This window comes from Leiobunum rupestre, chromosome 2, assembly GCF_980474605.1.
Source record: "Leiobunum rupestre chromosome 2, qqLeiRupe1.1.hap1, whole genome shotgun sequence".
Lineage (NCBI taxonomy): Eukaryota > Metazoa > Arthropoda > Arachnida > Opiliones > Sclerosomatidae > Leiobunum > Leiobunum rupestre.
The window spans coordinates 56,270,596-56,334,081 of record NC_143385.1 but is presented as its reverse complement, the minus strand read 5'-3'; the positions used below and the strand labels follow the sequence as shown (position 1 = coordinate 56,334,081).

The 63,486-nt window shown below is 36.9% G+C and overlaps 6 protein-coding genes across 11 annotated transcripts in view; 5 read left to right on the top strand and 1 right to left on the bottom strand.

The window, feature by feature from the left end:
• Positions 1–3,796: 3,796 nt before the first annotated feature.
• On the bottom strand, positions 3,797–4,962 carry LOC149958482 (uncharacterized). Its single transcript, XM_090167196.1, has 6 exons — positions 4,733–4,962; positions 4,599–4,667; positions 4,448–4,540; positions 4,043–4,378; positions 3,903–3,980; positions 3,797–3,842 (listed from the first exon to the last, which is right to left on the bottom strand). Exons 1-6 carry the CDS (start codon positions 4,759–4,761, stop codon positions 3,797–3,799), a joined length of 651 nt encoding a protein of 216 aa, XP_090023322.1. The 5' UTR covers positions 4,762–4,962.
• A 2,307-nt stretch (positions 4,963–7,269) lies between these two features.
• LOC149958481 (uncharacterized) lies at positions 7,270–10,443 on the top strand. The gene has a single exon (XM_090167194.1). It carries the CDS (start codon positions 7,270–7,272, stop codon positions 10,441–10,443), a length of 3,174 nt encoding a protein of 1,057 aa, XP_090023320.1.
• Positions 10,444–15,922: 5,479 nt separating this feature from the next.
• On the top strand, positions 15,923–17,215 carry LOC149958480 (uncharacterized protein F54H12.2-like). Its single transcript, XM_090167193.1, has one exon. It carries the CDS (start codon positions 15,923–15,925, stop codon positions 17,213–17,215), a length of 1,293 nt encoding a protein of 430 aa, XP_090023319.1.
• Positions 17,216–18,674: 1,459 nt separating this feature from the next.
• Positions 18,675–19,268, top strand: LOC149958479 (baculoviral IAP repeat-containing protein 7-B-like). Its single transcript, XM_090167192.1, has one exon. It carries the CDS (start codon positions 18,675–18,677, stop codon positions 19,266–19,268), a length of 594 nt encoding a protein of 197 aa, XP_090023318.1.
• A 28,044-nt stretch (positions 19,269–47,312) lies between these two features.
• On the top strand, positions 47,313–49,526 carry LOC149958478 (uncharacterized). 2 transcript variants are annotated; one of them, XM_090165903.1, is made up of 4 exons: positions 47,313–47,491; positions 48,509–48,574; positions 48,659–48,789; positions 48,855–49,526. In XM_090165903.1, the coding sequence occupies exons 2-4, from the start codon at positions 48,559–48,561 to the stop codon at positions 49,269–49,271; spliced, it is 564 nt and encodes a 187-aa protein (XP_090022029.1). In that variant the 5' UTR covers positions 47,313–47,491; positions 48,509–48,558; the 3' UTR covers positions 49,272–49,526. The 2 variants fall into 2 exon arrangements, with proteins under 2 accessions (XP_090022029.1, XP_090022028.1); XM_090165902.1 differs by having other exon boundaries at positions 48,504–48,574.
• An 11,541-nt stretch (positions 49,527–61,067) lies between these two features.
• The window catches only part of LOC149958477 (RILP-like protein homolog), a 6,749-nt gene continuing 4,330 nt past the window's right edge, over positions 61,068–63,486 (top strand). For 3 of the 5 annotated variants that reach the window (XR_016478508.1, XR_016478507.1, XM_090165892.1), the window contains exons 1-3: positions 61,072–61,242; positions 61,550–61,846; positions 61,916–62,054. Coding sequence is in view for 3 of the 5 variants with exons in the window: in XM_090165892.1 (XP_090022018.1) it covers positions 61,240–61,242; positions 61,550–61,846; positions 61,916–62,054 (439 nt within the window). In the remaining 2 variants the exon portion in view is untranslated. The other 2 variants (XM_090165890.1, XM_090165891.1) reach the window with 2 other exon arrangements.

Sequence of the window (63,486 nt, the reverse complement as noted above, 5' to 3'; positions counted from 1 at the left end):
GAGCAACTAGCTAAATTATCATTCCCTTGGGAAATATAAATAAACAATACTTAAAACTCAATTTTTACTTGTTGGCTTAAATTCATTTGAAAATATTGTTGGAATAGCGTTTGATGTCAGTCTGTTTTTGGTTTTACTATTCATAAAACAAGAATCCTCAAAATGTAGGGCGCATATTTTATTATGATGTAAATGTATCGCATCTTTCAAATAAAGATAGCTCTGAGAAATGGCTGACAATGTCGGAAGAAGCTAAGTTTATTAAAAAACCACATATTAAAGATAGGCCTAACAAAAGCTATTAATTAATTTTTCCCACCGTTCTTTCTCTTTTGGAAACTTAAACAAGTTGATCCTTTGCTTTTCTTTGGAAGTGTTACAAAATTTTACAGAACAATTACTTCCAGGCATATTTCTTTATTGATACAAACCCTCAAGATGATAATTTCTAAGACAAAACGCGTATATAAATTTTTGCGTCTGAAATCCGCTGTTTGGGATTTCGAAAAATACGCTTTCTCCCGGCCTTTAGGCGTCGCTCCGCTCAGGATTTTTTTAAAATTCCGGGGGTTGCTTTTCAGGCGGAGTTTCATATCTCTATATTGTCAGTATCTCTGATATCGACGGACACGTTGAGGCCCTAACCCCGTCACGCTAAGGGGGGGGGGAAAGGAGGCGGTATTATTTTTTGCGTCCTCGCAGCAGCGTTAATCGCGTCGAAAAACGTAATTTTTAAGAACCAATGAGGTTGCAGTATTATTTGATTTTATTAAAGCGAAAGAGCATACCGGGGGTGGAATTGGAGAATCGCTAAAAATAATCTTGATATATTCATTACTTATAGCGTTTTCCATTTGATTGCTCGATATTCGCTCCGAGTCTGTCACTGAAGTCATAGATCTCGCCCCAATCGACTAGAGTAAAACCGCAAATGGAACATTCCATTAAAATATTTCCACGGTTTGTTGTTTTTCGTCTGCTAGTAATTTGAATTTTCGCGTCATGGTCTGCTAATTTGGCCAAAAAAATCTAAAAGGAACACGCAAAAATTTGCTCCGATCTCGATCTCGATCCGTTGATCTGTCGAAATCGGCAGATCGGTTTTGGGCGACCTCGGAGCACCTGAGAGCGGCAAATGGAACATGAGAAACTTGATCGGAGCAGATCCGAGCACGCTAATGGAACATAAAATGTTGATCGGGGCGATATAGAGTGCAGAGAAATAGGCCTGGCCATAGATAAGCAAGATTATAGAGCGATTTTATAGATAAGCAGAATTATAGATAAGGTCCTTTATCCATAATACCATTTTTTATAGATACCAAAATTATGGAGCGATTTTTATAGAGACACTGTACTTAACCTCGCCTTTTTTTTGCCTCCGGCGTTTTTACAGAGCCTCGTTCACCACCCGTCCTTTTATGGATACTTACAATGGGTCCCCCTCTTTTTTTCCGACAATAGCAAGCCAAGAATGCCACTCGCTCTTTTTTTTGTAGGAATAAGTCGACGCGCCAGAGCCTCGTTCACCACCCGTCCTTTTATGGATACTTACAATGACCGTTAAAGCCGCTGACTTCTACGCGCCAGGGGTCCCCCTTTTTTTCCGACAATAGCAAGCCAAGAATGTTGCTCTTTTTTGTAGGAATAAGTCGACGCGCATTCAATTGCCTAATATTAGTTGAATAACAAGACATATATTTTTTTCATTTTTTAATTTTGATAATACACCAGGCTAGGTAACTGAGTAAAACACAAGAAGAACAAGTTATACGCTTGAAGGGCAGATGACAGGTTACGCCTCTCAATTAGATTAGTATAATCGCTTATAATATTGAACGGACTCGAATAACAACCAAATTTACGCATTACGTCTGGAAATATATCAGAATCTCCTTGGCCGAAATGGATCTCTTCAAAATCTTCGCTGTCAGGGTAGCCGGCAACGCGTTGAACGTGAAGTTTGAGAACTTCGAACATCGCTTCAATACAGGGCCTCTCCTTCTCAATTTCAGTCAAATGTTTGTCGACGGCGTGGATACATAAATTTAAAGCTAGGATACCCGCTTCCCCAAGTTGGAATTCCTCTTTTTTCCCGAAACTTTTATAAGCCAAAAGAGTAACGTTTCCTTTACTAGCTAAAAGTTCAAAAGTACGACCCCCAATTTTGGCAAGCTCGAGACTAAATTTATTTTTATCAACTTCTCTAGTATGTGATTCAATGAGATACCAATTTTGATACATCTTATTAAAAGCTACAGGCGGGAGGCATATCGAGGATTGGAAAGTAACGTCGTTGAAAAAGAATATTTCCAGGTCCTCACCTTTTAAACCAATTGATAGACACGAATTTTTTCCTAAACGCCAGCGAAAATTGATTTTCCGCTGAAAGTTAGCATCTTGTTTCCTGCTACCCAAATCGTAAGACATCTTAACGCTTCGAAACCCGAATACGAAATGACGCAAACCCGGGAGCTCCCCCCGGTATTAATATCTCTCGGATGACTCATGCACCCCGGGGAAAAAAATATATCGCGCCCGGGCAAGATTTTTTATTAAGTAAATTCCGAAATATACTGCTGAAATTTCAAAAAAAGAAGAAGTACTAAAGGGGTTTCTAACTATATTAGGGGGCTTCTTTTTTACCCTTCCATCACTGATTGTTTCAAAAAAATTATAGGTGGAATAAGAACGAGTATTTGATTTTTTAAAAAATTTACCTGGAAAAAAGAAATAGGTTTTAATAAAATTTCCGGAGCACCGATTAAAAAGTAAGACATACTCAAGACATTAATCGACCCCATCGACCAGCGCCGCGGCTAGAATGGCCTGGACCGCGTCGAGGACCACGTCCGGTAACTCCGCGGTAGGCTAAAGAAATATTATTTTCATTATTAATATTAATATTTTAGATTAGTTAAATTTCTTCTTACGCAACGACGATATTGAAAGATGCCCCGCCCACCGGGGAGTTGACAGCCGCTAACGATAAAAATATATTTAAAAAAATAACCGAAATTTTAAAAGGATAATAACTTACGGGTCGGGTATGACGGGGCGGCCACGCCCGTACCCCGGCACGGGGAGGGCAGGCCCGTTCACCGGGACAGGACGACCATGCCCGTACCCCGGAATTCGCGGGGGTGGTCCTGGACTAATGAAAATCATATTTTTTAAGAAATGTAGAAAAATTAGACCAAATGCGACTCACGCTTCTCCGATGGGGCCATTAGCTAGTCTACGCGCCAGCATTCGTTGCATTATCTGGAGGCGTCCTCGACCTCCAGCGGGGCTATGATATTTACATATTTTTTAAAGAAATGTAAAAGAAATTTGACCAATTTCAACTTACACTGCCGCCGGAATGGGGGGAGGGGGGACGTTATTTTCCGCGGCTTCGGGACTAACGAAAATCATTTTTTAAGAAATGTAAAATAAAAAATAGGCCAAATTTTAGCTTACATTGACTCTTGCTGCTCTTCGTCGGATGACATTTTTGGAAATGAAGCCAGAGAATTCTAGCACTCGCGGTCAAAAAAAAGATGACAATGAGCAAGTCGAGAGAAGGGGGGTGTCCGCAGGGGTTGAATCACCCACACCTGCAAGTAGAAACTGCCGCGGGCCAAACGGCGAGGGGACAATACCCGACTTTTTTTCCATAGAAAGGAGTAAAATGGTGGAAATAGATGTCAAAAAATAAGCTTACTAGGATTTATTTAAAAAGACGCTTTTTTCGAAAAAACATTTTTTATTGAAAAACAATTTACAAGAAAATATAAAGAAAATATAAAGTTTTTTAAATCCAAGGAGGCGAAACAGGCGGTGAATTGAGGAGGTCAGAGCTGTAAAAAAAAACATTTAGTTTTTTAAAAAAATATACTTTTTCTAAAAAACGAACTTACGAAGGTATAATTGGAGGAGAAGGAACGGCGACTTCGGGGTCGATAAGAAAATTAGGGATGGGCGGCGGCGCGATTAAACTGATTTCGAAAAAAAAAATGTTAGAACCCTTAATTTATATCTGAAAATTAAAATCAAATACCCCAAGTCCACGGCGAACGCCGTCTCGGCGAAATCGCCCGCTACCACCGAGGTGACATGGGCAATCGCGGCGTTCTGGGCCGCCCAGGCAAGATCGACCACCACCTGGAAGTCCAGAGCGGTGGCTTGAAGGGAAGGCGGATCATGGTGATCAACCGAAAAAAGCCTAAGAGAGTCGCCCATGTTACGTGTCGCATTAAATGCACCGCGTAACACGGCGGCCAAGGAGATTAAAGACGCCACATAACGGTGGTCGCCCGGAATAACGGCGGGGAGAGCAAGGAGTGCCGGTGGTGAAAGAGCCAGCGGGGGCGATGAGGGAGATGATGAAAGCGGGCTTTAGAAAAACAAAATGATTTAGGATATTTTTTTTAAAAAGGGGTTAAAGATTTTTTAAAAAACCTACTCGGGAGAAATTATCACCACATCAGGTGACGAAGGAAGGAGAATGTTGTCGTTCCATTGAGAAAAGCCAGGAACGGGGCTTGCAGGTGAATAACTGGGTAAAAAAATATAAATTACAATAACGAAAATATATAAAATATCAAAAAACTCACGAAATAGAGGTAAGAGCCTCCAGCTCTTCCATAGAGGAGGAATTCGAGGATGATGAAGAGAGTGAACGACTAGATAAAATTTAAAAAGTTAGAATTAAAATAACCAAGTGAAATAAAATTTGAAAAAAACTTACCAGCGTTTTCGGGAATTCCCGGAGGCCATATTTTTTTTACTGGACTTGTTCTGACTATCGGTAAATTCGCGAGGCTAGATATACCGGTCATTTTAAGGGGCGGGGTCGAAACCCGGATGACCTCTGGGGGTAACCCTCTAAGGAGTTTCATTGGACCCACGCTTAATTTACCGCTAGAGATTGTCACGAAATCTAGACAGTTTTCCTCACCAAATAAAATCGCCTCCGAGTTATTGAATACAACCGGAGAGTTTACGACTTAAGGTTAACTTTCAATAAAAGGAGGAATTTTTTATAGCGGACGGGGAAAAATACAAAAGACAGGAATGTTATTTTTTTTATACAATGTCACGATTATTATTTCTAAAGCGAGATTTTACGAATCAGAAAAGCAGTCGATGAATCTAGGGCCGTAATACGAGCGGTTCAAATTCTGAGTAATGGCCTTGTTTTTCAAAAAACCGTGGGAAATATTTTACCTGAATAATATTACGACTTGGATAGACACGATTCATTTTTCCACCCCCCTTCATGTCTGGAATACCATCCCCCGATGGGAAGGGGGGTCTTAAAAGCGAGACCATAAATAGACCCGGGACCCGATTAAAAAGTCCCATTCGAAATTTTTTAACCGAAAAATATGGAACTAGATTTCCTTAACGCACTCCGCGATTTTAAATCTGATACACGCCCGGTAAGCCTTGATTTCTTATACCGGTTCTTTTACTTTTTGACTTCGTTAACCCTTTGCCCTCACGAATTACCGCGTGAATTACCTAAATGTTTGAAAGATTTGGAATTGGTACGCGTTTTTATTGAACTTATTGACTACCTTAAACTTATACCTCTAGCCCCGCGAAATTGTAATAATCTAAGAGAATTGGAATCGCTAATCGATAATGTCCCATCCGAGATTAAAACCCCGACCTTCTTAGCTGAATGCGAGAAACAACGCGATGTATTAAACGAATTCGAGGAATATGTCGACTTCGATTATAATTGGTCTAACCAATCAAACGATCCAGCGGTCACTCAACCACGTGAATTACCGGTTAACCCCGCCCCCGTTGATGACATTTCGTTAGACGCCGATTTCCCGTTCTCAAATAATTTATGGATGTCCCCGGTTGAAAAGATATCAGATAACGAGAGCTCTTCCGCTTCGAGTGACGAGATAAAATTCATAAAATGTTTTAACCCTTCGGAAAAATCACCCGGATTAAATACCTCCGAAAAAGAGATTACGAATTCCGAAACATTTACGGACGATTTTTCACTCCCAGCGGAATATTCACAATTTGAAAAAACTTTACTAATCAGGTCGAGTCCCGCGACGCCCCCTCTAGAAATTACTCGACTTTCCCCGGAAAAAAGCCCAGAATGGGGGCACTCCAGCCTATTCTCGCAATTTTCTCAGCTTGAAAAAGCAATACTAATTAACGGCAAAGCCGAAACCAGCGGACATTCGGTAGACCTCGAAAATATTATCCCTAGCGCACCCGATAAATGTCCTTCAAGGCGGGACCTTAAACCCTCAAAGACTTCCCTACTAGAAGATATTATTAGAGAAACAATCGGGGCTGAACTTGAAGGAACGAATATTTTTAAAAACAATGATGAAACGGGGGCCCCGGAAAACAATTTAGACTCGCTTAATGACGACTTATTTTTACCGTCTGAAGAAGAAAATTGGTTAGCGGAATTCCCTTTAAACGAGACGTCAAAACTTCCAGCTGACAGCCCCGCGACACGTGGCCTAGCTATATCGAGCGGTTCTCCGGGAGCCTCCGCGCGCGAGGAGGAGACGAGAGAGTCGCTCCTTGCCTCGCCAAATATAGGAGCGCTATCGCCATCTGGCGTCGACGCCGCTAACTATTTTAATAAGGAGGAAAATAAAATTTTAAATCCGGAAGTAGATACTTTTCTCGACTTGAAAAATATTTCGCCGGAATTTCACGAGGGTTCAAGCGTTAATAACCTAATTCCTTCTAGAAAAAGGAGATCTTTTTCACAACTTCTAACCCATAATAACTCGGTTCCTGAAGCGGATTTAGGGTTAGATTCGCCCCGACCCGGGACTTTCCCTCAAACTAACGCGGTATTTCTTAGAGAGACTGTTTCTCGCGGCGATTCGCATACCCACGCCGTTACTCGTAAAATTAGATGTCTGAATCCGGAAGTAGAAACCCCACCCCTCGATTTGAATATTACGTCAGAATTTCACGAGGGGCCAATCGTTAATAACCTAGTTCATTCTAGAAAAAGGAGATCTTCCTCGCAGCTTCTACCACTTAATTTAGCGGTTCCCGGGACTTCCACTAACGCGATATTGATTAGAGACGCTTTTTCTCGCGGCGATTCTCCATGCCCGGTGTTTTCGTCTTCACCGCGTAAGATCCCGGATCCTTTTCTAGATCAAGCGGGGCCATCACATAAAATCTTGAAGTGGGATAGCGAAAGTTCGATTTCATCATTTAACTGGTATTCGAACGAAGATACTCCGCCTCTTTTATCGCCTCTCCCCGCGGACGATTATGATGACGCTCCAACTAGAGATCGACCAACCACTCCCGATTCAAGTTGGAGGTAATCAACCGGATATCGCTCAGCCTCTTCAAGCACCCCAACCTGAAGACCTTCCTGCTCTTCAAGAAGGGGATCATCTACAGCTCCCGCCACTTCCGCTTCAAGTCATCGAGGCTCCGCCCGTTCAACAAGATGGCCAGGGTCTTCAGCTGGAACTACCCGCGAATTTTGAAATTATTCAAGATGGAACGAAAGAATACCCGCTATTCAATCTCGTTGGAAGATACGTTGAAGTGCGCTTCACCGCGGATGTAGAGCTCGGGATTACGCAGTTCGTGACCTTTATTTTCGATCAACTTCTCGATGACGACCAAGTTCAAATTTCATGTACCTCGGAAGTTTTCCCGGCGCGTGTGCTCGAAATTTCTTTCCGCCAGAAATCGCAACTCCAGCCCGGTGATGTTTTCGATTTACTCGAAGGCGAGATCTATCTGGATGAGCGGGATGATTTCTGGAACTCGCCAATTTTATTCACGTTAAACGTGGTAAGATTACCTCACGGAGGATCTCTGAGGCGACGCGGGCTTAAAAAGCATATCGATTACATACGCGATAAAAGAAGTTTTATCTCAGTCCAAAACAAAGACTCATTGTGTCTCCCGCGAGCATTAATTATTGCTATCGCGTATTTAAAGAAAACGCGAAACCCCGGAAATAAAGAATATTTCCAGGAGTATAAGGCTTTGTACAAGGCCTCTTCGCGAAAACAAAGGGAAAAAGCCGAAGAGTTACGCGTCGAGGCGGGCGTTTCGAAACGCGAATGCGGGGCTTTCACGAGTTTAGTGCATTTCCAATTTATTCTCTCTGATTATCAAATAATCGTTTTTGAGGTTTATAACGACAGACCTAGGGTTTTATTCCAAGGGGAAGGGGGGAACTCCGAAAATAAACTTTATTTAATTTATAATCAGAAACATTATGACGTAATCGCGAAATTGACGTCGTTCTTCGCCACTAATTATGCCTGCTCCATCTGCTTGGTCGGATACGATAAATTGGAACGCCACAAATGCGCGATTTTCTGCAAATCCTGTTTCAGACATCAGAAATGTTCCGGCGAGCTAGTCAAATGCGCCGATTGTTTTCGCTCCTTCCGGGGACTGGAATGCTTCCAAAGCCATCGCGAATCGGTTCCCTCCCTCTGTAGTCAGGTTAAAGTGTGCAAAGACTGTTACAAATACGTGGACTATCGCTCTAGGGAAACTATCCATTCTTGTTCGGAAGTTTTCTGTCGTATTTGTAAAAAGCACGCGCCGCATCCGCACCTTTGCTTCGTCCAACGAATTAAAGACCACCCCGAGCCTGACATGACCAAACGAAGATTAGCACTAGGGGGCGTCCCTTCGTATTTGTTTGTGTTTTATGACATCGAGTCGATTCAGAATAAACAACACGTAAATAAAAAGGGGGCGTTCGAGCATGAGCCGTTTCTTCTAATATCCCAAATTGTATGCCCCGCGTGCATCGACGAGCGAGACTCCAACTTCGATTGCGAGGTGTGCATCCGCTTTAGCTCGCGACAAAAAATATTTTACGGAGGAAATGTTGTGGGAAAGTTCGTGGATTATATCAGAACTTTAGCGGATATTAAAAAAATTTACTTATTCGCTCACGCCGCGAAATGTTATGATCTCCAATTCGTTTTCAAAGCCGTTCTTTCAATCGACGAGACCTTTGTGCCCTTCGTGATAGTAAACGGGACTAAAATTCTCTTCTTTAACTGTTTTAATTTCAATTTTCTCGATTCCTATTCGTTCATCCCCATGGGACTCGCCGCGTTTAGGAAGACGTTTGGACTAGGGCCTTCCATGGATAAGGGTAGATTCCCTCACCTTTTGTTTAATTTTGTCGAAAATAATTTCGATCCCGCTGACCCCGTAACCACTAATTATTCGACCGAGAAGGGGGATAAATTTCCGCCCCTCGAAGCGTACGGGGCTAACTATCTAGGGGTAAAGGAAAGAGCGGCCCTTCTTAAATGGCACGGGGAGCAAATAGCCGCGGGCGGTCACTTTGACTTTCTAAAAGACGCGATTTCGTATTGCACGGCGGATGTCAATATACTCCGACTGGGATGCGCAACGTTTAGACGTGAATTCATGGAAATCTGCGACACTGACCCTTTCCGCGCTGCCATCACACTCCCTGGCGCCTGCAATTACGTCTTTAGGAAACGCTTTCTCATTCCTGACACGATAGGGATACTCCCCCCCGGAGGTATGAGAAATAGGGACCGACAATCAACCGCGGCTTTTGAATGGCTCGCCTGGGAAGAAAAACGCAGGGGTATAAGAATAGTGTCAGCTATGCGGGGGCGGGAGGCTATGGTAGGTAAATTTAAAGTGGATGGTCTTGACGGAAATGACGTTTACATGTTCCAGGGCTGCTATTTTCATGGGTGCGTTCGCTGTCAAGTAGTGGGAAGAGACAGACCTCTATGGTCAGATCCCTCACAAACGTTCAACCTCAGGTACCAACAAACAGTCAGGGTCGTTGCTCAACTCCGGAAACTTAAGAAAAACGTTATAGAGATCTGGGAATGCGATTTTTACCAACTTCGCCGTCAAGCGAAGGATAAGGCGTTTTTCGAAAAAGTACGCGCCATGATAATTTCACCCTTGAATCCTCGAGACGCGTTTTTCGGAGGGAGAGTTAACGCGACAGTCCTTTACTACAAGGCCAAAGGCGATGAACGCGCGTTTAACGTCGACATGCTTTCACTTTACCCGACTGTCAACCTTCTAGATAGAATACCCGTCGGTCACCCGAAAGTTTTACTAGACGCTGATGATTTAGGAGATCTCGATTCGCTGGACGGGTTAATTCAGTGCCGCGTTCTCGCCCCTCCTAGACTTTTTCACCCTATTCTACCCATGCACTGTAATTCGCGACTTCTTTTCGTTTTATGTGGTACATGTGCACGTCTAAGATTTCAAGGACGGTGTCCTCATTCCGATCCCGAGCGGGCATTCGTGGGGACATTCGTTTCCGACGAACTGAAACTAGCCGTTTCCAGAGGTTACAAAGTGCTTGAAATGTACGAAGCTTGGCATTATCAAACAACGCAGTATAACAAGGAGACCCAGGAGGGGGGCTTGTTTTCGGACTACATCAAGACCATGTAGTAAATGAAGGCCGAGGCTTCGGGGTTTCCAGTGGGGATCACAACCCCCGACGAAAAAAACAAATACGTCTCGGATTTCGAGGACCACGAAGGCGTTAAACTCGATCCCGCGAAGATCGCGTTAAACCCCGGTAAACGTGCCGTCGCGAAGTTAATGTTAAATAGTTTTTACGGTAAGTGGGGACAACGGAATAACCTCGTAAAAACCGAGATCGTTAAGGATCGAGAACAATTCTTTAAACTATTCAACGACCCGAATATCGAAAGGAAAAGTGTCTTGGCGATAAACGATAAGACGTTGCTTGTCAAATGGGAACACCTCAAGGAAATCGATCCGGCTTTGGCCCATGTAAACGTAGTTTTAGCCTGTTATACCACCGCTTTTGCCCGAATGAGGCTCTATACTCATCTAGAGGCTCTAGGGGATAGTATACTATACCACGACACTGATAGTTTAATATATAGATCACGCGATGGCAATAAGCTAGTGCAGGAAGGAACATTCCTTGGGGATATGACGGATCAATTATCGGAATTTGGTCCAAATTGTCATATTACCGAATTTTGCTCGGGCGGCCCGAAAAATTACGCCTTCCGCGTACTCAACCGCGATACCGGTGAAATTAAGGAGGTCGTCAAGGCTAAAGGTCTCAGGCAGAACTATTCCACTAGAAATTCCATCTCTATGGACTCGTTGAAAGGGATGCTCGGAATCGACGTAGACGCGCCCACTCTCGAGAAAGAAATCGAAATCCCCCATCATATTTGTCGGTTAAATGATCATACAGTGGTAACTGTAAAGCAAGTTAAAAAATATAGGCCAGTTGTCAATAAATTACGCGTTATCGATAATTTCGAAACATTACCGTTCGGATATAAAGAATAATATTTTAAAAAAATGACTAGTTCAGAATGAAAAAAACATATCCTAATATTCGGGTATAACCCGTTTATAGAATGCCTGTAAAAGGAATTATTGGTTAATTACCCTTATACGCGAAGTTTCGGTATTAACTGTTTTTATCCATCATATTCGAAAGATAAGTCGTTATGGCTTTAAAACTATTAACCTATAATGTAACTCATATTAGACGATAAATCCCACTTAAAATGGCAGCATCAGTATTAAGTAAATAACACCGCTAAACTCATATTTTTTATTTTTACCCGAACGGTTTGTTTCTTAAATATCGATGTAGTTTAACTTAGAGACCTCATTTAATAAAAGCATGTTACCACTGTATGGTCCTTTCTCCGCTCTTCTGAGCGGGCCGAGCGGTAGCGGGAAGTCCGTTTTGATGGCGCGAATTATAAAAAATAAAGATGAAATGATTTCCCCCCCGCCGACCAAAATATTTTGGCATTATAGCGAGTGGCAAACACTTTATGACACTTTAGAAGACTCCGTAGTGTTCCGAGAAGGAGTCCCCAATCTCGATGATTACCCTGGTGAAGAAGGCGAACACATTCTCCTCATCGCCGACGATTTAATGAACGAGAACAATGGTCAAATCGGAGCTTTCTTCACGAAAGGCGTTCACCACCGTAATATAAGCTTCGTATTTATAACCCAGAACATTTTCCCAAAAACAAAGGATGCGCGCGAAATTTCGCTGAACGCGAATTACATTGTTTTGTTCAAGAACCCTCGTGACCAACTTCAACCCGCTATATTATTCCGTCAACTTAGAGGCGCCAATTACCGCTTCGCTATCGAGGCCTATCTCGACGCGACCAAACGCCCTCACGGCTATATTCTTATCGACAATAGGCAGGAGTGCCCCGATGACTTCCGTTTAAGAACGGATATTTTCCCCGACGAAACCGAAATGGTCTATATCCCTAAGAAAAAAAAGTAGGGAGTATAAAGTCAGCGGAGAGGAAGAAGTCCCTAACCAGTTCGAAAATGCCGGCCCTGGTTGCCGGACACAAAGATTTTCTCTCGGCCCTAGGTAGATCAAATTTTAAACAACGACGCGCTATTCTCCATCACGCTAAAAAACCCTTAATTGATGCTATTGCTGAATGCTGCGATAATACTTTGAAAGGGAATTTAAAGTTAAACCCTTGTCAGAAACGAAAACTAGCTAAACAAAATAAATTCATTAGACAGGTAGCCTCTAAAAAAGTAGCCTGGCGTAAGAAGAAATTAATTTTAGTTCAAAAAGGTCACGGGATTCTAAGTATTCTCATCCCCACCGTTATTTCAGCCCTCAGTGGGATTTTAGGTCGTTCTTAAGGAAATAAAAAAATGTACGCTCAAAAGTTAGCCTTAGTCCCCCTCGACTCGTTAGGAAAAAATAATAATAATAATAATAATAATAAAAATGTTCTCATCCTCTCTCGAGATACCCCTCAATTTTCGTTTCCACATCCGTTAGGGTCCTCCGTGGATGAATTAAATAATAGCATGACCGACGTACTCAATTCCAATCTTGACATTAGGGATAAAGTTAAATTATTCGAGCAGATGTTCCATCGATATCAAAACATTAAGGATATAGCGACGAAGCCAAAAAATAGAAAAGAAACCGGGCAGGACACGGCCTTCTTAAATCTCGTTCCGATTCAGTTTAGAGCGAGTGCGAAGGACTTAATTAGCCGATTGATTAGCTTAGGCGATAAAGTTTCGTGGTCGAGTGAAGGCGAGTTGTTTATAGATCAAACGCGCGTGCCCGGGTCAGATATCGCTACGCTCGTAAGTTACGCCGTTGGGGCTATAAATAGAAAACGAACGCCTCCCCCCACCGGTTGGAACGAGTTCGACGCCTTGTTCACGCCTACGGTACCATTCAAGAAAACCATCCCGCGAGTGAAAAAGAAGAAAAAAATTACATTTTCGGCGAAACCTAGAAAAGCATCAGTCGTTCGGACTCCGCTCCAATTTAAACCCCGGGACTTATCGAAAGGGGTTATCAATAGAGGCGCGAAAAAAAGGAAAACGGAACAACCAATATGGGAAGAGTTTCTAACCCCGAGGCAGTCTTGAAAAAAATTTATTACGATCCAAAACATCCCGCGAGTTTCGACGGATTGGAAAAACTTTATCAGGCCGTGAAAGACAGAGGTATTCCCCGGGAAACGGTAGAAAAATGGTTAACGAAGCAAGAATCGTACACGTTACATAAGACCGCCTATCGGAAATTTAAAAGGAGCAAGGTTTTTGTAACTAATATTGGCGACCAGTTTCAAATGGACTTGGCGGACATGAGAGACATTTCCGAACACAATTCCGGCTTTAATTACCTACTAGTATGTATCGATACATTCTCGCGACGCGCGTGGGCAGTCCCTTTAAAAAGTAAGAAAGCCGAAGACGTAATCGCCGCGACCGAGAAAATATTCGAGGATCTCACCCCTCTTAAAGTTCAAACCGATAAAGGGGGGGAGTTCACGGGGAAAAAATATCAGGATTTCCTTAAAAGTAAAAAAGTTAAATTCTTTACTAGCGAAAACGATACAATCAAAGCGTGTATGGTCGAGCGACTAAATCGTACGCTAAAGGCTAAAATGTATAAATATTTCACTGCTAATAACACCTATCGATACTTGGACGTCCTCCCTGATTTAATTCATAGCTATAATACCACTAAACATTCCACTATAAAAATGTCACCTCTAGACGTGAAACCGGAAAATATTCTGAAAGTATTTAAAACAATTTACAAGGAAATCCCCGTGAAAAGCCGACGTCAACCTAAACTTAAAGTCGGTGACTTTTGTCGTATCAGCAAATACAGGGGGGTCTTTGATAAAGCCTACCCCGGTACCTGGTCAAAGGAAGTCTTTAAAATCACCCGCCTCGTAAATTTAGACCCGCCCCTTTACACGATCGAAGATTTAACGGGGGAGGGAATAAAGGGACGTTACTATCAGGAAGAACTGCAATTAGTCGCTAAACCTCGACTATACAAGATCGATAAAATTCTCAAGTCTCGGAAACGCAAAAATCAGGTCGAATACTTTGTCAGTTTCGTAGGATATCCGTCGAACGCGAACTCGTGGGTCAAGAAAAAAGATGTATCTGACATTACCTTCAAACGCTAGCATGCGGGTTTACGCCGACAATACGATGGCGTCCTATACCTCAGCGTTACCGAAACCTGTCGAATTGGCGGGGTCTTGGGAGTGCGGGCTAGCCGAGATAAATTACACTAGCGCGTTCTTCAACGTCCTCGAGGGACAAAACACTATCGTTTTCATGGTTGTCGACGAAATCCCTCCTGTCGAATGTAACCCGTCTCCAATCGAAGTCAAGCAAAATGAACCGGAGACTAGCATCGAAAAAAACCTAGAGCCACCTCAAGCCGATCAACCTAGTTTGGGAATAACACTTAAAATTACCACGCCGGGGAAAAAAAATCCGAAAGGGAAAAAAACTGAGCAGATTTTCGATGCCGCCAAAAACGGTGAAACTCTTACGGGTGAAGCTCAGATCGCCGAATGCGCGGCTCAGCCTAGAAGACCCAGAGGGACCTCCCACGTTTATAGGGTACCCATAGGGTACTATTCTTCCATCGAACATTTAATTAAGATAATAAACGAAATTATTAAAGATATGAAGACGTCTCTTCAATATAACGAGATCACTCGCCGAGTTCGAATAAGCCCCTTTCGTCATAACGTACTAGTGCAATTTCATTTTGGTCTAGCCATGACATTGGGCTTCGATCCCGGGATTCAATCTTTGGAAAGGGGTTACCGGGGCGCTAGGCCGGCCCTTATAGGCTTTCAAATCCCCCCTCAACTTTACGTTTATACTAATATCGTCGAAGATCAAATGGTGGGTGACACTCTCGTTCCTCTCGTTAGGATTGTCCCCGTAGAAGGCTCGTTCGGAGATAACGTCGGGAAAATTTATGACGTGCCTCATTACGTGCGAGTCTCCAAACGCTATTTAGACACGATCCAAGTACATATAATGAACCCTCAGGGGAAACCGGCGCCATTTGCCTTCGGGTCTCTGACGGTTAAACTACATCTACGGAAACAAGATGCCTAAGCCGGATGTCCTCGACGCGCGGGGGTCCTGTCCCTATAGAAATTATTATCTTAATCAAGCGCAAACTGGGGGGTCTAATTTCTATCAAGGAGCGGCTTATCAGAAAGGGCACGGTCTCGGAAGTCTGTTCTCGGGGCTCTTCCGCTGGGCCTCCCCTCTTTTAGTTAGAGGGGCGAAGTATATAGGAAAACAAGCGTTGGGGGTCGGCAGTAAAATTCTCAATGACGCCGTTGCGGGGGAAAATATAAAATCTTCGGCGAGGAAACGTTTCGGTGAAGCTCTAGAAGGGATAACCGGACAAAGCGGTTCGGGGCGGAAAAAGCGTAGGAGAACTAAAACGAGAAGCAAGAAGAAGAAAACAACGAGCAGGAGGAAAACTAGAAAAAGGACCGTTAAACGCAGAATCGGGGCAGTAGCTCGTCGGAAGTCCACGAAACACGTTCGTGACATTTTTTCCCTCAACTAAAAAAGAACCAAAATGTACAAAGTTGAAGCCTTGAAATCGGAATTGGACCTGTTCTCGGTCACCCCCGTGCAAACTAGCGTCGAAAGCGCGACTCCAACTTTCTATCGACCGATCTCTACGCTACGAGATGATTCCCAGATTGAATTTTGTATCCCTAAAAGCCCCGAGTATACGGATCTCGCGATGAGTCTCCTTCACGTTAAATGTAAAGTAACGCGGGAGAATGGGACTAATTTAGACCCCGACGTTAAATTATCAACTTGTAATAACCTAATGCATAGTCTCTTCGATCAAATTGAAATCTACTTGAACGACAATTTAATCACGCCCTCGGCAAGTCGATATTCATACCGAGCCTATTTAGAATCGCTCTTGAACTATTCTGGCGAGGCTAAAACTTCTCACCTGACTTCGTGTCTCTACGCCAAAGACGCTGCCGGAAAGTTTGACGATATAATTACCAACTCGGGGAGCAAGATTCGTCAAGCAGCTATTAAGGATTCAAAGGAAATTTCCTTAGTAGGGGCAATATACGCCGACCTTTTCAACATTCCGAAATACCTTCTAAGCGGGGTGGAAATTAAAGTTCGACTTTCAAGGAGTAAAACGGCCTTTGTCCTTATGGGAGACCCCTCGTTAAACGTGGGGAATTTTAAGATCGCTATAACGGACGCTACTTTGGAAATACGGAAATGCAAGATAAGTCCTCAAATCATTCTGGCTCACGAAAACGCTCTCTTAGGCGCCACAGCGAAGTACCCTTTTACCCGAACCGAAGTGAAAAGCCACGTACTGCTCACCGGCGTTTCAAATACGAGTCTCGACAATGTGTGGCTGGGACCGCTCCCTCAACGCGTTATTATCGGCCTAGTCTCGCATACGGCTTGCGCGGGCGATTTTCATAAAAATCCTTATAACTTTCAACCATTCGGGTTAAATTTCTTATCTCTCTACGTTGATTCGGACGCGGTTCCGAGCAAACCTCTCCAGCCCAAGTTTTCCCAGAATCAATTTGCCCGTGAATATTACACCTTGTTTACGGGGACTAATATACATTTTAAAGATGACGGGAATAGTATATCGCACTCAGAATATCCGAGGGGTTATACTCTATATGCCTTTGATATCACGCCTGATCTTTCCGCAAGTGACAACTCTCATTGGAACCCCGTAAGACGGGGACAGTTACGTATCGAGTTGGGATTCGAAACCCCGCTCACTGAATCGGTTTCGGTCGTTATTTACGGGGAATTTCATAGTTTAATGCAAATAGACAAAGACCGCAACGTGGTGATTGATTATTAAAATGAACACATTAGAAATAAACGAGATCCTCCGGCATTTACCCGGGTATCAAGGTGCCTTTGCTTCCGATAGACTCCCCGAATATATCCCTTCCTTCCCCGCCTCCCTGGTCGTTAACCTCGATCCTCACGACGGGCCCGGGACTCATTGGGTAGCTATTTACCTAGACGCTTTCAGGAGGGCCGGGTACTTTGACTCGGCGGGTCGTCCGGTGACCCTCCCCACGATAAAAAAGTTCCTGAGAAAACATTCCTCGAAAATACTCTACAATAGACGTCGTCTACAGGCCGTGGGAAGCAAAGTTTGCGGACAATACTGCGTGCTCTATCTGGAACATCGCTATAGGGGGCGGAGTTTGACCTCCTTCGCTGATAGGTTCACGAGGAACCAATGGAGTAATGACAATAGCGTGGAGACCCTATTTAAGAAGCGGATTTAACTTACCTTGAGTCAGAGGGGGTATCAGCCAACAGAAACATCATGGAAAGACCGCTGGTAGTTGTCGATTTTGAATTCTTACTCGGCGCGAAATACGAACCGGTCGTTAAAGAAGTTGCCGTCGCGTTCGTCGGGGAGTTTCCCCTAGTTAAAAGTGTATTCGTTAAACCTCCGTACCACGGTAGCGGTCTTTCTCACCACGTAGCCCGGCAAAATCAATGGGTCTTTACCCATATCAACGGTTACCTCTGGAACCACGGCGATACCCCTTACATCGAGCTAGAACATCGGCTCAAGGCCTTAACCGAGGACTCCGAATTCGTTTACTGCAAGGGAGAGGAGAAATGTCACGTCCTCAGGAAACTCATCCCCCAAGAGGTGATCGAACTCGGGGAAATCGGTTGCCCCAAGGCCAAGGACATCAGCATCGACCAGAACTATCGGTGTCGGTTTCATCGGCGAGGGAGCCCGACGCTTCTCTGTGCGCGGGAGAAGGCCTGCCGCTTCGCCAAGTGGTTGGAGACCCATCACCAGACGGCTCCCTCGCCGCTCTTCGAGGAAGACGAAGGATTCTTTTAAAACTTTTCTTTATAAAAAAACAATTAATTATTTTTCGAACTCTTATGTTTTTAAAAAACCATTACGTAATTTTCTCAATTCGCGCGCGTATTTTCATTTCGTATCATTTTTCTTATATTCAGTGTTATCATTTTTTGTAATATCTTCCTTTGCGTTAATAAATGTTTCGTTCGAATTTATGTTTTATTTTTTCAACATACACGTCTAAACTCGTAAGGGGGGATGGGGGAAAGAGAAAGTCGAGGTTTTTTAGTCGTCTAGTACCGGATCATTCCCCGGGTCATTCCCGAAGTCGGAGAAGTAAGAGGTAGACGCTTTTTTTCTTAAGATGAATTTTGAGAAAAACAGAATCGCTAGTTTCAAGAGTTTTCCCTGTAAGTTTTTAAACGTGAGGGAGCTAGCGAAAGCGGGTTTTTTCTACGTCGGTCACCGGGACAGCGTAATGTGTTTCTCCTGTCAGCGTGTCGTCAAGGACTGGACGGCCGACGACGTCCCGTTACTAAGACACGAAAAAGAGTGTAACTTTTGTCCGTTCATAAGAAATGATTTTTCGGGGGATGTCCCAGCCCTGTCGATGGAGCTTGAAGGTTCAAAGCCGATGCGATACGAGATCGCGCGAATTCGTTCCTTTACTAGAGGATTTAATAATAATTATATTAAGAATAATATTAATAATAAGGAAGGTTTGCCGATTGATCCTTTAAGGGAAGCTAGGCATTTATCCAAAGCTGGTTTTTTTTTTACGAATTTCAAAGATTGCGTAAAATGCTTTTCCTGTTCTGGGGAACTAATGAACTGGGATAAGGAAGATAGTCCGTTCGAGGAACATTGGGAAAATTTTCCTCATTGTAAATTTCTTATTTCGAGGGCAAGAAGTGGAAATGTAAAGCGTTTAATAGCCGCTGAGGATATCGTAGAAAAGGACAACCAGCTGAATTATTCGACTTACCCCGAATCACGATTAATATACGATTCTTTAAACGAAATAGTCGAAGTCTTAGATGAAGGACGAGGTCTAGACATGCCCGGGGAATAATAGATTTATCCCGAGGAATTCGAGAGGGGCCGCGTGATAATAGACTATTTTTAGGGGGGGCCGTTCACCCCTCAGCGAGAGATGGAAAGAGGGATTTACCCTCCCGCCTCGGTTCTAAGGATCATTCGATCGGTCGCGGACGAAGGTGATAGACACCATTTTTACTCGGCTTCCGTTAAAAAAGATGCATTTTGAGAAAAATAGAATCGCTAGTTTCAGAGGGTTTCCATGTAAGTTTCTAAACGCGAGGGAGCTAGCGAAAGCTGGTTTTTTCTACACCGGGCACACTGATAACGTCATGTGCTTCTCTTGCGAGAGGGTCGTCAAGGGGTGGATGACTAATGACGTCCCGTTGCTGAAACATATCGAGCAGAATCGCTTATGTAAATTCGTAAATGACGAGAATACGGGGAATGTCCCCGTCCTAACACTGCCGATAGACGATAAAGAGCAGACGGATGAGACGGAGCTAAATCCTATGCGCCATGAGCTTGAGAGAATTCGTTCGTTTAACAAGGGATTCCCTGTTAATATCGTAGATGGTAGAGCCTTAGCTCGGGCTGGGTTTTATTATTTAAATTATAAAGATTCCGTTAAATGCTTCGCGTGTGAGGGTGAACTTATGGCTTGGGAAAAAGGCGATAGTCCTTTCGGTGAGCATAGGAAATATTTCCCCCATTGTAAATTTCTATTAGGGGAAGAATGTGGAAACGTAGCTCATTTTATAGCTGACGAGGATATTGTAGAAACTAACCAGCCACCTTATTCTTCGACTGCCGAGAAAGCCATAGTATACTGTTTTTTAAAAGAGGTGGTTGACATTTTAGAGGGTGAAAAACGGAAACGACTGGAAACCAAACATTTTTGCACAATTGGATAATAGGTTTTGGAGGCCGCGTGAATCTCTCTTTTCCCCAACTTTCTCACGGTTTGAGAAATTCCTTCATTCGGGGTCTCTCCCCCCCTAGTTAGAGATTTCTCCCTGGATTTTAGTTCGGTAGGAATCATTCGATCGCTAGTTTACGAAGGTGTCAGACTAAATTTTTAACTTCCTCTAAAAAAATGAATACCCTGGCGAAACGAGTCGCTAGTTTTAAAAAGTTCCCGGTGGAATATATGGACACTCTCGAACTGGCTCAGGCGGGCTTCTTCTTCGTAGGGCATAAGGATATCACTATCTGCTTCTGGTGCGACGGTCTGGTGCGGGATTGGGAGCTGGGATCTAACCCCTTACATTGCCACACCGCCTTGTTCCCCGAGTGCGAGTACGCCAAGCTCGAGTTCGCGAAGCTACAGGAGACCTACGATGCCCAACTAGGCCCTATGAGGTATGCGGACGAGCGGTTGAAGACTTTCACCAGTTTCCCGCTAGAGAAGCCGTGCCATATGGAACTCACCAACGCGGGTTTTTTCTACACAAACTTTACGGACTACGTGAAGTGTTTTTTCTGCGGTGGTGAGATCGGAGATTGGGGTGCGGAAGACGATGCCTTTCTGGAACACGGGAGACTATTTCCCGATTGCAAATTTGCAAAAAACTATTATTGCGGGAACGTCTTTTTAAAATCATTCATGCTCAACATCGCGTAAAATTTGACCTCGTTCCCATAACTTTCTTTTTCCTCGATGTAGAAGATCGAACTAACTATTCCTTATTAAATAATTTCCATTTTAAAAGAAGAATCTCCCTACTTAATAATATTTTACAGCCTATTTTATTAAAACATGTACAGAAAAGTGTAATAAAAATGATTTAGTATAATATTCGTCTCGTTATTTTTTTCCAATACATTTTAGGTAAAAAAGATAGGTAAGTGGAGGTATCCATATAGATAGGTAAGTGGAGGACTCCATAAAATGAGGTGAAGTTAGAGGGCTCCATAATTTTGGATCTATAAATTCGGTGAGTCTATGAAAATCGCTCCATAATTTTGGATCTATAAATTCGGTGGCTCTATAAAAATCGCTCCATAATTTTGCTTATCTATAAAAAATGCGAGACCTTATCTATAATTCTGCTTATCTATAAAATCGCTCTATAATCTTGCTTATCTATGGCCAGGCCTATTTCTCTGAGTGCTTGAGAGCAGTCAAATGGAAAACGCTATTAGATAGAAAATACATTTTATTTATTTATTTATTAAACGACAAAAAGAAGATTATCTTTAAGTGATGTTAATCTGTTATTTTTTACAATTGATAATTTATATCAGATATTCCTAAAATAAAAATTGATTGAATAAAATAACTTAGTTAAGCAAAGCCATCAATTATTTTTTTCGTTTTATTCATTTTTTTAAATATGGAAAGATAGTTTTACTTTTAAAAATACATTTATCTGATAAAATAGCTATTATAACTGAAAAAACATTATTTTTATTCTTCCATTAGATTTTTTCACTTAGAAAAGACAATCTATTGAATATAACAAATTTCAAAAATAATTAGTTCTGATAAATTATCTATAAATGCCAAATGAATTAATGAATCTCTCAATATATGCCGAATTAAAAATTTTATAGTAAAAATTTCCAATATCCAATTATTAGCTCCTTTATTTTGAACGCTACTTGTTGGTCATATATCTGAAACTTATTACGTGCATTATTTTCATTAGGAATATTAAATTATTTTCATTTTCGCAACTTACGAATTCTAGTGGTGATTAGAATTACGATCTTCCTTGACGCCATGAAGCTTCTTTAGTTCTTTAGTTCGATTAACTGTCCTTTAAGTACTCCGGAAGGGAATAGGAGGGGAGAAATGAATGTTTACGGACGGCAAGTCTGAAGCCCGAAAGGATCATAGAGGGGACCCAATTCCCTCTTGGGGGCGACGCTAGTCGGACAAGACCGCCAATAGGGGGCGAGTGCACCACAGGAGCGATGAACCACGCTATTTACGATAATGAGACGCTTAAGACGGTGGTGCAAAGCTAAGGTGTCCCATTTGTTGTTCTTGAGCATCACGTTTGTCATCGACGTACGCCACGCGAATCCAACTCTGGTTGCGAAGCGAAGGGCACGCCGCTGGATTTTGTCAACCACGTGGACGCCGCTTGCGGTTGATGGGGACCAGACGGCTGGACAGTACTCCAGGATTGGAAGGACTTAGGTTTTAACTCCTAACGACTTCGTCGCAAAGGAGCAGCGGGTTCTTGTCGGCGGATGAAACCCAAGGCCCTAGCGGCTTGGGCAATGACACGGTTGATGTGGGTGGTCCACCCCAGAGTGTCTGTTAAGGTCATTCCGAGATATTTTTGAGAGCAGACTGTGCACGGGTCAGCGCCTTGAAGGACATACTTCGCTGAGTGAACTGGCTGACCAACTCTGCAAAGAGAGAGAACTGAGCACTTTGCAGAGCTTAGCGGTAGCAGCCACTGCTCACTCCACTTGCCGATGGTGTCGAGGTCAGATTGAAGAGCAACGCAGTCCTGTGTCGAGAAGATCGGCCTGGAGAGTGCTATGTTATCCGCGAAGATGTAAAGTTGGGAGAAGACGTTGTCCCCGATGTCGTTGATGTAGATGATGAAAAGGAGAGGCCACAGGACCGATCCTTGCGGTACGCCAGAGGAAGCACCGGGGAGTACCACTCGAAACTACGTTCCCGAGGTAAGCTGATAGCCAGTTCAGGGTCCTAGCCCTGACCCCGTAGGAGTAAAGTTTGGCCTCGAGGAGCTCATGCGGAACCGAATCAAAGGCTTGCGAAAGTCAAGGAAAATGATATCCACTCGGCCGGCTTGCTCTAGCCCAGAAGTCCAGGAGTCAACGCGGCAAAGAAGCTGGGTTTCATTGCCTAAGCCACTACGGAAACCATGCTGGGACGGACTCATGAGGTTGTGCCGAGATGGCGGACGCACTGACCTGCTCCTCGGCTTTGTGGAACTGCGACAGGAGTGCAATCGGACGGTACTCCGTTGGGTCATACTTGTCTCCACCGTTAGGGATCGGCGTGACGTTGGCCCGACGACAGTCATCAAGGGATTTCTCCCGTGTCGTAGGAGAGCTGGAAAATGACAGTCAGAGGAGTGGCTAAGACAACAATACACCGGCGAAGGACCACAGCCTGGATTCCGTCTGGGCCCGGAGCTTTTTGTGGTTTGACCTTTGTGAGCAGCTGGTGAATGCCTTTTATGTCGAACATTGGTGGGGCACGTGGTTCCAGGAGAGAAACGGTGTCCACATCGTACGATGGAAAATAACGCCAAAAGCTGGGAGCCAGGTGATTGGCTTTGGCGGCTGCAGTGGTGTGTGACTGCCCTGAGCCAGAGAGGTCAGGGACTCCAGTCACTTTCACCTTCATAGAGATTAGAGACGAGCTGGTAGAACTGATTCCTGTGGGTAGTCAGGTCGGAAGCCAATAGCTGAATAAGCAAATTGTTTTCCCCACCGACGAACTTGTTTTACTGTTGGGGTCGACGTCACAAAAACGTCATAGAAACGAGTTATGCGTTTTTTTGTTCGAATTTGGCGTCTGCTTCCGGTACACTAGGTGATAGTGAAACAGCAGCGGCCTTTGAGAAAATAATAATTTTGGTCATTTTTAGTATTTATTTTATATGTTGGCAAAGTGTTCGGTGGGTTATGGACTCCATAAATGAAAATATTCCTAGGTATGTTTTAATATATTTTATATTTTTTGTCGTGTAGTTTTAAGGTTTTCTTTACGTAGGACAAGGCTTATCGGAAATAATGGCACTATCAAAAGTTTGCATATGATACATACCTTTAGATATACAAGAAATAAAGCAATTTATCTTATCTTGAAACTTTCAAAATAAGTTTCAAATGTTTAACTAATAATTTTCTAGTTTATTAAGTAACAATTTAACCGAAAAAGATGCCACGATCGAAACGGTCTAAGCATGGATTAAACACTAAAGGATGTTCCACGAGCGAACCTTGCCACCTAGCGGCGCGAGCCCGCAAACCGGAAATTGTTTTCTATCCAGGGGCAATCAAACGGGAGTGCAATGATACATCGTTTATATACTTACCGAAGATCTTTATTTTAGGATTTGAAGCTTTGCAGATTCAACCTTTTCACTATTTACTATTTGTAATTTTAAACGAAATTGAAGATTGATAAAAGAAGCGTGTTTTGATCCATGTGGTGCCCCTAGGGGAGTTAAGCGCGGGGGGGAGGAAACACGTTACGACCAAGCCAACGTGAACTCGGCATTGAAATCTTAGCTCGTGGAACATCCTTTAGTGTTTAATCCATGGTGTAAGTAAAAAAAAACATAAACTTTAGCAGGCGACACTTTAGACGAAACCGAAAAAAACGGCTATTACGGCCAACTAAAAAATGCCTTGGTAGTGAAGCGCCGGATTTACGAAAACACCTATTTTCGACCTGACGGGTACGCACGGCACGGCGGGCGTATTTGAAGATGGCACGATGTCGAGTGAAGGCTTGCATGTTAGCAGCCGTAGGTACAGCCGAGAACGATTATAGCGTCACTTCGTGATACGCATCAGGCGGTGGAGAGAGGAGCCGACCCACGGGAGACTATGTCGAGAGGACATGTGTCAGAAATTTATATACCGGTGCTCCAAGCGAATCAAAAAGCCTACTACACCGGTGGTCTCATCAGAATGCCCTACGCCAGCGTCCACAAGCCTGGACAGGTGACAAATCCAGCATGGGTAGAAGAACCCTACTACCGATGGTCTCACCCTCGACCAGCCCCCACTTCGCGCACAGCTGTGGGATAGAGAGCGGATGCTATAGCAACTCCAGCAGGCACCCCAATTACGGAGGTAGAGAGCCAAGCCCTTTGGAGAGAGCTCCTTAAGGGGAACGACGAGCACACAGCAGTCCAAGTAACCCGGTGGGACTCCAAAAGGCCGGGAAACAGGACCACCGTGCCCTCATACGGAGGCCCACCGCCCCACAGCAGGCTACCCAATCCGCCGAGGCGGCCAGGTTGCCTGGACCCTCTCCGTTAGCATGAGCCGAAGCCCAGTATCCAGCCCCTACATGACCGAAGTCGGAGGTGGAGATAGGACCATTTGATCAGAGCTAACATCTCCCAGTGCGCCACCACCCTTACGGGTTACAAGAGCCGGACCCCGACTCCCCGGTAAGGCCATTAAACGCCACTATGTCGAGCGGAGGGCCTCCTCATCGGAACATGGGCAGCTATCGCGTGGGTGATGGTAGTAGTGAGTGCGCTCCACGCCTCTGCAATAGAAGTGGTGGCCGTCAGGGTAACAGTTGCCCGCGACCTCAACATAGCAACGAAATCGGTCTTGTAGAAGTCAGGGACGGAATGAGGGAGGGTTCTGGGCGGGGGGCAAACCACTCGGATTCTGAGAAGGAGAATATCGTGATCGCTGACTCCAGGTAGATGGGAGATGTCCTCAAGTAGGTTGTCGTCAGAGACCAGCGCAAGATCAAGAATATTGGCGGCTGCGTCCTTGACTCTGGTAGGCTCGGTGACTCGCTGGGTAAGATGAGAGACCAACAGCGTGTGAAGAAAGCTTGAAGCCACTGACGAGGGACTCGTGGGCGTAGCCCAGTCAATAGTGGCAAAGTTGAAGTCACCGATTATGATGAAGGAATGCGCTCTAATTGTTAATGTAGTTAATCGTTTTTATCGAATATTTTTGGTATTAACGTCTCAATATGAAGATAATCATTAACGACACAGTAATTAAAATGCTTTGTTATCCTTAATATTCAGAATTCGGTAGAAATATAATGCATTTTCCAATTCAAAAGAAACACGAGCGAACTATTTTTAATATAAACGTGGATATTTTATAATTTGATTGAATAGGAATTCGGTTGATGGTAGGATACCGAAACATCCAAATAATGTTAATATAAAACTCTAAAGAGTTCTATTTATGTTTGCTTAACGCCCAATGCAGATTTTCAGCAGTTGGCGAAAGGAAGCGAAGTCGAAGTGTGATCATGAATGTACTCATTTCTACCATAAGTATAGAGCTGCATTGGGTAGTCTGTCATCCGTTACGAAAAAGGAAAAGAATAAATCGTACTATGTTCGCTTACTCCTCATGCCAAAACGTAGAATCCTTTTATATATTTGGAAAGTTTTATAATATTTTTATGATGTAAGAAAAAAAAATGCCAATATTCCAATGTAATATTAATTGTTTCTAATGGTTGGCATTATCCATCCATTATCCGAGAAAAAAAGTGAGGTGGCAGAGTGGTTAGCACTTTCGCCTCGCAGCAAGAGTAGCCGGGTTCGATCCCAGCTTGTGGCACTGGGTGAAAACTCGGAACAACTCCTTCTGCGTTGAGTTTGCAAGTTCTCTCCTCACTGGTTTAAGGGGTTTTCCCCCGAGCTCTTCGGTTTCCCCTTCCATAAAAACTTGTCAAGGTTAACGGTAATAGTTAGTGTAGGGAGCTGTTGGCTCGCTCGTGTGGCATGCAGGGCTTGCCACCACCCTCCTACGCATTGTAACCCGGCCACCTGAATTAAAGGCTTCAAAAGTCGCTTGATGACTTAGGCCTAAGGTGGTGCCTTGGGTATTAGCCTAGCTGATTATTATTATTATTATTATATTATACAAGTTTAAAAATGTATACTCCCGGGTAATACCTAAAAGGATAATTTTCGGTCGGTTAATGATATATTTTAGAGAAAAAATTAACCGAATATAAATTATTTATTTTATTTGAAAAAGTACTAATTTTTTTAGATTAGCAAAGCAATTTCCTTATTTTTCGTTATCGATTTACGGCAAATATTATTTTTCTAATATGTTTCTTTTCGAATAATAATATTTCAGGAAAAATTATATTTAAAACAAACGAACAATCTTTAGCGGTTAGCTGCTCTTTAAAATTATCGCACCAAAAAATATAAAAATATCTTTTTTTGCGAGAAATAAAGAACGTTTTTTATTCATTAAATGAAATAATCGCTAATTTTTATTTTTCAAATATCTTTGTTACGAAAGAACATTTGTGGTATATAAGAAAATTATTCTTTGACAGATTTATCTATACGGATAATAATAGTTATCGGTTAAACTAAATTGTTTATCTGAAAAAAATATCTGAAACAAATATGGGGGGTAGACTTCGGATAATTATTCATTATTCAAATCGCCGAGCTCTACCGCGATCCAATCAAAATTGGTTATATGAACAAATGGTTTCTTTACAAAATAGTTATATGAACAAATGGTTTCTTTACAAAATAGTTATATGAACAAATGGTTTCTTTACAAAATAGTTATATCATCAAATGGTTTCTTTACAAAATAGTTATATGATCAAATGGTTTCTTTACAAAATAGTTATATGAACAAATGGTTTCTTTACAAAATAGTTGTATGAACAAATGGTTTCTTTACAAAATAGTTATAGGAACAAATGGTTTCTTTACAAAATAGTTATATGATCAAATGGTTTCTTTACAAAATAGTTATATGAACAAATGGTTTCTTTACAAAATAGTTATATGATCAAATGGTTTCTTTACAAAATAGTTATATGAACAAATGGTTTCTTTACAAAATAGTTATATGAACAAATGGTTTCTTTACAAATTACTTATAGGAACAAATGGTTTCTTTACAAAATAGTTATAGGAACAAATGGTTTCTTTACAAAATAGTTATATGATCAAATGGTTTCTTTACAAAATAGTTATATGAACAAATGGTTTCTTTACAAATTACTTATAAGAACAAATGGTTTCTTTACAAAATAGTTATAGGAACAAATGGTTTCTTTACAAAATAGTTATATGATCAAATGGTTTCTTTACAAAATAGTTATATGAACAAATGGTTTCTTTACAAAATAGTTATATGATCAAATGGTTTCTTTACAAAATAGTTATATGAACAAATGGTTTCTTTACAAAATAGTTATATGAACAAATGGTTTCTTTACAAAATAGTTATATGAACAAATGGTTTCTTTACAAAATAGTTATATGAACAAATGGTTTCTTTACAAAATAGTTATATCATCAAATGGTTTCTTTACAAAATAGTTATATGATCAAATGGTTTCTTTACAAAATAGTTATATGAACAAATGGTTTCTTTACAAAATAGTTGTATGAACAAATGGTTTCTTTACAAAATAGTTATAGGAACAAATGGTTTCTTTACAAAATAGTTATATGATCAAATGGTTTCTTTACAAAATAGTTATATGAACAAATGGTTTCTTTACAAAATAGTTATATGATCAAATGGTTTCTTTACAAAATAGTTATATGAACAAATGGTTTCTTTACAAAATAGTTATATGAACAAATGGTTTCTTTACAAATTACTTATAGGAACAAATGGTTTCTTTACAAAATAGTTATAGGAACAAATGGTTTCTTTACAAAATAGTTATATGATCAAATGGTTTCTTTACAAAATAGTTATATGAACAAATGGTTTCTTTACAAATTACTTATAAGAACAAATGGTTTCTTTACAAAATAGTTATAGGAACAAATGGTTTCTTTACAAAATAGTTATATGATCAAATGGTTTCTTTACAAAATAGTTATATGAACAAATGGTTTCTTTACAAAATAGTTATATGATCAAATGGTTTCTTTACAAAATAGTTATATGAACAAATGGTTTCTTTACAAAATAGTTATATGAACAAATGGTTTCTTTACAAAATAGTTATATGAACAAATGGTTTCTTTACAAAATAGTTATATGAACAAATGGTTTCTTTACAAAATAGTTATATCATCAAATGGTTTCTTTACAAAATAGTTATATGATCAAATGGTTTCTTTACAAAATAGTTATATGAACAAATGGTTTCTTTACAAAATAGTTGTATGAACAAATGGTTTCTTTACAAAATAGTTATAGGAACAAATGGTTTCTTTACAAAATAGTTATATGATCAAATGGTTTCTTTACAAAATAGTTATATGAACAAATGGTTTCTTTACAAAATAGTTATATGATCAAATGGTTTCTTTACAAAATAGTTATATGAACAAATGGTTTCTTTACAAAATAGTTATATGAACAAATGGTTTCTTTACAAATTACTTATAGGAACAAATGGTTTCTTTACAAAATAGTTATAGGAACAAATGGTTTCTTTACAAAATAGTTATATGATCAAATGGTTTCTTTACAAAATAATTATATGAACAAATGGTTTCGTTACAAATTACTTATAAGAACAAATGGTTTCTTTACAAAATAGTTATAGGAACAAATGGTTTCTTTACAAAATAGTAATATGATCAAATGGTTTCTTTACAAAATAGTTATATGAACAAATGGTTTCTTTACAAAATAGTTATATGAACAAATGGTTTCTTTACAAAATAGTTATATGAACAAATAGTTTCTTTACAAAATAGTTATATGATCAAATGGTTTCTTTACAAAATAGTTATATGAACAAATGGTTTCTTTACAAAATAGTTATATGATCAAATGGTTTCTTTACAAAATAGTTATATGAACAAATGGTTTCTTTACAAAATAGTTATATGAACAAATGGTTTCTTTACAAAATAGTTATATGAACAAATGGTTTCTTTACAAAATAGTTATATGATCAAATGGTTTCTTTACAAAATAGTTATATGATCAAATGGTTTCTTTACAAAATAGTTATATGAACAAATGGTTTCTTTACAAAATAGTTATATGAACAAATGGTTTCTTTACAAATTACTTATAGGAACAAATGGTTTCTTTACAAAATAGTTATAGGAACAAATGGTTTCTTTACAAAATAGTTATATGAACAAATGGTTTCTTTACAAAATAGTTATAGGAACAAATGGTTTCTTTACAAAATAGTTATATGATCAAATGGTTTCTTTACAAAATAGTTATATGAACAAATGGTTTCTTTACAAAATAGTTATATGATCAAATGGTTTCTTTACAAAATAGTTATATGATCAAATGGTTTCTTTACAAAATAGTTATATGAACAAATGGTTTCTTTACAAAATAGTTATATGAACAAATGGTTTCTTTACAAAATAGTTATATGAACAAATGGTTTCTTTACAAAATAGTTATATGAACAAATGGTTTCTTTACAAAATAGTTATATCATCAAATGGTTTCTTTACAAAATAGTTATATGATCAAATGGTTTCTTTACAAAATAGTTATATGAACAAATGGTTTCTTTACAAAATAGTTGTATGAACAAATGGTTTCTTTACAAAATAGTTATAGGAACAAATGGCTTCTTTACAAAATAGTTATATGAACAAATGGTTTCTTTACAAAATAGTTATATGAACAAATGGTTTCTTTACAAATAACTTATAGGAACAAATGGTTTCTTTACAAAATAGTTATAGGAACAAATGGTTTCTTTACAAAATAGTTATATGATCAAATGATTTCTTTACAAAATAATTATATGAACAAATGGTTTCGTTAAAAATTACTTATAAGAACAAATGGTTTCTTTACAAAATAGTTATATGATCAAATGATTTCTTTACAAAATAATTATATGAACAAATGGTTTCGTTACAAATTACTTATAAGAACAAATGGTTTCTTTACAAAATAGTTATAGGAACAAATGGTTTCTTTACAAAATAGTTATATGATCAAATGGTTTCTTTACAAAATAGTTATATGAACAAATGGTTTCTTTACAAAATAGTTATATGAACAAATGGTTTCTTTACAAAATAGTTATATGAACAAATAGTTTCTTTACAAAGTAGTTATATGATCAAATGGTTTCTTTAAAAAATAGTTATATGAACAAATGGTTTCTTTACAAAATAGTTATATGAACAAATGGTTTCTTTACAAAATAGTTATATGATCAAATGGTTTCTTTACAAAATAGTTATATGATCAAATGGTTTCTTTACAAAATAGTTATATGAACAAATGGTTTCTTTACAAAATAGTTATATGATCAAATGGTTTCTTTACAAAATAGTTATATGATCAAATGGTTTCTTTACAAAATAGTTATATGAACAAATGGTTTCTTTACAAAATAGTTATATGAACAAATGGTTTCTTTACAAATTACTTATAGGAACAAATGTTTTCTTAACAAAATAGTTATAGGAACAAATGGTTTCTTTACAAAATAGTTATATGATCAAATGGTTTCTTTACAAAATAGTTATATGAACAAATGGTTTCTTTACAAAATAGTTATATGAACAAATGGTTTCTTTACAAATTACTTATAGGAACAAATGGTTTCTTTACAAAATAGTTATATGATCAAATGGTTTCTTTACAAAATAGTTATATGAACAAATGGTTTCTTTACAAAATAGTTATATGAACAAATGGTTTCTTTACAAAATAGTTATAAGAACAAATGGTTTCTTTACAAAATAGTTATATGATCAAATGGTTTCTTTACAAAATAGTTATATGAACAAATGGTTTCTTTACAAAATAGTTATATGAACAAATGGTTTCTTTACAAAATAGTTATAAGAACAAATGGTTTCTTTACAAAATAGTTATATGATCAAATGGTTTCTTTACAAAATAGTTATATGAACAAATGGTTTCTTTACAAAATAGTTATATGAACAAATGGTTTCTTTACAAAATAGTTATATGATCAAATGGTTTCTTTACAAAATAGTTATATGATCAAATGGTTTCTTTACAAAATAGTTATATGATCAAATGGTTTCTTTACAAAATAGTTATATGAACAAATGGTTTCTTTACAAAATAATTATATGATCAAATGGTTTCTTTACAAAATAGTTATATGAACAAATGGTTTCTTTACAAAATAGTTATATGAACAAATGGTTTCTTTACAAAATAGTTATATGAACAAATGGTTTCTTTACAAAATAGCTATATGATCAAATGGTTTCTTTACAAAATAGTTATATGATCAAATGGTTTCTTTACAAAATAGTTATATGAACAAATGGTTTCTTTACAAAATAGTTATATGATCAAATGGTTTCTTTACAAAATAGTTATATGATCAAATGGTTTCTTTACAAAATAGTTATATGAACAAATGGTTTCTTTACAAAATAGTTATATGAACAAATGGTTTCTTTACAAATTACTTATAGGAACAAATGGTTTCTTAACAAAATAGTTATAGGAACAAATGGTTTCTTTACAAAATAGTTATATGAACAAATGGTTTCTTTACAAAATAGTTATATGCTCAAATGGTTTCTTTACAAAATAGTTATATGAACAAATGGTTTCTTTACAAAATAGTTATATGAACAAATGGTTTCTTTACAAAATAGTTATATGAACAAATGGTTTCTTTACAAAATAGTTATATGAACAAATGGTTTCTTTACAAAATAGTTATATGATCAAATGGTTTCTTTACAAAATAGTTATATGAACAAATGGTTTCTTTACAAAATAGTTATATGATCAAATGGTTTCTTTACAAAATAGTTATATGATCAAATGGTTTCTTTACAAAATAGTTATATGATCAAATGGTTTCTTTACAAAATAGTTATATGAACAAATGGTTTCTTTACAAAATAGTTATATGAACAAATGGTTTCTTTACAAATTACTTATAGGAACAAATGGTTTCTTTACAAAATAGTTATAGGAACAAATGGTTTCTTTACAAAATAGTTATATGATCAAATGGTTTCTTTACAAAATAGTTATATGAACAAATGGTTTCTTTACAAAATAGTTATATGAACAAATGGTTTCTTTACAAAATAGTTATATGAACAAATGGTTTCTTTACAAAATAGTTATATGCTCAAATGGTTTCTTTACAAAATAGTTATATGAACAAATGGTTTCTTTACAAAATAGTTATATGAACAAATGGTTTCTTTACAAAATATTTATATGCTCAAATGGTTTCTTTACAAAATAGTTATATGAACAAATGGTTTCTTTACAAAATAGTTATATGAACAAATGGTTTCTTTACAAAATAATTATATGATCAAATGGTTTCTTTACAAAATAGTTATATGAACAAATGGTTTCTTTACAAAATAGTTATATGAACAAATGGTTTCTTTACAAAATAGTTATATGAACAAATGGTTTCTTTACAAAATAGTTATATGATCAAATGGTTTCTTTACAAAATAGTTATATGATCAAATGGTTTCTTTACAAAATAGTTATATGAACAAATGGTTTCTTTACAAAATAGTTATATGAACAAATGGTTTCTTTACAAATTACTTATAGGAACAAATGGTTTCTTTACAAAATAGTTATAGGAACAAATGGTTTCTTTACAAAATAGTTATATGATCAAATGGTTTCTTTACAAAATAGTTATATGAACAAATGGTTTCTTTACAAAATAGTTATATGAACAAATGGTTTCTTTACAAAATAGTTATATGAACAAATGGTTTCTTTACAAAATAGTTATATGCTCAAATGGTTTCTTTACAAAATAGTTATATGAACAAATGGTTTCTTTACAAAATAGTTATATGAACAAATGGTTTCTTTACAAAATAGTTATATGAACAAATGGTTTCTTTACAAAATAGTTATATGAACAAATGGTTTCTTTACAAAATAGTTATATGATCAAATGGTTTCTTTACAAAATAGTTATATGAACAAATGGTTTCTTTACAAAATAGTTATATGAACAAATGGTTTCTTTACAAAATAGTTATAGGAACAAATGGTTTCTTTACAAAATAGTTATATGATCAAATGGTTTCTTTACAAAATAGTTATATGAACAAATGGTTTCTTTACAAAATAGTTATATGAACAAATGGTTTCTTTACAAAATAGTTATATGAACAAATGGTTTCTTTACAAAATAGTTATATCATCAAATGGTTTCTTTACAAAATAGTTATATGATCAAATGGTTTCTTTACAAAATCGTTATATGAACAAATGGTTTCTTTACAAAATAGTTATATGAACAAATGGTTTCTTTACAAATAACTTATAGGAAAAAATGGTTTCTTTACAAAATAGTTATAGGAACAAATGGTTTCTTTACAAAATAGTTGTATGAACAAATGGTTTCTTTACAAAATAGTTATAGGAACAAATGGCTTCTTTACAAAATAGTTATATGATCAAATGGTTTCTTTACAAAATAGTTATATGAACAAATGGTTTCTTTACAAAATAGTTATATGATCAAATGGTTTCTTTACAAAATAGTTATATGAACAAATGGTTTCTTTACAAAATAGTTATATGAACAAATGGTTTCTTTACAAATAACTTATAGGAACAAATGGTTTCTTTACAAAATAGTTATAGGAACAAATGGTTTCTTTACAAAATAGTTATATGATCAAATGATTTCTTTACAAAATAATTATATGAACAAATGGTTTCGTTACAAATTACTTATAAGAACAAATGGTTTCTTTACAAAATAGTTATAGGAACAAATGGTTTCTTTACAAAATAGTTATATGATCAAATGGTTTCTTTACAAAATAGTTATATGAACAAATGGTTTCTTTACAAAATAGTTATATGAACAAATGGTTTCTTTACAAAATAGTTATATGAACAAATAGTTTCTTTACAAAGTAGTTATATGATCAAATGGTTTCTTTACAAAATAGTTATATGAACAAATGGTTTCTTTACAAAATAGTTATATGAACAAATGGTTTCTTTACAAAATAGTTATATGATCAAATGGTTTCTTTACAAAATAGTTATATGATCAAATGGTTTCTTTACAAAATAGTTATATGAACAAATGGTTTCTTTACAAAATAGTTATATGATCAAATGGTTTCTTTACAAAATAGTTATATGATCAAATGGTTTCTTTACAAAATAGTTATATGAACAAATGGTTTCTTTACAAAATAGTTATATGAACAAATGGTTTCTTTACAAATTACTTATAGGAACAAATGGTTTCTTAACAAAATAGTTATAGGAACAAATGGTTTCTTTACAAAATAGTTATATGATCAAATGGTTTCTTTACAAAATAGTTATATGAACAAATGGTTTCTTTACAAAATAGTTATATGAACAAATGGTTTCTTTACAAATTACTTATATGAACAAATGGTTTCTTTACAAAATAGTTATATGATCAAATGGTTTCTTTACAAAATAGTTATATGAACAAATGGTTTCTTTACAAAATAGTTATATGAACAAATGGTTTCTTTACAAAATAGTTATATGAACAAATGGTTTCTTTACAAAATAGTTATATGCTCAAATGGTTTCTTTACAAAATAGTTATATGAACAAATGGTTTCTTTACAAAATAGTTATATGAACAAATGGTTTCTTTACAAAATAGTTATATGAACAAATGGTTTCTTTACAAAATAGTTATATGAACAAATGGTTTCTTTACAAAATAGTTATATGATCAAATGGTTTCTTTACAAAATAGTTATATGAACAAATGGTTTCTTTACAAAATAGTTATATGAACAAATGGTTTCTTTACAAAATAGTTATATGAACAAATGGTTTCTTTACAAAATAGTTATATGATCAAATGGTTTCTTTACAAAATAGTTATATGAACAAATGGTTTCTTTACAAAATAGTTATATGAACAAATGGTTTCTTTACAAAATAGTTATAGGAACAAATGGTTTCTTTACAAAATAGTAATATGATCAAATGGTTTCTTTACAAAATAGTTATATGAACAAATGGTTTCTTTACAAAATAGTTATATGAACAAATGGTTTCTTTACAAAATAGTTATATGAACAAATGGTTTCTTTACAAAATAGTTATATCATCAAATGGTTTCTTTACAAAATAGTTATATGATCAAATGGTTTCTTTACAAAATAGTTATATGAACAAATGGTTTCTTTACAAAATAGTTATATGAACAAATGGTTTCTTTACAAAATGGTTATAGGAACAAATGGTTTCTTTACAAAATAGTTATATGATCAAATGGTTTCTTTACAAAATAGTTATATGAACAAATGGTTTCTTTACAAAATAGTTATATGAACAAATGGTTTCTTTACAAAATAATTATATCATCAAATGGTTTCTTTACAAAATAGTTATATGATCAAATGGTTTCTTTACAAAATAGTTATATGAACAAATGGTTTCTTTACAAAATAGTTATTTGATCAAATGGTTTCTTTACAAAATAGTTATATGATCAAATGGTTTCTTTACAAAATAGTTATATGAACAAATGGTTTCTTTACAAAATAGTTATATGAACAAATGGTTTTTTACAAAATAGTTATATGAACAAATGGTTTCTTTACAAAATAGTTATTTGATCAAATGGTTTCTTTACAAAATAGTTATATGATCAAATGGTTTCTTTACAAAATAGTTATATGATCAAATGGTTTCTTTACAAAATAGTTATATGATCAAATGGTTTCTTTACAAAATAGTTATATGAACAAATGGTTTCTTTACAAAATAGTTATATGAACAAATGGTTTTTTACAAAATAGTTATATGAACAAATGGTTTCTTTACAAAATAGTTATATGAACAAATGGTTTCTTTACAAAATAGTTATATGAACAAATATTTTCTTTACAAAATAGTTATATGATCAAATGGTTTCTTTACAAAATAGTTATATGATCAAATGGTTTCTTTACAAAATAGTTATATGAACAAATGGTTTCTTTACAAAATAGTTATATGAACAAATGGTTTTTTACAAAATAGTTATATGAACAAATGGTTTCTTTACAAAATAGTTATATGAACAAATGGTTTCTTTACAAAATAGTTATATGAACAAATATTTTCTTTACAAAATAGTTATATGAACAAATGGTTTCTTTAAAAAATACTTATATGAACAAATGGTTTCTTTACAAAATAGTTATATGAACAAATATTTTCTTTACAAAATAGTTATATGAACAAATGGTTTCTTTACAAAATAGTTATATGAACAAATGGTTTCTTTACAAAATAGTTATATGAACAAATGGTTTCTTTACAAAATAGTTATATGAACAAATGGTTTCTATACAAAATAGTTATATGATCAAATGTTTTCTTTACAAAATAGTTATATGATCAAATGTTTTCTTTACAAAATAGTTATATGATCAAATGGTTTCTTTACAAAATAGTTATATGAACAAATGGTTTCTTTACAAAATAGTTATATGATCAAATGGTTTCTTTACAAAATAGTTATATGATCAAATGGTTTCTTTACAAAATAGTTATATGAACAAATGGTTTCTTTACAAAATAGTTATATGAACAAATGGTTTCTTTACAAAATAGTTATATGAACAAATGGTTTTTTACAAAATAGTTATATGAACAAATGGTTTCTTTACAAAATAGTTATATGAACAAATATTTTCTTTACAAAATAGTTATATGAACAAATATTTTCTTTACAAAATAGTTATATGAACAAATGGTTTCTTTAAAAAATACTTATATGAACAAATATTTTCTTTACAAAATAGTTATATGAACAAATGGTTTCTTTACAAAATAGTTATATGAACAAATGGTTTCTTTACAAAATAGTTATATGAACAAATGGTTTCTTTACAAAATAGTTATATGAACAAATGGTTTCTTTACAAAATAGTTATATGAACAAATGGTTTCTTTACAAAATAGTTATATGATCAAATGTTTTCCTTACAAAATAGTTATATGATCAAATGGTTTCTTTACAAAATAATTATATGAACAAATGGTTTCTTTACAAAATAGTTATATGATCAAATGGTTTCTTTACAAAATAGTTATATGAACAAATGGTTTCTTTACAAAATAGTTATATGATCAAATGGTTTCTTTACAAAATAGTTATATGAACAAATGGTTTCTTTACAAAATAGTTATATGATCAAATGGTTTCTTTACAAAATAGTTATATGATCAAATGGTTTCTTTACAAAATAGTTATATGAACAAATGGTTTCTTTACAAAATAGTTATATGAACAAATGGTTTCTTTACAAAATAGTTATATGAACAAATGGTTTCTTTACAAATTAGTTATATGAACAAATGGTTTTTTTACAAAATAGTTATATGATCAAATGGTTTCTTTACAAAATAGTTATATGAACAAATGGTTTCTTTACAAAATAGTTATATGAACAAATGGTTTCTTTACAAAATAGTTATATGATCAAATGGTTTCTTTACAAAATAGTTATATGATCAAATGGTTTCTTTACAAAATAGTTATATGAACAAATGGTTTCTTTACAAAATAGTTATATGAACAAATGGTTTTTTACAAAATAGTTATATGAACAAATGGTTTCTTTACAAAATAGTTATATGAACAAATGGTTTCTTTACAAAATAGTTATATGAACAAATATTTTCTTTACAAAATAGTTATATGAACAAATGGTTTCTTTAAAAAATACTTATATGAACAAATGGTTTCTTTACAAAATAGTTATATGAACAAATATTTTCTTTACAAAATAGTTATATGAACAAATGGTTTCTTTACAAAATAGTTATATGAACAAATGGTTTCTTTACAAAATAGTTATATGAACAAATGGTTTCTTTACAAAATAGTTATATGAACAAATGGTTTCTTTACAAAATAGTTATATGATCAAATGTTTTCTTTACAAAATAGTTATATGATCAAATGTTTTCTTTACAAAATAGTTATATGATCAAATGGTTTCTTTACAAAATAGTTATATGAACAAATGGTTTCTTTACAAAATAGTTATATGATCAAATGGTTTCTTTACAAAATAGTTATATGATCAAATGGTTTCTTTACAAAATAGTTATATGAACAAATGGTTTCTTTACAAAATAGTTATATGAACAATTGGTTTCTTTACAAAATAGTTATATGAACAAATGGTTTTTTACAAAATAGTTATATGAACAAATGGTTTCTTTACAAAATAGTTATATGAACAAATATTTTCTTTACAAAATAGTTATATGAACAAATATTTTCTTTACAAAATAGTTATATGAACAAATGGTTTCTTTAAAAAAAACTTATATGAACAAATATTTTCTTTACAAAATAGTTATATGAACAAATGGTTTCTTTACAAAATAGTTATATGAACAAATGGTTTCTTTACAAAATAGTTATATGAACAAATGGTTTCTTTACAAAATAGTTATATGAACAAATGGTTTCTTTACAAAATAGTTATATGATCAAATGTTTTCCTTACAAAATAGTTATATGATCAAATGGTTTCTTTACAAAATAATTATATGAACAAATGGTTTCTTTACAAAATAGTTATATGATCAAATGGTTTCTTTACAAAATAGTTATATGAACAAATGGTTTCTTTACAAAATAGTTATATGATCAAATGGTTTCTTTACAAAATAGTTATATGAACAAATGGTTTCTTTACAAAATAGTTATATGATCAAATGGTTTCTTTACAAAATAGTTATATGATCAAATGGTTTCTTTACAAAATAGTTATATGAACAAATGGTTTCTTTACAAAATAGTTATATGAACAAATGGTTTCTTTACAAAATAGTTATATGAACAAATGGTTTCTTTACAAAATAGTTATATGAACAAATGGTTTCTTTACAAAATAGTTATATGATCAAATGGTTTCTTTACAAAATAGTTATATGAACAAATGGTTTCTTTACAAAATAGTTATATGAACAAATGGTTTCTTTACAAAATAGTTATATGATCAAATGGTTTCTTTACAAAATAGTTATATGATCAAATGGTTTCTTTACAAAATAGTTATATGAACAAATGGTTTCTTTACAAAATAGTTATATGAACAAATGGTTTTTTACAAAATAGTTATATGAACAAATGGTTTCTTTACAAAATAGTTATATGAACAAATGGTTTCTTTACAAAATAGTTATATGAACAAATATTTTCTTTACAAAATAGTTATATGAACAAATGGTTTCTTTAAAAAATACTTATATGAACAAATGGTTTCTTTACAAAATAGTTATATGAACAAATATTTTCTTTACAAAATAGTTATATGAACAAATGGTTTCTTTACAAAATAGTTATATGAACAAATGGTTTCTTTACAAAATAGTTATATGAACAAATGGTTTCTTTACAAAATAGTACAATATTTTGGAGAGTTGGCCCGCGCAAAGGATTAGGTGGGGTACCTTGAGTTAATAAAAATTCGGCGCAATTGGAAACCTAAGGTGCATTTGTAGTTCGGGTTTCAAAATACCAAACACTTATATTTTAATCCAAACCCTACAAAGTTGATTCCAAAATGTCAGGAAACGATTTTTTCGATGCGCTTTACGTTAACATAGTATTATTTCTATCACGGAAAATATTGCAATAAGCTTAGAGAAAATCCAATTCTAATAGTCGAAGAATTCGGTAAAAAGGCAAAGGTAGAAAACCGTAGAATGTCTCTCATTATTTCCTAAAAATATTTTGTTGTATAATAAAGATAATATATTTTTTACAATAATAATAATAATATATATATTTTGTGTATACCACTTAGGGGCTAATTATCTGACTGTTGTCTGTTGACTCACTGAAACTGTATTACTTGTTACCGATCTTAATGTCCAATAAGCGTAATTAACTTAACAATTACCTAATAAATATTGAATGCCCATTTAACACGCAATATATTAAAAAGTTTAGGATGAGCTCGGAATTTAATAAACCTTTTTAAATTATGATTTAAAGTTTACTTACATTTGCAAATCCAAATCCAAATCCAAATAACCAACAATTACCGTCTATATTATAACATTAACTGTTATAAAAAGTTTAATAAAAAACAATCAAAATACAACAAGGCAGCGTTGCCAGATCGAAAATCTGAAATTATCGTATCTAGGCCACAAAATTATCGATTTTCCTGGAAAATTATCGTACATTTCTTTTTGGCGATAAATTTTAATTCATACATAAATGCGTTGAATTTAGATGATCTTTTAAAGCACTACAGGAGTTTTATTTCAGGGAAATAAACAAAATGTCTAGTATCATTATTAACTGAACTTAATATGTTTAAAAATGTTTTAAAAAATGCGGTAACAGCTAGGAGTAATAAACTCACACTCTGGACTACGCGTACAGAAAATGTATATCATTCATTTTTAAGTAGAAAAGTTATATAAATTAATAATAAAATATAAATCGTTCGTAGGTTTTTAAAAAAATCTAAAGATTATCGTACATTATAGTACGTTGAGGCAGAATTATCGAAATAATGGTACAATATCGTACGCCATGAAAACTATGGTACGCCCTAAAAATTTTGATTAAATTATCGCACTGTGCGATAATTATCGTACGTCTGGCAACGCTGCAACAAGGGCTAAAGGCCCAAACACACATACGGTTCGCAAGCGATTTCGCCTGCGAATTTTCGCGCACGCGCCCATGCGCCATGACTTCCATTCTATTTAAGTCACGCGTCGCGACGCGATTTGCCAGCGAAATTTCGCGCGCGAAGACTATGTGTGCATCCGCCTTTACATTTACAGCGACGAGTAGACGATTCCCAGATGACGTCACCAACAGTAGGGAAGTATAACCCGAGGAGAGACACGATTGCCGTGGATGGTGCTGGGTGTCGGAACATTATCGCCAAAACCCGAGTTTGCTCGTTGCTGTTATCTGGACCCGGAACCCCCCCCCCCCCTTGTCTACGCCACTGGCAATTATTAAGTAAGGCGTAGGCGTAACAAGCAGCCAAGCCCAGCCAGTACCAGGGTTGGCATAGAACCAGCCATACCGGTTATAGCCACCTGGTTAAATCCGGTTATAGCCACTTGAAAAAATCCAGATTTTAAAAATAAATTACAATATGAATATTTTAGTAAATTAATAGTTTTTATTTAGAAATTTAGTTTATTTTTTGTTTCATATTTAGAAACCGGTTTACTTTTACCAGTTTTTCGGTAGGTTTAAAGTTCCAAAGTTCACTGCCTCGCTTCTGTCATACACAAAAACTAGGGGGGAATTTCCCGAGGAAATCAAAAGAATTCAGTTATTTTATATAGGGTAAGTGTGATCACCCCTTATTATTTCCCCAAATAATATTATAACATAATATTTGATGAATGGATATTGAAATATACTTAATTGTACACATTTTGTATATTTTCAATATTAATTTGAATTAAATTTCGTTTTTAAAGATTTTAGTTGAAAAAATGTTATACTCTTCTACTCGTGTTTAGAGATTTTATGCCCAAAAGAAAAGTTCTGTATTTTTTTTCTAACTGACAAACCGATTTTACATTTTGGTATTTTGTAGTCTGCTTAACCTTTTACCTGCTAGGAAAATTTGGTGTTTTTGCTAATATTTTGAGGTTTTCAAAATTTAATCTGAAAAAGGTTTTTCAAAATTTGCGGTGCGGGGTAAGTGTGACCACACGAAGATATTATTTTACAGCTATGAAAAAAATTGAGCTTTATTGGGACACCATATTTATCCGCTGTATGCAAATTTATTGCGATTGGTCAAGGATTTCAAGTGATCACAATTACCCCCCCCCCCCTATCACACTTGCCCCGCATTTTGGGGGTAAGTGTGATCAGTAACGGAGTTAAATTAAATAATAAATATTTATATCACTATTTAATTGATATTATATTTGATTGCGTGGTTGTGTAGGATAAAGTGGCCGTATTAATTGTACCAATTCTTAAGAGGGTGCTATTTTTAGTTTAAGAGTAATTTCAGATAAACACCAAAAAAAATATTTTGATCACACTTACCTCCATTGACCCTAGTTATTTCGCTTTATTTGTTTAGTTTCTTATTTATAACTGCAGACAATTTCTACTTACATAAGTAAAAGGTACTGTTTATATTTTAGCCGTTTATAACCGAAAAAACCGGTTATAGCCAATTAAAACCACTGGTCTGGTTTTTTCAAAAAAAGCCGGCTTTTTTCCAAGTCTGGCCAGTACTGGTGGATCAATACGTTAACTTGCCGGTTCTTGCAAGTTGAACACGAAGATTAATTTCCAGAAATTCCAGTGGTCTTTGAATACTGTTGAATGAGCCGAATACTCTTTTAAAAAGGGCACAAAATTCGAAAGACAGATAGTTCTTAGTTTCACATCGAAATGTAGTTAGGTGTTGTTGGTGTCGGTGTAGTTGCTGTAGTAGGTTGGCTTAAGCAACAGCGTGTCCACCTTTCTAATTTTATTGAAAATGCTATTATTGTTTGGAGAACCTCATTCAAATTGCTGGAAATATACCGACGAAGCACTTAGGAAAAAATAGCAACCACGCCCAGGCCGGGAACAAAAATATAATTATGTTACTGGAAACTTATGGGCATCTAACTATCTTCTATTTATACGAAACTAATACTTCGGCTGCATTAACTTGTTTGTCATTAGGAGAGGACAGATTAAGCTTGTGCAAGGGAACACCTAAGATTGTAAACGTAGCTCTGTTGGGCACAGACTGTTTACCGTACACGTTCCCTTAACGCTTTCTAGCGCTGGTTTAACCTTTGTGAAGCCTGGAAATTGTCGCCTTATGTTTAAACGAGAGTCGAACTGTAAAATACTCTTTATTCTAAATAATAATATATATATAATCACCAAAGTTTACACGGCATGGCAACAAGTAAATTTATCTAGACAAGAGAATAGAAAAGATTCGACACCAAAGAGAAAAAGCCCAGTGTCCCGACGTCCCTTATATAGTGGGCCCAATAGGATGACGCTACAGCCTACCGGTCTCGCCAAGAAATATTAGTGGACTCACTGCGGTGCAATAGTAAGCGTCACCGGTGACTTGACCCCGCGAGCGAGGATGTGTAATCCCTACCTTCCCCAGCAGCGATGGCCCAAATTAAAGAGAAAACTCTCTGAAGTAAAGGGAAAGGCTGTTAGGGACAAAGCCTACTTTTGCGAGTGTAAATATAGACTTTACACCTGTCTATTAATAATAGAGCAGATACAGTGCGTTTTCAATAAGCACCTATTGGAGATGGTTGTCTTGTGAAATTAAAGGTGGGAAATCATATTTGGTCTAGTTTCCTTCCAGAACGAGAGAGGTACCACAAACAAATCACCAGCGCTTGGTAAAATAAGTAATGGAAATATAATTTAGAAACCAGACGGTGCATGTGGGTTTTGCACTACGGAGTTACAGCACATTTTATTCTTGAAGTTAGAGCTCATCTGGATGCAATGTTTCCTTTCAGGTGGATAGGTCAATCGCCAGATCAAAACCCACGCGATGTTTTTCTCTGGGGTATCACCGTATGTATTAGTTCACGGACTGTAAATTTTAGAAATTTACAGTCCGTGATTAGTTAGAAGGGACGTTAAGGACTCGTGAAAACTCATAATTCAAGGTTGTCAGACTATTTGTAACCGGCTGGAATTTTTGAACGAGTACGTGAATCATTTCTACGATGGGCTTTCGATTGTATTAGAGCCCAAGGTGGTCATATTGTACAATTCTTGTATAAGTGTGAACTAAGAAATGTCTTTGCATCTTTAATTTTAATAATTAAAAACGAATATCTGGCAAAAATCTAATTTTACTTCTTACTTCTAAAACCACAATAATTAATTATTGTCACTTGTTATTAATTTTCTCGCTTGACCGATTTTATACAAGCAATTTGATTTAAGGAAGAGTATCGTTCCTAGTATTAAGGCTGCAAACCGGTTTTTATGGTAGTTTTTAGGCAGCCTATATCTCTCAAACGAAGCGCTGTAGGACCCATTTTCTTTTAGAATTTTTAAACTAATTAGGACCCAATGAACACGCCCTACAATTTGCGACATACTTATCGAAAATACTCTGTATATCCTACGAGTCAGTTTTAAAATGTCCAAGGAGCGCTATACCTTTGGAAATGTTGTCAGCTGAAATAAAATTTATAATATTTGATCTCTTTATCAAAGTACTATTCCATCTGTTAAGCACCGCACTAAAAACGCCCCAAAGGTCAAAACAACTAAAGCCGACCAATTTCATCAACGCCAAAACTTTCTAACTCTCAGTAAATTAACCGGCACCCCATAAGTCAACGCCACTGCTCAGCTGTGTACCTCCAACTCATTATCCCACCTCTGTCAACGCCACTGTTCCGCTGTGTACCTCCCACTCATTATCCCACCTATGTCAATGCCACTATTCCGCGGTGTACCTTCAACTCATTATCCCACCTCTGTCAACACCACTGTTCCGCTGTGTACCTCCGACTCATTATCCCACCTCTGTCAACGCCACTGTTCCGCTGTGTACCTCCGACTCATTATCCCACCTCTGTCAACGCCACTGTTCCGCAGTGTACCTCCAAATCATTATCCCACCTCTGTCAACACCTCTGTTCCGCTTTGTACCTCCAAATCATTATCCCACCTCTGTCAACACCACTGTTCCGCTTTGTACCTCCGACTCATTATCCCACCTCTGTCAAGGCCACTGTTCCGCTGTGTACCTCCAAATCATTATCCCACCTCTGTCAAGTGTCAACGCCACTGTTCCGCTGTGTACCTCCGACTCATTATCCCACCTCTGTCAACACCACTGTTCCGCTATGTACCTCCAAATCATTATCCCACCTCTGTCAACACCACTGTTCCGCTTTGTACCTCCGACTCATTATCCCACCTCTGTCAACGCCACTGTTCCGCTTTGTACCTCCGACTCATTATCCCACCTCTGTCAACGCCACTGTTCCGCTGTGTACCTCCGACTCATTATCCCACCTCTGTCAACGCCACTGTTCCGCAGTGTACCTCCAAATCATTATCCCACCTCTGTCAACACCTCTGTTCCGCTTTGTACCTCCAAATCATTATCCCACCTCTGTCAACACCACTGTTCCGCTTTGTACCTCCGACTCATTATCCCACCTCTGTCAAGGCCACTGTTCCGCTGTGTACCTCCAAATCATTATCCCACCTCTGTCAAGTGTCAACGCCACTGTTCCGCTGTGTACCTCCGACTCATTATCCCACCTCTGTCAACACCACTGTTCCGCTATGTACCTCCAAATCATTATCCCACCTCTGTCAACACCACTGTTCCGCTTTGTACCTCCGACTCATTATCCCACCTCTGTCAACGCCACTGTTCCGCTTTGTACCTCCGACTCATTATCCCACCTCTGTCAACGCCACTGTTCCGCTGTGTACCTCCAACTCATTCTGTCACTTTTCCCTCTTCCCATTTTATAACTCATGAGCCTAGGAAAAAGGGACTAACTCTGTTGCTATGGATATCTAAGCTTAAGTGTTTATCTAAAACGGCGGCGGTGACTGTAGTGATTGCATAATCTAGGCGCAATAGTGTAGCATGATTCTGAGTCATCTTTACCTGTACATTACGAAAAAAAGCAAGTCATCTTGAAGATGTGTTCACATTATATTCCGGTTCACTTACCTTACTGAAAATCAGTAAAATTAAAGCTTATTGATGTCTATAGTTAGGAATTTTTTATACTACATCTTTCTTGACACTGACGCCAAATAATTCATTAAATAGTGCCCCTTGGTAGCGGAGCCATGAACTAATCTAATGGTTCTAACCCAACTTCCGTTAAAGTGATATTTCTGGAATTTGGCGCGCGATTTTGAATACCGCCATTTTTAGGCTTAATGTGTATTTAGCTGCACTGTGGTTACGCACCAGACGAAATTTTTTGGAGTAGTATATGATTGGCTCAATTTGAGCTCTGACTCCTTTTGGATGACCAATAAAAAATTCAAATCACTAAGAAGGTTTAACTTCGGGTGTACAGAGTTGCTAGTCGTTTTACTGATTTAGCTTTCGTGAAGAAAGGATGTATTAAGAAAAAATGCACGAGGAAGGCTTCAAGTGTCATACTTAGGGGTATTATGGTACTAATGATATCAAAGATAACATCTTCACTGATTTTTACAGAAATATTTTAGTGTTATTTCTGTGACATTTATAGAAAATCCAACAAAACGTTTCATATAAGGTAGAAAAAACACTAATAAAACCAATACCGAATGTCATAGGGTACATGAAAATTTGTGACACTTGTTTAAACTTTTTGTGACTTAGTGGAAATGATATAGCGCCATCTATGAAACATCCCTTAGTGTGACAGAGACACAAAACAACGTACACAAAAACATCAACGAATGTCCGCATGACTTCATTTGCACCTCCCCCTTAGTCTAGCGTAAATCGTTAATGTGAACGCGGCCTTCTTTTTATCCCATTTTCCGATTAAACGCGAGGAGTCAACGTCATGTGACAAAACAGCTACATTTACCTCCTTTCAGAAACGAGTTTATAAACACTAGACGCGAGGTAGCTACTCGTCAGTTCGTGCCCACCCCGCGTTCGATTACTACTACTGCTTTTACAACTGGTAAGTCGTTTTTACTACGCGTTTGTTTGTTTTACTACCGGAACTACAAATATTTATTTCTTGGTTTTTCTGTAAAAACATTATATTTCAAAATTAATTATTTTGTCTAAACGAAAAATGGCTCTCAACTGTAACCATAACGTTATCCAGTATCTTATATATTTTAGTGTGTATGATAAAATCTTTTAACTACCTATAATGTTGTTTTTATAATAATTACGTCGCTAGTTTAGCTACACCAGTATCTTTTAACTGTACCCATAACGTTAGTTTTTTAATAATAATTACGTCGCGAGTTTAGTTACACCAGTATCTTTTAACTGTATACACAACGTTAGTTTTATAAAATAGTTACGTCGCTAGTTTAGTTACAGTACTATTACCTTACATATTTTTGTTTGTATGATAAAATATTTTAACTCTACCCGTAACGTTGTTTTTTTAGTTACTGCAGAAGCTAAACTAGTTTTTTTAAATAGTGATATCTTTTATTTACTTGCACTTTTCTCGTACCAATCACAGAAATGACAATACTTTTCAGTCTTTGCTTTAGTTGTACCAGTAGAATACATTTTTTTATAGACAGTTTAAGCCCACGCTTGAAAAGAGATGTACGTGTATGAGTGTAGACGAAGCTTTATAATTGAGCACACTGTTTATCCAGGGTTGCCATTGTTTCTAAAGGTTCAAATTCCCTGTTTTCCCAAGTTCTCCATGACCATTTCCGGATATTTCCCGTTACTTATTTTGTGCTATAATTCTGTATTTTTGACTTATATTTTAATAAATGTTTCCAATTTTCCACCAAAATGTAATTCCTTGACTTTCAGACCCATTTTCAAATTCCAGGTAGGCAACCCTGTTTTATCCTATGCGTTTTTTAGCCCTTGCTTAACCTTTAAATTTTTTTTAAATACGTCGTTGGTTTTGCTGCACTTATAGCATACATTTCTTGGCAAAACTGCTAATACAACAATAAAAGTATCTTTAGATTGATTTCTAATTTTTTTAGAATAGGTAGAATTTTCCAGTTGTTTTACTACAAATTTTAAACAAAAGCGATCAAAATGAAATTCAAAAAATGTACGTAATCATTAATAATTTTATATTCATATAAGAGTTCTACCAATACAGACATTTAAAGGGATTATTTATAACCTTAAACAGCTTGTCAAATTGAAGACACATGTTTAAAGTGTACCCAAGAGGCAGCCACCAATGAACCCCAAGCTGATGCTACACCAGTCCCACAAGAAGGTACATCCACCCAAGATGACATTTTGATCGTTGAGGAACAGGTAAGTTTATCAATTTCCACTTTAAAAAATCCCTATTAGTTGTTAATTATTTCCTACATTTATAGTTACAAGGCATGACAGTTGAAGACCTGGTGGCACCAGAGTTAAACGAATATCATGATCATAATGAATGTCATCATGAACGACATCATGGTGGCCTTCACTTAATTCTAAAACGACGAAAACATAATTTTGGAAAAATGTTTGGTCATCATGGGAAACATCACGGTGGCCATCATTTTGGTCATCATGGAAAGCACCACGGTGGGCATCATTTTGGTCATCATGGAAAACATTATGGTCGGCATCATTTTGGTCATCATGGAAAGCATCATGGTGGGCACCATTTTGGTCATCATGGAAAACCTTATGGTGGGCACCATTTTGGTCATCATGGAAAACATCATGGTGGAAACGACTTTGGTCATCATGGCAAACACCACGGGGGGCATCATCATCATGGAATACATCATTTTTTCTAAAGCAATTGACTTGGCTGGTGGCGGTTTTTTTCAATGTCTTGGGGAAAAATGTAAGTGGCCTTTTTGTTTTTTATATTTTTTCAGCATATAAAACTTAGTTGAAAAAATATGAGAACACCACTTACATTGTTCCCTAAGCCTTTTCCTATTAATATTTAAATGACATGAACATAAAAAAACTTTTTAAAAACTTTATTACATGTATTTAAAAGATGTATTGATGGTTGGTAAATAAAGGTCTACTCTTCTTTCTTTTTACGTGGAGTTTGAGTTGTGTCATTTGAATTTTGCCAATATTGATAAGCAAAATCGTTCTTGCAATTTGAGACCATGATTGGGTTGGGACGCTTAAAAACTGTGTCTCCACCTAGCGACGAAGCTGGGCGACTCAAAGATTCGACACTTCCGAGGATGTCCCGCTTGACCTTGAGCTCTTCATAAAAGAGTCTCTCCCTGTAAAGTCCTCCAAAATGAAACAGGTCTGGTCTCATGTTGAAGGTTTTCTGACACTTTCTACGTGAAAGTATCTTCGAGGGTGGTGTTAAATAAATCTGTCCACTTGAACTTGAAGAAATACTCTGAGCCAGACCTAACAGTTTCTCCCGTAATTTTATCCGTTGTTTAACGACTTCTGATTCTGTATCTTGTTTTAGTTTAAATCTTTCGTCAACGACAGATGAATCTGCAATAACTTCCCAAAGTTCGTCTTCCGCCAAGGGTACACTATTAAATGCTAAGCCTAATTCTTTATCCAAAGCTTTGGGCAATGACGACGCGTTAGCTAGGAACGTTTGTACATTCAAATCCATGTTCGAATTTTTTTAAATAACTTTTATTAACTATAATGGCGAATAAATTAATACTATCTAAAACAGTGAAAAATGTAACCAACTCCTAAAAAAGGTTTACTTCCAAAATCTGCCAATTTGTGACCGAAAACGAGTTTAGGTGGCGCTCTACGATTTTACCAACCTTTTTTACGCTACTGGCTGTGCAACACTAATAGCGTCTGCTAATACGCTACCTATCTAGTCTTCTAAGGCAATTAAAGGGGCGTAGCGATAGCTTTCAGCACTGCTTATTTACACAGGCTAGAATCAAGAATGTATTTATTTATACTCAGGGAGAATGAATATGTATGTCGAGATTATTTTTAGCGTTTCTCCAATCCCCGCTTTAGTAAAATCAAATAGTACTGCAATCTCACTGGTTCTTAAAAATTACGTTTTTTGACGCGATTAACGCTGCAGCGAGGACGCAAAAAATAAGACCGCCTCCTTTTTCCCTCCCCCCCCCCCTTAGCGTGACGGGGATAGGGGCTCAACGTGTCCGTCGATAGTCTCGACATATTCATTCTCCCTGAGTATAAATAAATACATTCTTGCTAGAATTCAAAAGCGTTATGTGGTACGTAGTCTAGATTATCTTTGATGTGGGTAACCGTTACGAACTCTAGCCCACGGCCCAGGGTAATCATGGCGTTCAACGCGACATCTATCGACGGTTTGTCGAAACTATTTTTTAGATAATTTTTTTTATGGAATATGGAGTTATGAATTGTAGGTTAAAATAAAAACTTCGTTTTATTTGCATAAATTTAAAACTTTTATTAAGGCGTTCATTGTCTCTGAAGATGGCCAGCTAAGCTAGCCGAAACTAGTCAGACTAAGGCTTAAGCCTTAATAAAAGTTTTAAATATATGCAAATATAACGAAGTTTTTATTTTAACCTACAATTTAACAACGCATATAGCACTGCTAACCTAACTATTAATTATTGTTATAACAAGTTAATTCGCACATTCCTAGCAGTTTGGACCGCATCCATTTTTTCTACAAGCATTGTATCCTGATCGTAAGTCAATATCACAACTTGGACCTCTCCCACCTTATCAACGCACTCTATCACTCCAAACGATAGATGGCGCGTAGACGTCTTGTCCTCTGTTTTTTGACCGTTGTACGGATGCTTTGTTGTTCGAAATTTCAAATTTGAAGACGTTCATTGTCTCTGAAAATGGCCAGCTAAGCTAGCCGAAACTAGTCAGACTAAGGCTTAAGCCTTAATAAAAGTTTTAAATATATGCAAATATAACGAAGTTTTTATTTTAACCTACAATTTAACAACGCATATAGCACTGCTAACCTAACTTAATTAATGTTAAGGAGTTATGACTCATTGACTCGTCAATTAGTGGATGTTTATTTTAGTTTCTGAAGATAACGGAAATAGCAGTGTACACTGCCCCATTGCCCCCCACCCAGCGGTAGGCACGTGCCTACGTTGAAATATTTCGGGCCTACTTTGGGGGCCTCCAAGTTTTGAAATGTGCCTCTATGGGCTTCTAATATTTGAAGCAACTACTTGCAAATTAATGTATTTTGTATTTAACAAGATGAGAAACCTTTAAATTATTTTTTAGAAAATACATTATTTTATTTCTGTTGGGGATTGGTTTACATCATAGATAAAATAACTTCGTATATAGATAGGAAACTTCATATTGTAGAAGTTACGCCAAAGTTTTGGCCGACATCTGGTGGCACCCGAATAATATTATTTGGTGAAGTTCGCACTACTCGAAGTCCTTGGTATAACGCAATCCCAATTTCAAAGGATTAAGCGAGCTATATGTATTAAAAGTACTTTTTCTTGAACTGAGAGCAAATTTAAAAAATATCAATAAAGAAATAGCATTCAGTAAAGATTTCAAGTTTGTTTTAAACGCTATTTCTGGTATATTTGAAGACATTTACTTTGCAAAATACGTTTATTCCTTTAACTCCGACCTCAAATTCCTCAATACTTTCTACGCTCTTGAGAACACAGCCAACTGGCGCAGTCACTAGATGTCAGGGCAATCTCGTGAGAGTCAGTTTGCCCCATTGAAGTTTCCTATCTATATACGAAATTATTTTATTTATGGTTTACATCGTTGGAGGGACACCAACGACCCACTCCTTAAAATAGTTTGAAGTCCAGTTTTTCAAAATTGGTCACTCCTTAGGAGCGCCAACGTATCTACAACTTTCAAAGCAATTCAGTTAATAGATATCAATGTTTTTAAGAGTCCCAGGAAGATCAGGGTTATGATATAATTATCAAAATGCCACAACTCCGCGACAATACGTGGTATGGCGAGATTTGATTCCATAATTATAGCATTGCAGAATATGGTTGAAAACGGATAACCAGAGGAAGCCGCTGAGTGTGGCGTGTATGTTTCCCAATTAAATATCTTCAGCAACTTGACTTAAATTGTGGTTTTAGATGAAGTGTTAGGTGATAAAAATTATCTAAAGTCGTATTAACTGAAACCGTTGCTATTTGTGCTACATTAGCTAGCTTAGGTGTAAGATGGTCTGAACGGTTTGACTTAATATCGAATGAAACTGAAAGTTGGAAGAATTCTGCCATGTTCAGGGCCCCTAGGCTTCGAGCTTCTTTGGGCCCCTAGGCTTCGAGCTTCTTTGGGCCCCTCAACCCTTCAACATCCTCCTCCCCCTTAATTGTGACGCGTTGGCAGGGCCGGACTGGCAACGGCGGCTAACCGGTGATCGCCGGTCAGATCGGGGTCAACTCAAATTGGGAGCCAAAGAGGAAAAAATTTGCAATAATGGGATTGCATAGTCGGTGGGGCCAACTACTAGCCAGTCCGGCCCTGCGCGTTGGCCCTCCTCTTGGTAGGCCCCTAGGTTTTAGCTTAGTCAGCTTTATGGAGAATGCGGCCCTGGGTACCGGCTCTTAGCAGCTAACCTTTAAGCAAACGGAAGATTGCTTAATACCTAATGATGGGTTTCCACTAGCACTCGTCATAAGACATTGTTCTTTACGCGCGTTAAAATCTTTGTACTTACCAAAGTTGAATGATGCGCTAGGTTAAACCAAGGCTTACAGAATACTAAAACATTGTGTCAATACTTCCACTACTGAAAGCGGAGCAACAGAAGCAAATACCCTAATTGAGTGGATGAGAACCGCATCGAAATAATTTTTAAATTTATTCGTAATGGAAACTACACTATAAGAAAACACTGGCATTTTCAAAGAATTCATGGCGTCTGACCTCCTCCCGGAAACTTTGCTTCACGAAAACGATGTACTAGCTCATTTTTAATCATACAACCGCGGTTCCAATCCGATCTCCATTGGTTAAAGAGAAAGATAAGAATAGCCAAAAATTAAATAAAAGAACTTGAGTAACGTCACTTTTGAAAATACCTTGTTGAAAGTCTATTTCTTTAAAATATGTTCCACAAACGAGAGATGATGAATGAAACTCTAAATTTGGGCTAAAATTATCTCTGGAAATGACTTTAAGCATATCAACCCTAAGTTTGAATCGAAAGGCAGTGCTGGTTCAAGCTAACGACTGTCGAAAGTACAGCGCTAAATCCACCCGGTGGCGGAAAAGAGAAACGTAACGCGTCTCGCAATGCATGATGCCAGCTGCTTTAGTAAGAGAGAGGTGCGTAGAGAGAGAAAGGGGGAAGGAAGAAGCTTCAATTTATCTCTACCAGGTGCAGATACTATCGCCTGATTTCTTCTTTTTCGCCCGTCCAATGGTGGTACAAAGGGCGCTATGCGCGTTTCAAACTTAGGGTTGATAGGCTTATGCTTTAAGTCATTCATTACATAAAATCGGATCATTTGGAAACTCGTGAAAAGACAACCCAGAACATTTGTTCTTATTTGTAGATTTACAAAATGGTACACAACAAACTTTTACCATTTTAAATAATACTTTTTCTTAGTTGAATTAAGATATAACATTAAAATTAAGTGCTAAAGAACTTTCATAGATATTTTATTTTTGGTTCACAGTTTTACAGTTTCAAATATCACGCCATTATTCGCGCTAAAATACAGATATTAGGCCTAACTCTCTTCTGGTGAATTTCTCCGCCTTAAAATTTGTACCGATTTTAAAAAAATATTGTGAGCGAACCAACCGGTCTAATATTATGAAATTTGTTTTAAAATAATCGTTGAAACTCACTTTTTATCATATTTAAAATTCAGCTTCGGAAAACAACGCGAAAATTACAAAAAGTTATTTAATAGGTAAACTACTTTAAACTTTTTTCCCCTTAGAAAAGCGTTGGAGAGGCATTCCCTCCTACTAGCGCTCCAAGCGGGGTAAATCGTAAATTTTGGGCGCTAAATGAAGCTGGCAGCTAGGAGCAACAAATACAACACCCCAAATAAGGAGAAAGCAACCCGTCAAAAGTCGTGGATTTTCTTGTGTACATTTTTCATTGGCTAGACGCTTTACCGCCTGCTGCCGTCGGAAGAGGAAAATTCGGAAATTATCTTCTCCCCCGCCCGTAAAACGTTCAGCTCGTGACGGTGACGCTCGTCCAATGAAATTCGTACACAACCCTTCATTAGCGTGTTTAAAGGCTAACTGCGTTCTCCTTGTGTTTGTTGCTCCTAGCTGGCAGGCCTCTATGTGCGAGTACGCGAGTATATCTAGGCTGGTCGTGGTTGAATAGGGGCTTCAATAAATCATCCTCCCAGGAAATCGTCAAGAAGTAAAACTTCCGAGAGCCAGGACCCGCAAATCACTGTTTATATAGTGCTTGTTAAAATAATAGAAATTTTTCACCTTTACGGCAGCAACAATCGTTCCCCATGGCATACCCTTTTAACCAGGTAGCTTTTTTGACATATTAAGGCTTGGTAAAACCAAAGATAATATAACTACGTACCCTAGATTTGAAATCACAGCGTTTCTCGATAGCGCGTTTTCTCGTGAGGCTTTTACTGAGTTCGGAAGTCGGAAAAATCGGGCTCCATAGCAGGGTGAGAAATAAGGAATTTCAATAGATAACCCAAGATTATACTACTCACCTTTAGTTTTCTTTCGTTTAGAAACATTTTTAGAGCTACAGGCAGGATCCATTATTGTTTTAAAACAATATAACGCAAAAATATCTGGTATCTTGAAAACCGTGAGTCAAAAACCACAGCGCATATTTTCACTAAAACTTTACGTTTTAACTAGATGTCGGTAGCCCTGCCCATAGAAATCTCATAGGTAACTAGAATGCTGCCGTGTAACTGGCAAATGGGCCAAACGCCGTGGCAGACGATAGCCAGATCTCAGCCAATCGGAGCTCAAAGAGTGGTTCTGCCAAGAATTTAATGTCACCAGAGAGAATGACGTCACCTATCTCCCGCTATAGTAGCGGATCCAAGGAGGATTATTATCCTCCTTGGCGGAACCACTCTACGGCCTCTCATTGGCTGAAGGTTCAAGGCGAACTGGCGTCAAGCTCGGCCGTAGGCGGCAGCATTCTAGTTACCTATGAGATTTCTATGGCCCTGCCAGCTCGATGGAGGCAGTTTTCTCGACTTCCGCCGGGAACTCAGTAAGAGCCTGCGTTACGTTAAAGGAGCTTGATTTCGAATCTAGGGTACGTAGTTATATTATCTTTGGTAAAACCACGACATTCTGTTTACAGGTGAAAAGTTTCCATTATTTCCACAAGCACTATATAAACAATAACTTGCGTGTCCTGGCTCTTGGAAATATTACTTCTGGGCGATTTCCTGGGAGGATCATTTATTTAAGTGCCTATATTGATCATAGATATAGGCAACGTATATAAAGGTCTAGATAAAATATTTCAAAGGGAGTAAATACGGAGGTGACAGCTAGCTAGCAGAAACGCGTAATTTCTGCAGGCTATCCTTATAAGGCGCTATCTATCGGTAAGAAAGCTCGTGCTAACGTCGCGAGAGCCAAGGTTTCCTGCTTAAAAATTATACTAAAAGTCACCAACAGATGGTGTCTAAAGACTACGGCCTGCGAAAAGGTCAAGCACTTAGTACTAAAATGCTAAGAGACCTCGCGCTCTTGGTCACGTGCCTTCCTCGGTGTCTGCTAGGTGTCAATTCCGTATTTTATGTTAGGCTTAGACGCCCCGAAATTTATTTAAACCTTTATATACATTTCTTATATCTATAATTATTGATTGTGATAATTTTTTAAATAATTTGTATCAAAATAATTTAAAAAAATTAATATTGTTTAACATTTGTGATTTTTTTATATACCAATTACTTCCAAAATAGGATTCATATGAAACTAATTTCTTGAAGTTCCTAAAAACTATTGCAGCGGTGATAGTTTCTAAGATATTGTCATTAACGATAATTTTTTTCTAGTTCTTAGAAAAGTAATATTGTGATACAACCATATGACCACGACCAACTTTGATCACGCGCTAGTACGAACAGCGCGTGATCAAAGCTGGCCTTGATATGACTAACATTGTAAGTATTGTGATTATGCCATCGCACAATAAGCCTTTTCAGTTTACGTAGAGCCACGTAGTGGCAAATTGCGAGAAGCTCATAAACTGCTGGATTTTCGTCTGCTAAGCAGACAATTTTCAATAAAGCGTCTGCTTAGCAAACGAAAATCCAGCAGTTTATGAGCTTCTCGCATTTGCCACTACGTGGCTCTACGTAAACTGAAAAGGCTTATTAGCTCTACGTCTGATAAATCGACGGCCATTATTTTAGTAAACAAACCTGTTTGAACAACCAAGGCTTAGTAGTTAAAATGAGATACAATATAGTGTCCAGTGCTGTTAATGAATTTGCAAATTAATGAAATTTTCGGAGACTCACGTTTTAAAATAAATTTGCATTGTCAAATAAAAGAAGGCTAAGAAGCAGGTTTATTGGAAAAAATAGTTGAAATTCAGGTTGAGCTTTTCTGGGGCATCTACAAGGTTGGAGTCTTTGCAGATTCTTTTGAGCTTAGGCCTAACTTTTCTAGGCTCGGTATGGGTTTTAAAAACGCTGGTGGAATATCCCACTTCGACGACTTGTTCCATTTTTGGAAAGCGATCACTGAACCGTAATGGTCATTTTCCCCAACCTTTTATTTTTCTAAACTACTCATTATTTAACTTCATCCGTACAAACCGAATTTACAAATTTCAATAAAGCTACATTGGGCTGACTAAAATTCCGACGCAAAAAATTCCTTCCCAATTTAGAGGTTTTCCATTGGCTGAAATAAATATGTTAGTAGCCAATAGTGTGACTTCCAAAATTACTAGGATGAATAAAAAGGTTAAAATCTAACATAGTCCACCTTTTTACTGGTTTGTGGTGAAACAAACCGTTAGTGAAGATTTTTGAATGGAATAAAGGTACAGTGGCATACTTATGAGTAATTATGTTACATATGCTAATAGGTGTTTCTATAAAATACGGGTGGTCATGTGACAATGTTTTGTCTACGTCACGTAACTATAGCTCTTGAAGCTAGATAGCACGCGCTGCACTCGCGAGCCCCTTCAGATTCTAAAACCCGCGTGCTAGTAAAGTACTGAAATAACTATGGAGCTCGTGACGCAGATAAAAACATTTTGTACTTCTAATTTTTATTGTTTTATTTTATAGAAACACCTATTATTTGTAATTAATATAAGTAATTAATTAAAGTGTTGGTTGCACGAAATTTTAGCTATGGCTAATTAATGGTTCATTAGAAAGAGCAAACATTTTATAGCAAGTACAGAAAATTTCATAAAAACCAATTAAGTGGTCTTTGAATTATTATAAAAAGTAGTCGAAATGGTGGGAGTCGAGTTTTTCGGCGAATTTCCAGACTTCTCGGCACCCATGACGTCAGAAAATGCGAAGCGTATCATTGGCTAATTGTCTGTAATACATTTCTTTACATCTGGGATTAAAAACAGGTTGATTTAACACCCAGGAAAAAGTCCTACGCAGTAGTAATTGAAATAGGCATACACAAGCCTACGTAGTAGAAAAACGATATGAAACCGAAGGCTCCTTGTAAATTCTTCATAAAACGTCGGGACCCGCGCGCCACGTAGCGCGCGCGTAAAAAAAATTTATTTCGATAATAAGCCTAATATTATGATTAAAAACCTCTGGTTTGAAAACTTCTACCAGCAAATAGAATCCCCCCCTTCAGTTCCTTCTATTTTAGGAATAAAACCACAGCTTTGATTTGCCCCAAATTGCTCGTGCTACGGAGGAGAAAATTCGCCGAAAATTTCAGGATTTTGGGGAGCGAAAAAGGTCAGTTTCGGACTCAAAGTTAATACACTTAGGCTTGGAAATTTGTTTCGACAATGACATTTTTGGAATGAGAACGTCCTGGGCTTCAAAACAAGCCCGCATTCATTCGTTTTTATTACTATCGATTTTTCGTGCAACCAATACTTTAAATATAATTAATATAAAACACCTTAAATGTTGTTTATATCTTAAACTTTGACGAAATCAATTATTTTTGTTTACAAATTCGCGCCGTTCGCGCTTTAGGAGTAGAGGCCCGTTGGTAACACCACCTGCATTCTAATTATTGGGTACGTTCAGCAGAGCTCATCGGACTCACCGATTACTAATCGGTGACATCGGTTTCCTACTGTACGCTTTGTCGCGTTTCCGGTTTTGACGTCACGATAATCATCGGTTAAAAAACACCGATGACTGAATAAAAGCGTTCAGCAACTTACGACGTCATTATGACGAAAAAGCTCATCGGTGGAAAATATCAAATCCATCGGGTTTTTTTCCGTTGACTGCTGCTGAACGTAGCCATTGATAGTAATTTTTGCTTTAGTTATAAATAAATTATACTTACATTTAAAATAATAATATTAATTAAGATGGCGCTTGGGACGCTATAATTCCAATGGGGATAAAGGCCAGCAGTACGAAGAGTGATAAGTCCCCCATCTTTAATACGTACGAAAGTACACCGAGTTCAAGCCTGTGTAAATAAGCCGTGCTTTCAGTTGCGAATTATTATTTTCCAATTCTGGGGACCATAAACTATCGGCATCCTTATTCGAAATTGTAAATAACCGTTGCTGTATTTAGAACGGCGTCTTGGCATTTATCGATGTTTGTTTGAAAAAGAAAAATCGTTATCTTGATGTAGTTAAATATGTTTATATTTCAAAGTAATAAGTAACTCACGGCCTAAGTTGTAAGAAGAGTGCGGGTAGGCTTTCGCGTCATGGTGCGGTGAACGATATTCTTAAACGCGCTTTGGTGTCCGCTGGGGTTCCGGCCATCCTGGAGCCCCCAGGTCTATCGCGTGAGGATGGAAAGTGTCCCGACGGTTTATCCTTGGTTCCCTGGTCTGGTGGTAAATCCCTAGTGTGGGATTTTACCTGCACCGAACCTCTAGCGCCTTCCTATTGGGCCTCTTCTTCTTCAGCCCCTCTCTGGGCCGCTTCCCTGGCTGAACAAAAGAAGAAAGCCAAGTACGAAGGCCTAAAAAACTGTTACGTGTTTAAAGCCATGGCAGTCGAAGCCCTTGGGTCCTTCGGGCGTGATGGCCTAGCTTTGGTTCACTCCATCGGCCGAAGAATTCGCGAAGTGACTGGCGAGACGCGCTCGGTACAGTAAATACTTCAACGCATTGCAATAGCCATCCAAAGAGGCAACGCGGCTTCGGTACTAAACACTTTCCCCCCAGGCTCCTCGCTAGAGGACTATTTGTTTAAATTACCTTAACGGTTTTATAGCTGTACAATTTCATTAACTTGTATTCAAATGTTTATTTTTTATTTGAACTATATTAAACCCAGTTACAGAGTAAATTAAAGAAGAACAATAAAAAAATAAGTAACATAAGTATTTATATTTCGAAATAAATATTGATGATTAAAAATGAACGTTGTCTACTCTTCTTCTGTGTTTTCTTGGGTGGCTCCTTGACGTCCTTGTTGAATATGAAATGGAAAAGTGACTCTCTTCCGAGAAGGTTTGAAGACGAAATCGTCATAAATTTTGGCACTCGAAGACTTTGGGTCTTTGGTAAGAGGCTTCAAATATCCACTCAAGCTATTCTGTCCGCGAACGGTATAAGCAGAGGGACGGTTGAAGATGAAGTTGTCATCTACTTTGGCAACTGAGGAGTTAAAAAACTTGTGGTTTCTGGTGGGATTTTTTAAATTTCCACATGAATTGGCCTTTCTGCAAACAGTCACACTTCTGAGCGGTGACTCCAAATAATTATCCACAAATCTAGGCCCACTTTGAATAAATCTTTTATAGTCTTTATTAAAATATGTGTTGTCATTCTTTCTTTTGTTGAGCTTCGACAGCTGCAATAAACTCGGAGCTTCTCTAACGTAGTTGTTCTTTTGGCCGCGCTGAGAAGGAGGTGGCAAATTCATCTTTCCAAATGCATTTCGACTTCCCGCCAATTTCCATAAAGTTTGACGTATACTTTCCTGTTCTTTCTGTGCTTTCGATTCCGAGTTTATCGTAATCATGTTTAATTGCCCTTGATTTTGCGAGTCTTTGATAGATTCAGCTTCCCATACGTCATCTTCCGACGTACGCTCGACAAACTGCGATCCCGCCCCATATTGTAACCCATAAGGTACATTGACAAAAGTACCTAATTCTTCAGCTTTTGGCAGCGAAGATTTGGATAAAATACCTTCTAAATCCATGTTAAATGGTTGAAAAAGAATAAGCCTAGAGTTTTCCGCTGTTACTGTTAAATTAAATGTACATTTTAGAATAGAAAAAATACCAGCCGTCTTCGAAGTTCGAACCACGTCTTTTTAACTTTTGCGCGATTTCAACTTGATAACGCTATCTACCGCCGAGTAACGAAAGTAAAATGAAACCCAACTTTTCTTTATACAGATGGCGCTTTTAGGTATAATAAAACAATTGCGTAATATTATATCAAATGACTGAGCTTTAACCAATCACAAAATAATAAAGTCTAGGATCGGGGATAGAAAAAACTGTCTTAGAACTGCTCACAAGTTCACAACACTATCAAGTATCAACGTAAAGCTGCTCAGTAATGTCGTATTCGCCTGAAGTTACGTCACGTGTGTAGGGGGGCTAAACAGGGGAGAAGGAAAAAACCCACTCGAATCGCTATCTCACTGACTCATCAGCGAAGCTTTCCGCGATCGTCGTATCAGGAGCAGATCAAATGGTAAAATAAACTTTTAAAGAAAAGTGAAACCGTCCTCGTTTTCCACATAAGTGCAACAAACAGGAAATTTTTATATTAAACAATGTATACGTGAACAAATTTTGGTTTCATTAACCTGTAATTTAAAGTTGGGGAGTGTCTCCTTTTCGGTAAGTTATGTTCTAAATTGTGTATGTAAATTAGGTTTTTTTTAGGTCTAGGCTGGAAGGCGGCCTTGAAATTATATTTTAGTCATGGTTAATGAGTTTTAAACTGTACTTGAACATTTATCCAAGCTTAATCCTGATTTTATTAATTTCAATTTCAGAACTCCATCAAAATGAATATGGACTACTCAGTGGGTAAAATTGGGGACTTACGGGTTAGCGATGTTTACGAACTGGCAGCTCAAATTGGGAAAGAATTCGAAGTCATAATAGACAATTATGGGCTTGAGGTGGTTACAACGTTGATGCCTAAAGTAATAAACGCGCTCGAACATATGGAAGCCTGTGCTATTAAGACAGAACAAAGATTTGATGAAATATCTGAGCTTCAAGCTGTGATAAATAAATTAGAAACTGAAAAAATTGAACGAGCTGAATCTAGACATAAATTTGAACAGGTAATATACTTTTACCATATTTTCACTATTGATGTAAGAGATTGAAAGAAATTCTATAATGGTTTGTAGGAAGTTGAACAAATTGATGAAAATTGGAGGAAAGAAGCTAGTCAGCTCAGTGAACTAGTTTCAAGGTTACAAGAGGAAAATCAACGATTGAGCAATTTGCTAGCAGAAAAAGAATCTTTCAATTCAGATAAAACTAAAGGTTAATATTATTTTAGCCTGTATTTATTTCTCGCATGCTGTTAGGGGAAGTCCACAAGTGGGGAGTATAATTATTAGGGGTGTGCGAGTCTCGTTTTTTTCGCACTGAGTCGAGTTTGAGTTTCTAAATATTTTCTTACCGAGTTCAAGTTCGAGCTTGGAAAACCTAGCGAGTTAACGAGTTTTAAAATTACTCTTTTTCAAAGCTTCGAGTGCTTAACGAGTGCTTCAAGTTTTTAACGAGTTTTGAAATAATAACGAGTCTTAAACATTTTCTAATTAAAGGAACTTCAAAAATTAAATAAATTTATTTGTTTTCTTAATTACAGAACCTTAACTTTCATGAGAATTTTATTTCCTTAAATTTTCTTTTTTTAGAAGGTTTTGATGGATTAGACATAGTTGTTGAGCATGGTCAGGCAACAACGATTCTCTCCTATTGGATACTGTGTAGCCACTTGCTGAAAAGATTCTCTCGCTAGGTGTGGATGAAGCTGGCACTGCTAAAAATAATCGAGCTGCCTTGGCTATATTAGGATAATCAACATGTTGATGCACCTTCCACCATTCATACACACTTGACTCTTTGCGAATTCGCTTTTGTTCAATATACCCAGCAATTTCATCGCAGACCAAGTTCTTTTTAGAACTTTTTGTTTTGGCATCTAAAACACTCCACAAACTTTGACTTTCATCTTTGTCTAGGTCATCTTGACTATCTGTATCATTATCCTCTGCATCATTTAAAAGTGTCAGTCTTTCAATTTCATTCGTGAGCAGCATGATGGCTTTCTTTATCTCGTGGATTGGCAAAAGAACTGCTTTATATCTTGGATCAACGAGCATGCTTAAAATATAATTTTTGTCATTTCTAAAGTCTTTAAACCTTAATTTTAGGGATTTGAGAAATATGTCAGGGATATTTTGAGCAAGTTCCTGTGGCAATGAAGACTGTCTTTCTAGTTCGGCTTGCAAACAGTGGAGAACCGGAAAAACCATTGATGAGGTTGGGTAGTCTTCTGCGCTTAAATGTGTTGTGGCCTCTTGAAAAGGTTTAAGAACTCTAATAAGATTTCTTAAAATCTTCCACTCCATACTTGTTAAAACATCATGATCCGTATCAAGTTCAGATAATGCTAGTGTTACTTGTTTCTTTAGTTCCAATAGCCTTTCTATCATAAAATAAGTGCTGTTCCAGCGAGTTTCCACGTCTTGTATGAGTTGTTTCGGCCTCACAATACCGCAATTGATTTGTTTATCATTAAACTTAATAGATGCTACTGAACTTCTGTGGAAGTACCCAACGATTCCCCTACATTTCGTTAAAACTGCATTAATTGGTAGTGCTGTCCAGTTTGTTCCTTGAAGCCTTCCCAACAATCTTTAATGGCTAACTGAAGGGAATGACAAAAACATGGAACATGTATCCAGTT

What these genes read in the sequence shown, in the direction of transcription:
- LOC149958482 (XM_090167196.1), bottom strand. Translation starts at nt 4,761, where the DNA reads ATGGCCTCCGGGAATTCCCGAAAACGCTG. An exon ending in GAGGCTCTTACCTCTATTTC is followed by an intron (nt 4,541 to 4,598) that starts GTGAGTTTTTTG and finishes TTTTTTACCCAG; the next exon opens with TTATTCACCTGCAAGCCCCG. An exon ending in GTGGTGATAATTTCTCCCGA is followed by an intron (nt 4,379 to 4,447) that starts GTAGGTTTTTTA and finishes GTTTTTCTAAAG; the next exon opens with CCCGCTTTCATCATCTCCCT.
- LOC149958481 (XM_090167194.1), top strand. Translation starts at nt 7,270, where the DNA reads ATGACGCTCCAACTAGAGATCGACCAACCACTCCCGATTCAAGTTGGA.
- LOC149958480 (XM_090167193.1), top strand. Translation starts at nt 15,923, where the DNA reads ATGTACAAAGTTGAAGCCTTGAAATCGGAATTGGACCTGTTCTCGGTC.
- LOC149958479 (XM_090167192.1), top strand. Translation starts at nt 18,675, where the DNA reads ATGTGTTTCTCCTGTCAGCGTGTCGTCAAGGACTGGACGGCCGACGAC.
- LOC149958478 (XM_090165903.1), top strand. An exon ending in TTTTGATCGTTGAGGAACAG is followed by an intron (nt 48,790 to 48,854) that starts GTAAGTTTATCA and finishes CTACATTTATAG; the next exon opens with TTACAAGGCATGACAGTTGA.